Source organism: Oncorhynchus masou, chromosome 29 (genome assembly GCF_036934945.1).
Source record: "Oncorhynchus masou masou isolate Uvic2021 chromosome 29, UVic_Omas_1.1, whole genome shotgun sequence".
NCBI classification, from domain to species: domain Eukaryota; kingdom Metazoa; phylum Chordata; class Actinopteri; order Salmoniformes; family Salmonidae; genus Oncorhynchus; species Oncorhynchus masou.
In genome coordinates this window covers 9,002,557-9,074,645 of record NC_088240.1, presented here as the reverse complement: position 1 = coordinate 9,074,645, position 72,089 = coordinate 9,002,557, and the positions used below count along the sequence as shown (strand labels likewise).

At 44.2% G+C, this 72,089-nt stretch overlaps 1 protein-coding gene across 2 annotated transcripts; it reads right to left on the bottom strand.

Annotated features, from left to right (window-relative positions):
* Positions 1-17,941: 17,941 nt before the first annotated feature.
* LOC135518964 (C-X-C chemokine receptor type 1-like) lies at positions 17,942-63,442 on the bottom strand. Of its 2 annotated transcripts, XM_064943948.1 has the most exons (3): positions 63,378-63,442; positions 57,005-57,098; positions 17,942-19,313 (listed from the first exon to the last, which is right to left on the bottom strand). In XM_064943948.1, the coding sequence occupies exon 3, from the start codon at positions 19,308-19,310 to the stop codon at positions 18,222-18,224; it is 1,089 nt and encodes a 362-aa protein (XP_064800020.1). In that variant the 5' UTR covers positions 19,311-19,313; positions 57,005-57,098; positions 63,378-63,442; the 3' UTR covers positions 17,942-18,221. The 2 variants fall into 2 exon arrangements, with proteins under 2 accessions (XP_064800020.1, XP_064800019.1); XM_064943947.1 differs by lacking the exon at positions 63,378-63,442 and having other exon boundaries at positions 57,005-57,178.
* Positions 63,443-72,089: the final 8,647 nt, after the last annotated feature.

The window sequence follows — 72,089 nt, the reverse complement described above, 5'->3', positions numbered from 1 at the left end:
CAGTTAGACTATTAGGAATAGACCCCCTGCCCCGTTAAATGCATTGTCAAATTAAAAACGTGCCATTTTCCGTGCCCACTTTTCAACGCTATCAATGAAAAGATGGTGTGTTAATTATGGGAATGGGTGATGTGTCCTACCTTTTTCAACAGTTTCTTGTTCTCTTTCTTTTTGTCATGTTGGTCAGGAGAAATCTGTAGGAGGTCGTCTTCACAACAGATGAAACTCACTGTGCATCCCATCCAGGCAACTTCAGATCAGAGTCGCGTGGACCCATTCAAAAACGTAATATTTCAGAGCTACGTTTTTCACTCCGCATAGTGAATTCTCACAGGCCCTTTACTCAAGCAGGTAAAACTGCGCTCCTGTGTTCCTGCTAATTTGATGAAATTATTCAAATAGTACGCGATATCGCTAGCACTTTTATAAAACGGTTACGCATTCTATAAACAGGTCACTCTAAATTTCACACTCCATGTCTTGCACCAAATTTTGTTCCCGTTTTCCACTAAACCCCATGCATAATCCCACATCGAACTGCTTTCCCGCTGTTCAGGAAAAGGCAGGCTTGAAAGTGAAGAAAAAAGAAAAAACATGACTATGAGCACTGTGCACTAGTAGTACTAGCTACAGCTCTCTCTCTCTCTCTCTCTCTCTCTCTCTCTCTCTCTCTCTCTCTCTCTCTCTCTCTCTCTCTCTCTCTCTCTCTCTCTCTCTCTCTCTCTCTCTGTGTGTGCATCAATGTAACTTCATAACTTTATTTGAATAGATAGACTGTTTGATTGATAGATTACTATGCCAATTAAAAACATGTTAAAATTGGAATTTAAAAACATGTAAAGAATACATTGAAGGCAAAATGCAGACATCCTCCAGGCCTTCCTTGGGATACACACGACCATCAGTCAGCCAAAATCAACGGCCACATTACGTTCTGCACCTATGACAGTAAGTAGTTGGTTGTGAGGTGATGGCTCTTTCCTGATTTGACAACAGAATCGTGGTCTGCGATTGGTGCGTCATGCAGACAGCCAGCAAAGAAAACGTGTATGAATCCAAGATCAGCTAAGTTTTTCTTTGGTTACTTCAACATGGTAGCATGTCTTTCCTCTAATGTATTGTAATATTTAGTGTGTCAACTATGAAATATGTAATGGGTGATGGGTGTGAAGAAAATGATGTCAGCATGACATTACCTAAATCCAGAACAAATTCGAGAAAGCGTACAGTATTATATAGAGCCCTTATTGCATGGAACTTCCTTCCATCTGATATTACTCAAATAAACAGCTAACTTTGTTTCAAAAAACAGATAAAGCAACACCTGGTGGCACAAAGCCTCTCCCCTATCGGGCCTAGATAGTTTGTGTGTATGCATTGATATATAGGCTATGTGTGCCTTTAAAAAAATGTATGAAGTTCTGTCCTTGAGCTGTTCTTGTCTATTAATGTTCTGTACTATGTAATTTGGTATTATGTTTTGTGTTTTGTGTGGACCCCAGGAAGATTAGCTGCTGTTTTTGCAACAGCTAATGGGGATCCTAATAAAATATCAAAGTCATGACCCCGTAGGCAAATGGTAGGGGTCCCATAGTGCCTTTGGCTGAGGTCACACAATGGACGAAGAGGCACGTGTGTAATGGGCCATGGACACAGTCCCTGTGGAGCTGGAGAACTGCACAGCCAGATGGGGGCTATAGAAGAATGTGTTGGTTTCGGACTTGGGCCTACACGGCTTTATGGGTCCTCCTTCTCTCACCATCATCTTGCTCTCTCTGCGCAGGACCTGGGGCGTGTTCAGTAGGTGGATTTTGTTTTTGAAACATTATGAAACAGGGAGGTACTACCAGAACTTGACTAATAAGAACACAGATGTTCGCTTTCTGTTGCAAAGCATTTTGCTACAGTGTGTCCTACTGAACACTGCAGGACACACTGAATTCCGCACGTTTATGCGTCCCAATCCTCCCAGAGACCAGCAGAGCAGATCCCTCCACCTGATTCTGGTCAACTTCCCATGGATATCCAACACAATATTCTGCACATTCCCATATGGCATCAACCTGATCCGAAGCGCTCACAGATGAGTTTGGGGATGGGAGAGTTGTGGAGATGTTTAAAGAGACAACACACCAGTACCCACATGAGGATTACAGGTATCTTCACATTAAGGATGTGAATGTTTTGGCTAATATACTCCACTGTTCAAAAATCCTTTCATTTTACTGAATGCATTTGTCCTCTGCTAAATATGCCCTTTAGAGAAGGGCTGTATAGGAGGATTTTAGTCCACAACACTGCTACTTACATTGAGTGAGGCACCATTTTTAACTACCAAAATCAATGGCAGTGGGTTCTTTTAAACTGTGGCTGACAGGGGTTTTGCAAAGCTTAGAGTAGTTTGAGGGTAACTGGCACCAGCAGCGTGTATTTATAAATGCCAAGGGAAGCCAGGCTTCCCCAAATATTTGACCAATAAAAAATAAATAATAATATGATTTTTTTGTTGTTGTCTATCTCTCTGTGTTTTCACAATTTTCAGTCAATTTGCAAATGTCTGAATCTCACTGGAGAAATCAACGAAGCGATGGAAACTTCCTCTGTCTCAGTAAGTATAGCCCATCTATCTAATGCTGTCTGGACCAAATGAATATGACATGTTGCGGCCGTAGCATTTGATTGATTGATGCCAGGAAGCATTTGACTTCCTTTGATAAAAAAAACATTACATAATTAGCCAATCAGCGTTGAGCTGACCTCAACTGTAGGTTGTCCTGGTGGAGCAAAATGCCTCTTAATGGAAGCCAGTTTGGATTTGGCTTTACACCAATCAAATCACATCCTAAGCTAAACATAATTTTGTTTGTTACATGCTAAATTTGCTTTGTGGACTTCACCGGACAGATGTTGCTCTCCGGTTTTGTGATAAAACAAATGTATGCGTAGTTCAACAATCACCCACAAAACCGAACACCAAACAGGCTACCTAAATATGGTTCCCAATCAGAGACAATGACTAACACCTGCCTCTGATTGAGAACCATATCAGGCCAAACATAGAAATAGACAAACTAGACATGTAACATAGAATGCCCACTCAGATCACACCCTGACCAAACAAAACATAGAAACATACAAAGCAAACTATGGTCAGGGTGTGACACTGTGTGACTGTCTTTTTGTTTTCACAGCCTTACTGTATATGACGGATGGATTACAGAGCAAACAATGCAACTATCACAACATTTGTTGTAATATGGATGTTTTTCTGACTTGGCTTGGCTTCCTCTGTGATTTTACCCATGCACCGCTACTGGCTTGGCTTGGCTTCCTCTGTGATTTTACCCATGCACCGCTACTGACTTGGCTTGGCTTCCTCAGTGATTTTACCCATGCACCACTACTGGCTTGGCTTGGCTTCCTCTGTGATTTTACCCATGCACCGCTACTGGCTTGGCATGGCTTCCTCTGTGATTTTACCCATGCACCGCTACTGGCTTGGCTTGGCTTCCTCTGTGATTTTACCCATGCACCGCTACTGGCTTGGCTTGGCTTCCTCTGTGATTTTACCCATGCACCGCTACTGGCTTGGCTTGGCTTCCTCTGTGATTTTACCCATGCACCGCTACTGGCTTGGCTTGGCTTCCTCTGTGATTTTACCCATGCACCGCTACTGACTTGCACTCCTGGGGTCTGTCACATTGGCAGCAGCGTCCTATACTGTTCCTGGAAACTGAGGTTTTTATCAAGCTGGCTGCCTATCAGGCCTTGCTGAGCCTGCAGTCAACACACACTTCAGTACAAAGGGTGTCACTGACCCTGAGATTCTCATTCGGGCAAAAGACATTGTTCTCCTCAACTCCTCCATCTTCTCTCCTCCATGACCCGGAAACCGATGTGGTCGATTACAGTGTCATTTCATTAGTAGGCAAATGAAAGAGGCTGCTCATCTCCTCGATGATCTACTTCAACAGAGGATGCACAAGAGTGTCCTAAGGACACGAAGCCCGGAAGTGTTTCAAATCTGCCATACCCCCTTTGAGTAAGCTATTGTTTTCTGGAAGGAGAAAGGTGTGCAACAAGCACACGTTTAAAAACCTTACGCTACTTCATCTTTTAACAATAAAATGTCTTGCACAACTAGCTACATTTTTAAAAATCCCTTTCCACATTTATGTTGGGATCCATCCCTGTAAACGTCATTTGCCTGAGGACATACGAGTGGAGAAGTAGAGTCTCATTTCATACAAGCACATTTGTTTCCACATTTCCTCTCTTCCTTTCCTCTCCTCGATTGCCTTTGACATTTTTCAAACAGAGGAGAGGACGGAGGATGGAGTATGGCAGAGTTAGCCAAACCAATGGAGATGCAAAAACTTTTCAAAGCACAAGAAGATTACGAGACTCAGCTCCGACTTAGGTGTCTGTTAGTGGGGAGAGAGTAGTTGTCCCCCTAGATGATTTGGGTCTTGGTAAGGGTTTTTGTGTTTGCTAAAAGCAAACTACTTCCTGCTCTGCTTGTGAAGCTAATGCTTCCTTGCTTGGCCAGTGGGAAGAGTTCAAAAAGACTAACCAGCTGAGTTTGTACCTCCGACTGTGCCCTAAGGCATGGGGGTTTCACAATGAAAATGAAAGATGCTCACAATCGTTATCCTGTTCCCCTGGGGAGGAAACATGCCCAGGAGGCTTTGGCTCGGACCAGTTCATGTGACCATTGTCTCCGGCTGGGTTCAACTTCCATTGGGTGTCAGGGCTGACTTTGTGAGAAAGATTAGGGCTGCTGGGGAAGGGTCTTCCGGGGGAAGCGACCTCGGGAATAGGGTTGTCTGAGGCCGGGAGAGAGCAGCAGCGGTAGTCTGAGTTGATGTGTCATCCCGGCCGAGTGAGGCTCATTACAGTTTCTCTGGCATTGTTCAGAGTCTAGAGTCCAGAACCATTGGTGGCTAATGCGCCTTTTGATGGAGCAGTGACATAGGGAGGCAGATCACCTGGGGTCCGTCTTTTCCCCCGTAGCCTATTTCCTCCAGGTTTGGGGGAAGGTATTTACCTCCTGTCCCTGCAGCAGTGAAGCATTGCTAACCCCCTGTTTTAAAGATTTCTCAGATGAGCTAAAGGTGACCTGGGATTCCTCTCATTCAGGCAGGCTGGCAAGCTACTCCGGAGGCTAACAAGGGGGATAATGCCAGCACAGTGCTTCAGAATAAACAGTGCCGGTTCTTGGCAGAGCAGCAGAACCAAATGTACCAGGCTGAGGTGGTCACAAGGCTGTAGATGTATGATATTGATTTCCCGCAGGAGCTGAATGAGGCAGTAGAAATGGGTTTCAGAGCTGTAGATGATTTTTGTGCTGTGTCTGTCCCGGTGTACTATCCTGGTTGTGGGTAAAAGTATGGAAGCGATGATTGTGTCTCAAAGGGGCCCTCCTCCCCAAGCATGTACTGTGGCAACAGTGCTCTCAAGTGGCTCGTTCAATGGGGGCAAGTTACTGTTCGCCGAAGTCCCAGAACCCGGTGTGGTGTGGGTCGGGTAGAGTCTTGGATCAGAACAGCCCTACCACGAAATCACATTGCTTCTACCCAAGGTTCCTCAGTGTTCACGGTTTCGAGAGTGAGATCACATGTGTTGGTAAGATCCTACAACAGGACGGCGGTGGCATACATCAACAGGCAAGGGGTGGGGGTGCAATCTCTCTCACTCCTAAACCTGTCCCGTTATACAGTATGTTCCTATGGAACAGTGCGCTTTTCCAGTCACTCGGGGCGACGTATCTTACAACATTTTCTAAACTTGGGTGCGGTTCTAAGTTCCAGAGGGGGTCCTCTCTACGGAGTGGAGACTTCACCCCTCGGTGGTAGACCAGTTTTGCCTGTTTCACTAATCCAGTTTGGGATAGGGTGCTTTCCGTCTTTCTCATTGGATTATGGAGGCCATCACCCGGGTTTATGACAGCAAAGAACAAGGTTTTCCTAGTTGTGAGAGTGCTCACTCCACTAGGGGTGTGGCGTCTGCTTGGGCATTGTTCAGGAGCATGAAGTTTAGTGATATCTGTGCTGCAGCGAGTTGAATTTATTCGGGTTACCACAGTTTCCTGATTGTTTGAGCCTTGGGCTAACTTGGAAGTGCAAGGGTACACCGTTTCCAGGTTACTACAAGTTTCCGGTGGGTCTGAGCTTCAGGCTGCCATTGTTTATTGACTCTGGTTGAGTGTGTGCTTTGCCACAGTTGACTTGGTGAAGAATTTCCTTATACTAGTTCTGACATTTCAGGCTCGCAAGGTAAGTACTGTTCTTGGAACCGTGGGGTCTATGGACTTCAGGTGCAGTGGCAGCGTTTCAGTCCGCATAGCTGAGTTGCTGCAGGTTCCGGTTTCTATATGGACCTCTGACATTTCAAGCCTCTTAAAGGCTCTGAAAGTCAGGCTTCTCGGGTATTAGGGAAGAAAGTGGCTGCTGTAACCCCCTTTTTCTCAGTTGGTGGAACCTGTGTGTGCTTGAGCTGCCATGTGCTTCTTTGTTTGATACCCTCTGAGCTGGCTTGGGGCATTATTGTATCTCCCTATAGTATTTTATACCAAGTGACCGACTGAAAGAAAATGTACGGTTATGAATATACAGTGGGGCAAAAAAGTGTTTAGTCAGCCACCAATTGTGCAAGTTCTCCCACTTAAAAAGATGAGAGAGGCCTGTAATTTTCATCATAGGTACACTTCAACTATGACAGACAAAATGAGGAAAAAAAATCTAGAAAATCACATTGTAGGATTTTTAATGAATTTATTTGGAACGACTGAATCTGCAATAGGTCAGCGGCTTGGTTTGAAGAAATCAACTGTGGGAGCAATTATTAGGAGATGGAAGACATACAAGACCACTGATAATCTCCCTCAATCTGGGGCTCCACGCAAGATCTCACCCTGTGGGGTCAAAATGATCACAAGAACGGTGAGCAAAAATCCCAGAACCACACGGGGGGACCTAGTGAATGACCTGCAGAGAGCTGGGACCAAAGTAACAAAGCCTACCATCAGTAACACACTACGCCGCCAGGGACTCAAATCCTGCAGTGCCAGACGTGTCCCCCTGCTTAAGCCAGTGCATGATAATCCAAATGCTAGAGAGCATTTGGATGATCCAGAAGAGAAATGGGATAATGTCATATGGTCAGATGAAACCAAAATATAACTTTTTGGTTAATACTCAACTCGTCGTGTTTGGAGGACAAAGAATGCTGAGTTGCATCCAAAGAACACAATACCTACTGTGAAGCATGGGGATGGAAACATCATGCTTTGGGGCTATTTTTCTGCAAAGGGACCAGGACGACTGATCCGTGTAAAGGAAAGAATGAATGGGGCCATGTATCGTGAGATTTTGAGTGAAAACCTCCTTCCATCAGCAAGGGCATTGAAGATGAAACGTGGCTGGGTGTTTCAGTATGATAGTGATCCCAAACACACCGCCCGGGCAACAAAGGAGTGGCTTCGTAAGAAGCATTTCAAGGTCCTGGAGTGGCCTAGCCAGTGTCCAGATCTTAACCCCATAGAAAATCTTTGGAGGGAGTTGAAAGTCTGTGTTGCCCAGCAACAGCCCCAAAACATCACTGCTCTAGAGGAGATCTGCATGGAGGAATGGGCCAAAATACCAACAACAGTGTGTGAAAACCTCAAAGACTTACAGAAAACATTTGACCTCTGTCATTGCCAACAAAGGCTATATAACAAAGTATTGAGATAAACTTTTGTTATTGACCAAATACTTATTTTCCACCCTCATTTGCAAATGAATTCATTAAAAATCCTACATGTAATCCTAATGTGATTTTCTGGATTTTTTTTTCTCATTTTGTCTGTCATAGTTGAAGTGTACCTATGATGAAAATTACAGGCCTCTCTCATCTTTTTAAGTCGGAGAACTTGCACAATTGGTGGCTGACTAAATACTTTTTTGCCCCACTGTAACTGTTAGGATCGACGCTGATAGAGACGAGAAGCAGGTACAGGGCGTGAACATTTAATTATCAACGGACATGGAACAGAACAGGACAGTGTCTGAATAAGAACACATAACAACATTAATGCAGACACAGGGAACAAACGGGGGAGTAGCCAGTTATAGATGGGTCAATAAACAAAGGGGAGGAGTCCAGATTAGTCCAATGAGCGCTGCTGCTCATAATGATGGTGACAGGTGTGCGTAATGAAGGGCCCTCGAGCACCAGAGAGGGACAACGGGAGCAGGTGTGACAATAACTACTGTTCCCTGAAGGAGAGAACGGGGTATAACATATTTTTGGCCCCATGCCATCAGAGGATTTGAGCTCGCTGAGGAGCAGCACTGAATTGAGGAAATTAATTAGAGCCTATGTTATTATAGCCATAAAGGCCGGGATTCCAAGAGCGGGCTCAGCATCAATTGGCATGTGAAGGAGTGATTTCAGTTTTCTTCAGGTGAATATGATTTGTCGTTGACTCCCAGTAGTATGTTAAACCTAGTTCCCTCCTTCAGGGAACAGAAGTTATATCCACCCCTTACATGTTTCATAACTGACATGGTACCACTGGCTCCATTATCGGACAGTCCATTGTAGGCATAGTTTCAAACCCTCTGTCATTAACCCCCATAACATACTTATAAATGAGCATCAGTTCCATATGTTTTTGTGAACAATTAAGTTATTTGAGGAGCACTCTGCAGTCATCTTCCCTGGACCAAAGTGTTGGTCATCTGGCTGCTATTGATGCTCAATGGGATCTTCTGGAGCTCCGTTATCCTCTGGTTGTTTACACAGATGCTGACATCATTTTGATTTATGAAGGGTTTCTATGAAGGGTTTGAGGGGGGATATAAAGACAGGACTAGGCACATTTACAAGGTTTTCATTGATTTGTGTGCATGGTGGTAAAGCTACACTGTCACGTCAGTGTACTGTATTCTGTGTACAGTAGGCTACGATGACTCTTTCCTCTACCACCTGATTCCAAAATATTTTGGCCGCAGTGCGGCATGACAGCTCTACTGTGCTTGGGACCTGTTGCCCTGTTAAAGTCAGCCAGAGCCAGGCCCTTGAAACAACATGTTTTAAGTACTGTGATGCCCAAAACTCTAAACCGCTTACTTTCTCCATACTGTAACTGTCAAGGCTACAGTAATCCCTTTGTGTGTTTTTAAGGACCAGGGTATACTGAAGCTTCCCTGTGGCAGCTATGAAACAGCTATACTGTAACTGTCAAGGCTACAGTAATCCCTTTGTGTGTTTTTAAGGACCAGGGTATACTGAAGCTTCCCTGTGGCAGCTATGAAACAGCTATGGCTATTTCAGTAAAAAAAAAAAATAGTTGACCTTGATCAGAGACACATGTAATAGATTGGTCAAATAACACTATTCTGCCTAGCTACCCGTATTATACTTACCTGATTGGTTAAACCAGTGGCCTTTTACCTTTGTGAACATTGATAGAACGTGCTGCGTCGGAACATGCCCCAATGTTGCACTTACCATGCTCTTTGATTAGTAAAGTTACCAAAACGGAGCTTCAATCACATGGCAAATGATTTATACTGTAGGTGATAAAGAGTGAAATATCACACCTTAGGAGATGAAGTTTAGAAAGTAATTTACTTAACAACTCCTCTCCATTTGTGCTGTCTTTTCATTGTCTTCCAACTTATTCCAGAACTTCTGACGTCCGCTTCCAGGTGTTTCATGGCGCCCACATCCATTTCCCTGTTTGGAAAAGATAACAACTCTCTTGTCATAGACTCCCCTTTTATAGATATCACAGTGATACCTCAGGTAAGTCCCCAAGAATACTTATGTATATTCATTTGATGTTATTAAAACTAAACAATGTCATTAGACTAAGAGAAAACATTAGACAGAAGACCTAGATGATAGCATGCCTATATTTCACTCTTTGGGAATCAGATTTAAAACATGACAAAGCATACAATAATAACAGATATTAATGAATGGAAACTTCCCATTTCTCTATGATTGAGTCCCTCTTTGTGAAAATACAACCCACCGTTAGAAGAATGAACCCTAACGTGAAAACCACAGAATGTCGAGTTTCATCCCCAAAGAGCTAAGCAAGGTGTTCTGTTTCATATTAGATCTTTGATTGTATCTCTTGTCTTGGATGGAAAAAAACTGAAATTAAACATGTTTGATGTAGTTCATATTTTCTAATGGTTCCTAATGGTTCTAATGGTTCTAATGGTTCCTTCCACGTCCTCCATTAAAATATCAGGAGCATGACTGACTGTTTACTGTACAGGGACAAGACCACTTTCTCCAGTAAAGTAAAGACCTCTATGAAATTAATTTATAGAACTAATGCCGCCTTCAAGTGCTAGTCGGTACTCGGAAACTCAGCAAGTCAGAGTTTCCTAGTTCCAACTAGCATGTAAATGTGGCAAAAGACCAGTACAACTGAATGTATGTAATTTTACTTTGAATGATGGGTATAGAAATATAGTTCTGAGGTCAAAGTAGTTTGACTGATGATGATGATGATGGGTGCATTTGGGGTCATCTGGGGTCAGCTGAGGCAAGGTGGTTGGTCAGGCATACTCCAAGTCGATATAGAGTACCACAGTATGAGTTATAATACCCATAAAACCTAGCTGTCAAACAGGGAAATGGTTCCAATCGTTTTTCCACCATAACTTTTTCCCATAGGGATTTTTATAAACACTTAAAATAAGGGCTGTGAATCGTGCAGACTTACTCTGGTAACAGGGACGTTTTGATAAATCTCTTTAGGACAAGGTGTAAGGGTTTTCCTGTGGTGAAGTAGAGGAGGACCAAAACGCAGCGTGGTTATATTGATTCATGTTTAATTAAAACAGATAAAACATGGACAAACCAGACACACAACATAGAATGCCCACCCAGCTCAAAGGTGACTTTTATTAATATATTCGCCTGTATATACCCCCTGAAAAATGAAACGTTAAGTAGCTGCTAATGTTGTATCATAAAAAACTACAAATGCCATGATGATCTAGACGAGACTGCCGAATCGAGGCAAAGGTAAGAATCTCTGGATTAACAATCAAGCATTAGATGAACCTCAGAGCTATATTTGTTATTCTTATCGCTTACTTTAAAACATATATTTTCTTAAAACTGCATTGTTGGTTAAGGGCTTACAAGTAAGCATTTCACTGTAAGGTTGTCTTCGGCACATGTGACTTGATTTGAAGCACACAGCCATACAGTCTCCATAGACAAACATTGGCAGTATAATGGCCTTACTGAAGAGCTCAGTGACTTTCAACATGGCACTGTCATAGGATGCCACCTTTCCTACAAGTCAGTTTGTCAAATTTCACATTTCTGCCCTGCTATGCCCCAGTCAACTGTAAGCAGAGTATGTGTATTTAAATTAACACAATACCTGTTAGCAAAGGTGTCAGCTAGAGATTACATGAATGAGCTTACGGGGAATTTGCAGTTTTGCATGATGTCTACTTTGATGCTAATTAGCATCTGAGAGTAAATAGAGCCGAATATATTGATAAAAGTCACCTTGTCCTAGCGAGATTGACATGGTTATCAAAACGTCACACCAGAGTAAATCTACATGAAACACAGCCCTTATTTTAAGTGTTTCCAAAATCCCCTATGGGAAAAATGAATGGTGGAAAAAAATGATAGGAACCATTACCTGTTAGACAGCTAGGTTTTATGGGTATTATCACACCTTCACTGTGGGGCTCTATTCATGTGATAAGAAGACATTTCCCAGACCATCCCCACAAATTGACCCCCAATGTAAAAGAACAAACTTCATAGTACATTCTTTGTTATACAGAAATAACAAAACAATGCCCGAAAAGCTGCAATGTTTTTCAATGTACATGTAACCAGGTCCAAAATTCCAACCTACGGTTTGCAATGCTCACACGTAGGGAAATAGAGCCTGCGAGAGGAGCCCTGCAGCTTCAGGCTATATGGCGTGGGAGAGTGGGAAATCTGAGGACCCAGTGTCCAAATAGGCTACACGTAGCTAGCTATGTTTGTGGAAAACATTTCATCACAGGTAGGACATTTAACTTGTTTAGTATAATCTGTTTGTAACTCCACTCACTATTTCTAGCTGTATTATCAGTTTGTCTGTGTTGTTGGTCTTGGCTAGCTTCATGTTCCGGTCGGTAGCTAGCTAGCACTCCCTCACTCACCTGGCTGCTAGCACCATCATGAAAAGGAACCTGAGGGAGAGCCCTACAAAATTCAGTTTTTCAATATAGTCAGAACGTTTGGGAGCAGGTAATGTTGAAAAGTAATCTTTAGACATGTTGTACTTATCTCAAATGTAGTTTTGTAAATGACTAAAACAAGCAGACAAGAAAACAGTGCTTGAAAAGGGTCACGTTTTTGCTGTGAACCAATGCGGTAACCTAGGTGGTAGCCTAGGTAACCACAGTTTGTTTTCGCCACAGATGGGTGGGGCCACTGCATTCTATCCAGTACCAAATGGGACTATAGTAGCTATACAGGGGAACCCAAGAGCAGACTCCGATGAGGAAACAGGGACAAATGAACCAAAATATTTATTGTTACACAGAGAGATATGGAGTGCAGATCCGGGGAAGCTCGGATGAGTTGCAGAAAAAACAGATGTGGAGACTGAGGTTGGAGTTGGCTGAGTAGAACAGGGTAAACAGGTCCTGAGGGGAATCCAAGGTAGTGGTGGTGAGATGTGGAGACAGGTTGGAGTTGGCAGAGTAGAACAGGGTAAACAGGTCCTGAGGGGAATCCAAGGTAGTGGTGGTGAGTAAAATCCAGAGCAAGGTAGTTGGGTGGTGAGATGTGGAACAGGAGACAGGAGCCAGAGACAGAGTGGTAACTGCAATGAGAGGATAAACGGTGTCAGGCAGGGAAACAGGCACAGCAGGGAAACAGGCACAGCAGGGAAACAGGCTCTTGCATAATCATAAATGGCTAGAATCATGAACTGACTGAGTGGAAGTGCAGGACTGAATATTTGTAGAGGTCTTGATTATAGAACGAGTTGCAGCTGGTAGGGATCTGCTCTGACTCCAGCACCCCTGTCTCCAATCACACAGAAAGGGAGAGGGAGAGAGAGAGACTGCACAGGGGGAGTAACTGCAAGTCAAGAAGACACTGGGTGAACACCAGAGGGCGTAGCAGGAGCAGATGTGACAATTGATGGTCCTGGGCCTGCCTTAGGCCGCCACTCTGATATGTATGAAGCAACAATTATTTTTTTCAGATCCTCAGAGAGTTCTTTGACCAGTCAGTATGAGGGAGTGTGAGAGCGATGACACCAAATTTAACATACCTGCCCCACATTCACACCTGAGACCTTGTAACACTAACGAGTCACATGACACCTGGGAGGGAAAATGGCTAATTGGGCAAAGAACTCTCTGAGGATCTGAAAAAAATAATTGTTGCTCTACATAAAGATGGCCTGGGCTATAAGAAGATTGCCAAGACCCTGAAACTGAGCTGCAGCACGGTGGCCAAGACCATACAGCGGTTGAACAGGACAGGTTCCACTCAGAACAGATGGTGTCAAGCGAGTGTGGCAGCAACCAAATGTGTCTTGCCTACAGTCAAGCATGGTGGTGTGAGTGTCATGGTCTGGGGCTGCATGAATGCTGCCGGCACTGGGGAGCTACAGTTCATTGAGGGAACCATGAATGCCAAAATGTACTGTGACATACTGAAGCAAAGCATGATCCCCTCCCTTCAGAGACTGGGCCGCAGGGCAGTATTCCAAAATGATAACGACCCCAAACACACCTCCCAGACTACCACTGCCTTGCTAAAGAAGCTGAGGGTAGAGGTGATGGACTGGTCAAGCGCATGTCTCCAGACCTAAACCCTATTGAGCATCTGTGGGCATCGGAAGGTGGGCAAACGGAAGCTGGGCATCCTCAAACGGAAGGTGGAGGAGTGCAAGGTCTCGAACATCCACCAGCTCCATGATGTCATCATGGAGGAGTGGAAGAGGCCTCCAGTGGCAACCTGTGAAGCTCTGGAGAACTCCATGCCCAAGAGGGTTAAAACCTCTAGTGACTCCCCATCCCGGGTCAAGGAGCGTAAACATCACCTGACACTAATTAGCATAACGCAACGGACATAAATCTTCCTAGAAAATCTTCCTATTCATTAATATCACAAGTGAAATATATTGGAACACAGCTTAGCCTTTTGTTAATCACCCTGTCATCTCAGATTTTCAAAATATGCTTTACAGCCAAAGCTAGACAAGTTTATTATTAGACAAGTTTATTATAGACTAGCATAGCATTATGCCTTGCTAGCAGCAGGCAACCTTGTCACGAAAATCAGAAAAGCAATCAAATGAAATCGTTTACCTTTGATGAACTTCGGATGTTTTCACTCACGAGACTCCCAGGTAGATAGCCAAAGTTCATTTTTTCCCAAAAGATTATTTTTGTAGGCGAAATAGCTTCGTTTGTTCTTCACGTTTGGCTGAGAAATCTCCCGGAAATTGCAGTCACGAAAAAACGGTGAAAAGTATTCCAAATTAGCTCCATATTATCGACAGAAACATGGCAAACGTTGTTTATAATCAATCCTCAAGGTGTTTTTCAAATATCTATTCAATAATATATCCGTCGGGACAATTAGTTTTTCAGTAGGACTGATTGGAGTAATGGCTACCTCTGTATTTTACTCGAGAGTCACACTGGGGGCCATCAGGTGACCACTTACGCAATGTAGCCGCCTACGGCTATTCTTCAACAAAAATGCGTAAAACTATGTCACAATGCTGTAGACATCTTGGGGAATGTGTAGGAAGCGTAAGCTGGTTGATAGCACATTCACAGCTCAATAGGGACTCATTGGAACGCAGCGCTTTCAAAATATGGGGCACTTCCGGATTGGATTTTTCTCAGGCTTACGCCTGCATCATCAGTTCTGTTATACTCACAGACAATATCTTTACAGTTTTGGAAACGTTAGAGTGTTTTCTATCCAAAGCTGTCAGTTATATACATATTCTATCATCTTGTCCTGACAAAATATCCCGTTTAAAACGGGAACGTTTGTTTCCCAAAAATGAAAATACTGCCCCTAGAGTCGCAACAGGTTTAAACAAACTGTACACTCACTACTTTACATTGTAGCAAAGTGTAATTTCTTCAGTGTTGTCACATGAAAAGATATACTCAAATATTTACAAAAATGTGAGGGGTGTACTCACTTTTGTGATATACTGTATTTCCATCAAATGGACTTGGATGAAAGGCTGTGTAATGACATGTTACACAGACAATTATTTTGCGGTTATATTCCCATGTACCAAATAAAAAACGCAAATGAAATGGGTTTCCATTGCATTTTCCAATCTACAGATGGTTTTGTCACAAAAAAATATTGCAAATGTGCCCAATCTGGTATTGGCAAGAGAGCTCTAGCCAACAGCTTGCAGATACAGTGTGGGTATAGCCTAAATGATGAGATTGTTATGGACAAAAGAGCGATATTATTTTTATTTGTCGAACAGAAGCCAATCAATCATCTCCAGAATAAGACCCTCAATATTTATTGGAATGGAGCATCAAGCTAAACACTTTCTTTCACCACCCTGCGAAGTTAATTCCAATTTATTTCACCAGTAGCCTAATAAACTGCGTGCTTTTTCACACAACATATCGTTGCGGGACTACAAGTTTACTTCAATATGGGGTTATTAAAACGTTTCCACCTCCATTTCTCAAATAATTAATTTTACAGACAGAAAAAGATCTCACCTTGACTAGCTTATTTTGTTTGGTCAACATTTGGAAAGTTTACCAACTTATTCCATGAGACCTGTCTTTATGATTCTTATCTGAATTTACTCACAAAAAAAGTTTGGATGAAACCAGGTTAGTGACATAATAATATACCATGTATGCCGACTCTCTGGGAGGTTGTCTACATGTGTCAAAGTGTGTACTTGGCCTTTCCACAGGGGGTCCTTGAGGAGACTCATGAGACCATAGTGTTACTGGTAAAATGCACGAAAGGGGTACTTGCAGAGTAAAATGTACTCGGTGGTAACATTAACCGAAAAGGGTTGGGAACCACTGGTGTCAGGATTTGGCCAGGGTTGTTCCGGGTTTTGGTCACTAGATGCCCCCATTGTGCTTTTTGACCTTGTGTTTTTTCCCTTGTTCCCCATTATTATTTGCACCTGTGCCTCGTGTCCCCTGATTGTATTTAAACCCTTAGTTTCCCTCAGTTCTGTGCTCTGTGTTTGTATGTTAGCACCCAGCCCTAGTGTTCTGTGTTTTCTTGTCGATTCCGGTGGATGCTCTTGTGGAATTCTGTTTTTGTTTTGAGTATCTCTTGAGGCTTTTTTGTGCTATTCCTACCACCTTTTGAATTTGCCATTTTTGTATTGAAGGACTTCTCCTTTTTTACTTTATTAAATACACCGTCTTAAGTACTGCTGTGTCTGCCTCATCTTCTGGGTTCTGCTGAATATTCGTGGCTCAGTTGGTTAAGTGACTGTTTCTCACTCCGGAGACCCAGGTTCGTAACCGGGTCCTAACACACTGGTCTACATCACTAGGGGAACATGACTGTCATCTGACTTCTGTGACTCGGAAACACTGGTGCAGGTTAATATAGCACGACATCTTGTGGCAGAAAATTGGCCTTTCTCTGGAGCTTTTCCAAGCCAACGTGCTTCAAAACCTGCATTGCTTGCTGTTTGAGGTTTTAGGCTGGGTTTCGGTACAGCACTTTGAGATATCAGCTGATGTACGAAGGGCTATATAAATGTATTTTATTTTATTTGAATGACTGATGTGGTGTACTCCTCAATGCCATCGGAGGAATCCCAGAATTAAAGTCCCCTGTCTACTGGGAGTGCCGCCTCTGGGTGAGCGTTTTCTCATTTGCTTATGGCGGAATACAGCTCATTCAATGCTGTCTTAGTGCCAGCCTCTGTCTGTGGTGGTATGTTAACGCCTACAAAACATATACAGTAGATGACAACTCTCTAGATAGTGCGGTCTACAGTTTATCATGAGATACTCTACCTCAGGCGAGCAATAGCTCAGAGACTTCCTTAGATATTGTGCACCAGCTGTTATTTACAAAAATACATAGTCCTCCGCCCCTTGTCGCTGTTCTATCCTGCCGGTACAGCGTATAACCAGCCAGATGAATGTTGATAGTGCGTCGTTCAGCCACGACTCCGTGAAGCATAAGATGTTACAGTTTTGAATGTCCCGTTGGTAGTTTAATCTTCTGCATAGGTCATCTATTTTATTCTCCAAATTTGCATGTGTGCTAGCAGAATGGAAGGAAGTGGAGGTTTCAGAAGGCAGCCCACCCTCTGGACCCTCCTCTTAATGCAAATCACGGGGATCTGGACCTGTTCCCGAGAAAGCAGTATATCATTCGCGTCGGGCTCTTCAGACTCGTTAAAGGAAAAACAGGATTCTGCCAGTCCGTGGTGGGTAATCGCAGACCTGATGTCCAGAAGTTATTTTCGGTCAGTCATAAGAGAAGGTAGCGGCAACATTATGTACAAAATAAGTTACAGACAACGCAAATAAAAAAAATAAAAAAACACAATCAGTTGGGAACACGTAAAACGTCAGTCGCTATCACCTTGGTCACGTTCAGCGCCACACTCACACTGTTCTGGAACTCATACGTCTCCATTGTTACAAAGTGGCAGAGTTGCCTTTTGGCTGAAGATATTAATTATCAGATCATCGTCTTGACAAATATCAAATATTCCCGGCTTTTCTCAACGTGTTTTTTAGGCATTTGACAACATTCAGAACACCATTATTTGAGTTGCTGGATACAGTGATACAATTGAATATAAAATAAACTATGTTTTTGAATGTGTGCGTCTCATTTCTGAGTACAACAGCATTTTCTCTGTATCTTTGTAAGGGGGGCACAAATACGTCACACGTCTCTTCACAAGTAAAAGATGGAAGATTCGGTTTTATTTCGTACAGATTAGGCCTTGACATTAATGTTTATACTTAGCAAGCATTAAAGTATCACATGAAAAACTATATTTTGATTAATATAATGGAGAAAAAAATAATGGGATAGTGGCAAACATGTTACAATACACTAAAAGACAATGCACATCAAAAACAAAAAACAAATAGAAGCAAAGCTAGCTATGTGACAAAATATTGAATTGAACCAATTGAATTATCCATCCCCCCACCTGCCACCTCCTCACTACTGAAACCTTACAGGCTAACAGAGGTGTTCCTAGACCTTTGACTGACCGTGCTGTGGGCCGAGCCCCTGCGGTAAGCGACCAGCACCCTCTTGCTGATCAGCCCATGCTTGTGGAGCATCAGCAAGAGCTGGTTCCGGAACTTCTGCCCAATGAAGGCGTACAGCACGGGGTTGACTGCGCAGTGCGTGAACGCTATCCCCTTGGTCACGTACAGTGCTACATTCACACTGTTACGGAACTCACACGTCTCCTCGCCCAGCGAGCCGCCTCGCATCAATGTGTCTACCAGCACGCTAACATTGCACGGCAGCCAACATATCACAAATGCAAACACCACGGCCAGGATGACGCGCATGGCCTTGTGTTTGTGGTCGGCGTTGCGCATTCCACGGAACATCGTCGCCGCCGTGCAGCTGTAACAGACGACCATGACTGCCAGCGGCAGGAAGAACCCCAGTGTGTGTCGAAGCACCCGCACAAACACCCGCCACTGGTTGCTGCTCGACGGAGTCAGGTTCTCGTAGCAGAGGGTCTGGTCGCTGAGATCCTCCAGTTGGATAGCTTCCCGCTGGAGCACCACAGGCAAGGAGAGAAGCCCTGCCCCCAGCCACACGGCTCCACAAACTTTCCCCACCAGGTGGCGACGTTGAGTCAGCGCCTGCGTGGTCTTCACGATAGCCAGGTAGCGGTCCACGCTAATGCACGCTAACAGGAAGACCCCACTATAAAAGGAAGCATCCTGGAGGCCAGACAGGAGCTTACAGAGGAAGGTACCAAAGATCCAGTGCGAGTAGACGTAGACGGCCCAGAAGGGGAGGGTCAGGGAGAAGAGGAGGTCGGCTATGGCTAGGTGCATCAGGTAGATGTCTGTGGTGGTCCGGCTCCTGGCCAAGCAGCACATCACGTAGATGACCACACTGTTGCCCAGCACACTTAGGACAAACACAATGATGTATGTGACCATCAGACCAACACTGCTCAAGCCCAAGATAGACACACTACAGGGGGCTGCCTTGAGCTCGTCTATGGGAGGATAGGTGAAGTTGAAGATGTCGGAGTAGAGCAAATCATTATAGTCAATTTCTTGCATTTCCATGAGCTGCATGAAAGAAAAAAACAGTGCATTGATATTAAGATGTCTCCATCAACTAACCAAGTTGTATCAGTGTAGCAACTAAACACCCTGAGGGGTATCAGTGGAACAACTAAACACCCTGAGTGGTATCAGTGTAGTGACTAAACTCCCTGAGTGGTATCAGTGGATCAACTAAACACCCTGAGGGGTATCAGTGGAACAACTGAACACCCTGAGTGGTATCAGTGGAACAACTAAACACCCTGAGGGGTATCAGTGGAACAACTAAACAGCCTAGGTGGTATGAGTGGAACAACTAAACTCCCTGAGTGGTATCAGTGGATCAACTAAACACCCTGAGGGGTATCAGTGTAGTGACTAAACTCCCTGAGTGGTATCAGTGGATCAACTAAACACCCTGAGGGGTATCAGTGGAACAACTAAACACCCTGAGTGGTATCAGTGTAGTGACTAAACTCCCTGAGTGGTATCAGTGGATCAACTAAACACCCTGAGGGGTATCAGTGGAACAACTAAACACCCTGAGTGGTATCAGTGGAACAACTAAACACCCTGAGGGGTATCAGTGGAACATCTAAATACCCTGAGGGGTATCAGTGGAACAACTAAACACCCTGAGTGGTATCAGTGGAACAACTAAATACCCTGAGTGGTATCAGTGGATCAACTAAACACCCTGAGGGGTATCAGTGGAACAACTAAACACCCTGAGTGGTATCAGTGTAGTGACTAAACTCCCTGAGTGGTATCAGTGGATCAACTAAACACCCTGAGGGGTATCAGTGGAACAACTAAACACCCTGAGTGGTATCAGTGGAACAACTAAACACCCTGAGGGGTATCAGTGGAACATCTAAATACCCTGAGGGGTATCAGTGGAACAACTAAACACCCGGAGTGGTATCAGTGGAACAACTAAATACCCTGAGTGGTATCAGTGGAACAACTAAATACCCTGAGTGGTATCAGTGGAACAGCTAAATACCCTGAGTAGTATCAGTGGAACAATTAAATACCCTGAGTGGTATCAGTGGAACAACTAAACACCCTGAGTGGTATCAGTGGATCAACTAAACACCCTGAGGGGTATCAGTGTAGTGACTAAACTCCCTGAGTGGTATCAGTGGATCAACTAAACACCCTGAGGGGTATCAGTGTAGTGACTAAACTCCCTGAGTGGTATCAGTGGATCAACTAAACACCCTGAGGGGTATCAGTGGAACAACTAAACACCCTGAGTGGTATCATTGTAGTGACTAAACTCGCTGAGTGGTATCAGTGGATCAACTAAACACCCTGAGGGGTATCAGTGGAACAACTAAACACCCTGAGTGGTGTCAGTGGAACAACTAAACACCCTGAGGGGTATCAGTGGAACATCTAAATACCCCGAGGGGTATCAGTGGAACAACTAAACACCCGGAGTGGTATCAGTGGAACAACTAAATACCCTGAGTGGTATCAGTGGAACAACTAAATACCCTGAGTGGTATCAGTGGAAAAACTAAACACCCTGAGTGGTATCAGTGGAACAACTAAATACCCTGAGTGGTATCAGTGGAACAACTAAATACCCTGAGTGGTATCAGTGGAACAACTAAATACCCTGAGGGGTATCAGTGGAACAACTAAACACCCTGAGTGGTATCAGTGGAACAACTAAATACCCTGAGTGGTATCAGTGGAACAACTAAACACCCTGAGTGGTATCAGTGGAACAACTAAACACCCCGAGTGGTATCAGTGTAGTGACTAAACTCCCTGACTGGTATCAGTGGATCAACTAAACACCCTGAGGGGTATCAGTGTAGTGACTAAACTCCCTGAGCTGTATCAGTGGATCAACTAAACACCCTGAGGGGTATCAGTGGAACAACTAAACACCCTGAGTGGTATCAGTGTAGTGACTAAACTCCCTGAGTGGTATCAGTGGATCAACTAAACACCCTGAGGGGTATCAGTGGAACAACTAAACACCCTGAGTGGTATCAGTGGAACAACTAAATACCCTGAGTGGTATCAGTGGAACAACTAAACACCCTGAGTGGTATCAGTGGATCAACTAAACACCCTGAGGGGTATCAGTGTAGTGACTAAACTCCCTGAGTGGTATCAGTGGATCAATTAAACACCCTGAGGGGTATCAGTGGAACAACTAAACACCCTGAGTGGTATCAGTGGAACAACTAAACACCCTGAGTGGTATCAGTGTAGTGACTAAACTCTCTGAGGGGTATCAGTGGAACAACTAAACACCCTGAGTGGTATCAGTGGAACAACTAAACACCCTGAGTGGTATCAGTGGAACAACTAAATACCCTGACTGGTATCAGTGGAACAACTAAACACCCTGAGTGGTATCAGTGGAACAACTAAACAGCCTAGGTGGTATCAGTGGAACAACTAAACACCCTGAGTGGTATCAGTGGATCAACTAAACACCCTGAGGGGTATCAGTGTAGTGACTAAACTCCCTGAGTGGTATCAGTGGATCAACTAAACACCCTGAGGGGTATCAGTGGAACAACTAAACACCCTGAGTGGTATCAGTGGATCAACTAAACACCCTGAGGGGTATCAGTGGAAGAACTAAACACCCTGAGGGGTATCAGTGGAACAACTAAATACCCTGAGGGGTATCAGTGGAACAACTAAACACCCTGAGTGGTATCAGTGGAACAACTAAATACCCTTACTGGTATCAGTGTAGAGACTAAACACCCTGAGTGGTATCAGTGGAACAACTAAACACCCTGAGTGGTATCAGTGGAACAACTAAACACCCTGAGTGGTATCAGTGGAACAACTAAATACCCTGACTGGTATCAGTGGAACAACTAAATACCCTGAGTGGTATCAGTGGAACAACTAAATACCCTGAGTGGTATCAGTGGAACAACTAAATACCCTGAGTGGTATCAGTGGAACAACTAAACACACTGAGTGGTATCAGTGGAACAACTAAACAGCCTAGGTGGTATCAGTGGAACAACTAAACACCCTGAGTGGTATCAGTGGAACAACTAAACAGCCTAGGTGGTATCAGTGGAACAACTAAACACCCTGAGTGGTATCAGTGGATCAACTAAACACCCTGAGGGGTATCAGTGGAACAACTAAACACCCTGATTGGTATCAGTGGATCAACTAAACACCCTGAGGGGTATCAGTGGAACAACTAAACACCCTGAGTGGTATCAGTGTAGTGACTAAACTCCCTGAGTGGTATCAGTGGATCAACTAAACACCCTGAGGGGTATCAGTGGAACAACTAAACACCCTGAGTGGTATCAGTGGAACAACTAAATACCCTGAGGGATATCAGTGGAACAACTAAACACCCTGAGTGGTATCAGTGGAACAACTAAATACCCTGACTGGTATCAGTGTAGAGACTAAACACCCTGAGTGGTATCAGTGGAACAACTAAACAGCCTAGGTGGTATGAGTGGAACAACTAAACTCCCTGAGTGGTATCAGTGGATCAACTAAACACCCTGAGGGGTATCAGTGTAGTGACTAAACTCCCTGAGTGGTATCAGTGGATCAACTAAACACCCTGAGGGGTATCAGTGGAACAACTAAACACCCTGAGTGGTATCAGTGTAGTGACTAAACTCCCTGAGTGGTATCAGTGGAACATCTAAATACCCTGAGGGGTATCAGTGGAACAACTAAACACCCGGAGTGGTATCAGTGGAACAACTAAATACCCTGAGTGGTATCAGTGGAACAACTAAATACCCTGAGTGGTATCAGTGGATCAACTAAACACCCTGAAGGGTATCAGTGGAACTACTAAACACCCTGAGTGGTATCAGTGTAGTGACTAAACTCCCTGAGGGGTATCAGTGGAACAACTAAACACCCTGAGTGGTATCAGTGGAACAACTAAACACCCTGAGGGGTATCAGTGGAACAACTAAACACCCGGAGTGGTATCAGTGGAACAACTAAATACCCTGAGTGGTATCAGTGGAACAACTAAATACCCTGAGTGGTATCAGTGGAACAACTAAACACCCTGAGTGGTATCAGTGGAACAACTAAATACCCTGAGTGGTATCAGTGGAACAGCTAAATACCCTGAGTGGTATCAGTGGAACAACTAAATACCCTGAGGGGTATCAGTGGAACAACTAAACACCCTGAGTGGTATCAGTGGAACAACTAAATACCCTGAGTAGTATCAGTGGAACAACTAAACACCCTGAGTGGTATCAGTGGATCAACTAAACACCCTGAGGGGTATCAGTGTAGTGACTAAACTCCCTGCGTGGTATCAGTGGATCAACTAAACAACCTGAGGGGTATCAGTGGAACAACTAAACACCCTGAGTGGTATCATTGTAGTGACTAAACTCCCTGAGTGGTATCAGTGGATCAACTAAACACCCTGAGGGGTATCAGTGGAACAACTAAACACCCTGAGTGGTGTCAGTGGAACAACTAAACACCCTGAGGGGTATCAGTGGAACATCTAAATACCCTGAGGGGTATCAGTGGAACAACTAAACACCCGGAGTGGTATCAGTGGAACAACTAAATACCCTGAGTGGTATCAGTGGAACAACTAAATACCCTGAGTGGTATCAGTGGAACAACTAAACACACTGAGTGGTATCAGTGGAACAACTAAACAGCCTAGGTGGTATCAGTGGAACAACTAAACACCCTGAGTGGTATCAGTGGAACAACTAAACAGCCTATGTGGTATCAGTGGAACAACTAAACACCCTGAGTGGTATCAGTGGATCAACTAAACACCCTGAGGGGTATCAGTGTAGTGACTAAACTCCCTGAGTGGTATCAGTGGATCAACTAAACACCCTGAGGGGTATCAGTGGAACAACTAAACACCCTGAGTGGTATCAGTGGATCAACTAAACACCCTGAGGGGTATCAGTGGAACAACTAAACACCCTGAGTGGTATCAGTGTAGTGACTAAACTCCCTGAGTGGTATCAGTGGATCAACTAAACACCCTGAGGGGTATCAGTGGAACAACTAAACACCCTGAGTGGTATCAGTGGAACAACTAAACACCCTGAGGGGTATCAGTGGAACAACTAAATACCCTGAGGGATATCAGTGGAACAACTAAACACCCTGAGTGGTATCAGTGGAACAACTAAACAGCCTAGGTGGTATGAGTGGAACAACTAAACTCCCTGAGTGGTATCAGTGGATCAACTAAACACCCTGAGGGGTATCAGTGTAGTGACTAAACTCCCTGAGTGGTATCAGTGGATCAACTAAACACCCTGAGGGGTATCAGTGGAACAACTAAACACCCTGAGTGGTATCAGTGTAGTGACTAAACTCCCTGAGTGGTATCAGTGGAACATCTAAATACCCTGAGGGGTATCAGTGGAACAACTAAACACCCGGAGTGGTATCAGTGGAACAACTAAATACCCTGAGTGGTATCAGTGGAACAACTAAATACCCTGAGTGGTATCAGTGGATCAACTAAACACCCTGAAGGGTATCAGTGGAACTACTAAACACCCTGAGTGGTATCAGTGTAGTGACTAAACTCCCTGAGTGGTATCAGTGGATCAACTAAACACCCTGAGGGGTATCAGTGGAACAACTAAACACCCTGAGTGGTATCAGTGGAACAACTAAACACCCTGAGGGGTATCAGTGGAACATCTAAATTCCCTGAGGGGTATCAGTGGATCAACTAAACACCCTGAGGGGTATCAGTGTAGTGACTAAACTCCCTGAGTGGTATCAGTGGATCAACTAAACACCCTGAGGGGTATCAGTGGAACAACTAAACACCCTGAGTGGTATCAGTGTAGTGACTAAACTCCCTGAGTGGTATCAGTGGAACATCTAAATACCCTGAGGGGTATCAGTGGAACAACTAAACACCCGGAGTGGTATCAGTGGAACAACTAAATACCCTGAGTGGTATCAGTGGAACAACTAAATACCCTGAGTGGTATCAGTGGATCAACTAAACACCCTGAAGGGTATCAGTGGAACTACTAAACACCCTGAGTGGTATCAGTGTAGTGACTAAACTCCCTGAGTGGTATCAGTGGATCAACTAAACACCCTGAGGGGTATCAGTGGAACAACTAAACACCCTGAGTGGTATCAGTGGAACAACTAAACACCCTGAGGGGTATCAGTGGAACATCTAAATACCCTGAGGGGTTATCAGTGGAACAACTAAACACCCGGAGTGGTATCAGTGGAACAACTAAATACCCTGAGTGGTATCAGTGGAACAACTAAATACCCTGAGTGGTATCAGTGGAACAACTAAACACCCTGAGTGGTATCAGTGGAACAACTAAATACCCTGAGTGGTATCAGTGGAACAGCTAAATACCCTGAGTGGTATCAGTGGAACAACTAAATACCCTGAGGGGTATCAGTGGAACAACTAAACACCCTGAGTGGTATCAGTGGAACAACTAAATACCCTGAGTAGTATCAGTGGAACAACTAAACACCCTGAGTGGTATCAGTGGATCAACTAAACACCCTGAGGGGTATCAGTGTAGTGACTAAACTCCCTGCGTGGTATCAGTGGATCAACTAAACACCCTGAGGGGTATCAGTGGAACAACTAAACACCCTGAGTGGTATCATTGTAGTGACTAAACTCCCTGAGTGATATCAGTGGATCAACTAAACACCCTGAGGGGTATCAGTGGAACAACTAAACACCCTGAGTGGTGTCAGTGGAACAACTAAACACCCTGAGGGGTATCAGTGGAACATCTAAATACCCTGAGGGGTATCAGTGGAACAACTAAACACCCGGAGTGGTATCAGTGGAACAACTAAATACCCTGAGTGGTATCAGTGGAACAACTAAATACCCTGAGTGGTATCAGTGGAACAACTAAACACCCTGAGTGGTATCAGTGGAACAACTAAATACCCTGAGTGGTATCAGTGGAACAACTAAATACCCTGAGTGGTATCAGTGGAACAACTAAATACCCTGAGTGGTATCAGTGGAACAACTAAACACCCTGAGTGGTATCAGTGGAACAACTAAATACCCTGAGTGGTATCAGTGGAACAACTAAACACCCTGAGTGGTATCAGTGGAACAACTAAACACCCTGAGTGGTATCAGTGTAGTGACTAAACTCCCTGACTGGTATCAGTGGATCAACTAAACACCCTGAGGGGTATCAGTGTAGTGACTAAACTCCCTGAGCGGTATCAGTGGATCAACTAAACACCCTGAGGGGTATCAGTGGAACAACTAAACACCCTGAGTGGTATCAGTGTAGTGACTAAACTCCCTGAGTGGTATCAGTGGATCAACTAAACACCCTGAGGGTATCAGTGGAACAACTAAACACCCTGAGTGGTATCAGTGGAACAACTAAATACCCTGAGTGGTATCAGTGGAACAACTAAACACCCTGAGTGGTATCAGTGGATCAACTAAACACCCTGAGGGGTATCAGTGTAGTGACTAAACTCCCTGAGTGGTATCAGTGGATCAACTAAACACCCTGAGGGGTATCAGTGGAACAACTAAACACCCTGAGTGGTATCAGTGGAACAACTAAACACCCTGAGTGGTATCAGTGTAGTGACTAAACTCTCTGAGGGGTATCAGTGGAACAACTAAACACCCTGAGTGTTATCAGTGGAACAACTAAACACCCTGAGTGGTATCAGTGGAACAACTAAATACCCTGACTGGTATCAGTGGAACAACTAAATACCCTGAGTGGTATCAGTGGAACAACTAAACACCCTGAGTGGTATCAGTGGAACAACTAAACAGCCTAGGTGGTATCAGTGGAACAACTAAACACCCTGAGTGGTATCAGTGGATCAACTAAACACCCTGAGGGGTATCAGTGTAGTGACTAAACTCCCTGAGTGGTATCAGTGGATCAACTAAACACCCTGAGGGGTATCAGTGGAACAACTAAACACCCTGAGTGGTATCAGTGGATCAACTAAACACCCTGAGGGGTATCAGTGGAACAACTAAACACCCTGAGTGGTATCAGTGTAGTGACTAAACTCCCTGTGTGGTATCAGTGGATCAACTAAACACCCTGAGGGGTATCAGTGGAACAACTAAACACCCTGAGTGGTATCAGTGGAACAACTAAACACCCTGAGGGGTATCAGTGGAACAACTAAATACCCTGAGGGGTATCAGTGGAACAACTAAACACCCTGAGTGGTATCAGTGGAACAACTAAATACCCTTACTGGTATCAGTGTAGAGACTAAACACCCTGAGTGGTATCAGTGGAACAACTAAACACCCTGAGTGGTATCAGTGGAACAACTAAACACCCTGAGTGGTATCAGTGGAACAACTAAATACCCTGACTGGTATCAGTGGAACAACTAAATACCCTGAGTGGTATCAGTGGAACAACTAAATACCCTGAGTGGTATCAGTGGAACAACTAAATACCCTGAGTGGTATCAGTGGAACAACTAAACACACTGAGTGGTATCAGTGGAACAACTAAACAGCCTAGGTGGTATCAGTGGAACAACTAAACACCCTGAGTGGTATCAGTGGAACAACTAAACACCCTGAGTGGTATCAGTGGAACAACTAAACAGCCTAGGTGGTATCAGTGGAACAACTAAACACCCTGAGTGGTATCAGTGGATCAACTAAACACCCTGAGGGGTATCAGTGTAGTGACTAAACTCCCTGAGTGGTATCAGTGGATCAACTAAACACCCTGAGGGGTATCAGTGGAACAACTAAACACCCTGAGTGGTATCAGTGGATCAACTAAACACCCTGAGGGGTATCAGTGGAACAACTAAACACCCTGAGTGGTATCAGTGTAGTGACTAAACTCCCTGAGTGGTATCAGTGGAACATCTAAATACCCTGAGGGGTATCAGTGGAACAACTAAACACCCGGAGTGGTATCAGTGGAACAACTAAATACCCTGAGTGGTATCAGTGGAACAACTAAATACCCTGAGTGGTATCAGTGGATCAACTAAACACCCTGAGGGGTATCAGTGGAACTCTACTAAACACCCTGAGTGGTATCAGTGTAGTGACTAAACTCCCTGAGTGGTATCAGTGGATCAACTAAACACCCTGAGGGTATCAGTGGAACAACTAAACACCCTGAGTGGTATCAGTGGAACAACTAAACACCCTGAGGGGTATCAGTGGAACATCTAAATACCCTGAGGGGTATCAGTGGAACAACTAAACACCCGGAGTGGTATCAGTGGAACAACTAAATACCCTGAGTGGTATCAGTGGAACAACTAAATACCCTGAGTGGTATCAGTGGAACAACTAAACACCCTGAGTGGTATCAGTGGAACAACTAAATAACCTGACTGGTATCAGTGTAGTGACTAAACTCCCTGAGTGGTATCAGTGGATCAACTAAACACCCTGAGTGGTATCAGTGGAACAACTAAACACCCTGAGGGGTATCAGTGGAACAACTAAACACCCTGAGGGGTATCAGTGGAACAACTAAACACCCTGAGGGGTATCAGTGGAACAACTAAACACCCTGAGTGGTATCAGTGGAAAAACTAAACACCCTGAGTGGTATCAGTGGAACAACTAAACACCCTGAGGGGTATCAGTGGATCAACTAAACACCCTGAGGGGTATCAGTGTAGTGACTAAACTCCCTGAGTGGTATCAGTGGATCAACTAAACACCCTGAGGGGTATCAGTGGAACAACTAAACACCCTGAGTGGTATCAGTGGATCAACTAAACACCCTGAGGGGTATCAGTGGAACAACTAAACACCCTGAGTGGTATCAGTGTAGTGACTAAACTCCCTGAGTGGTATCAGTGGAACATCTAAATACCCTGAGGGGTATCAGTGGAACAACTAAACACCCGGAGTGGTATCAGTGGAACAACTAAATACCCTGAGTGGTATCAGTGGAACAACTAAATACCCTGAGTGGTATCAGTGGATCAACTAAACACCCTGAGGGGTATCAGTGGAACTACTAAACACCCTGAGTGGTATCAGTGTAGTGACTAAACTCCCTGAGTGGTATCAGTGGATCAACTAAACACCCTGAGGGGTATCAGTGGAACAACTAAACACCCTGAGTGGTATCAGTGGAACAACTAAACACCCTGAGGGGTATCAGTGGAACATCTAAATACCCTGAGGGGTATCAGTGGAACAACTAAACACCCGGAGTGGTATCAGTGGAACAACTAAATACCCTGAGTGGTATCAGTGGAACAACTAAATACCCTGAGTGGTATCAGTGGAACAACTAAACACCCTGAGTGGTATCAGTGGAACAACTAAATAACCTGACTGGTATCAGTGTAGTGACTAAACTCCCTGAGTGGTATCAGTGGATCAACTAAACACCCTGAGTGGTATCAGTGGAACAACTAAACACCCTGAGGGGTATCAGTGGAACAACTAAACACCCTGAGGGGTATCAGTGGAACAACTAAATAACCTGACTGGTATCAGTGTAGTGACTAAACTCCCTGAGTGGTATCAGTGGATCAACTAAACACCCTGAGTGGTATCAGTGGAACAACTAAACACCCTGAGGGTATCAGTGGAACAACTAAACACCCTGAGGGTATCAGTGGAACAACTAAACACCCTGAGGGTATCAGTGGAACAACTAAACACCCTGAGTGGTATCAGTGGAACAACTAAACACCCTGAGTGGTATCAGTGGAACAACTAAACACCCTGAGGGTATCAGTGGATCAACTAAACACCCTGAGGGTATCAGTGTAGTGACTAAACTACCCTGAGTGGTATCAGTGGATCAACTAAACACCCTGAGGGGTATCAGTGGAACAACTAAACACCCTGAGTGGTATCAGTGGATCAACTAAACACCCTGAGGGGTATCAGTGGAACAACTAAACACCCTGAGTGGTATCAGTGTAGTGACTAAACTCCCTGAGTGGTATCAGTGGAACATCTAAATACCCTGAGGGGTATCAGTGGAACAACTAAACACCCGGAGTGGTATCAGTGGAACAACTAAATACCCTGAGTGGTATCAGTGGAACAACTAAATACCCTGAGTGGTATCAGTGGATCAACTAAACACCCTGAGGGTATCAGTGGAACTACTAAACACCCTGAGTGGTATCAGTGTAGTGACTAAACTCCCTGAGTGGTATCAGTGGATCAACTAAACACCCTGAGGGGTATCAGTGGAACAACTAAACACCCTGAGTGGTATCAGTGGAACAACTAAACACCCTGAGGGGTATCAGTGGAACATCTAAATACCCTGAGGGTATCAGTGGAACAACTAAACACCCGGAGTGGTATCAGTGGAACAACTAAATACCCTGAGTGGTATCAGTGGAACAACTAAATACCCTGAGTGGTATCAGTGGAACAACTAAACACCCTGAGTGGTATCAGTGGAACAACTAAATAACCTGACTGGTATCAGTGTAGTGACTAAACTCCCTGAGTGGTATCAGTGGATCAACTAAACACCCTGAGTGGTATCAGTGGAACAACTAAACACCCTGAGGGGTATCAGTGGAACAACTAAACACCCTGAGGGGTATCAGTGGAACAACTAAACACCCTGAGGGGTATCAGTGGAACAACTAAACACCCTGAGTGGTATCAGTGGAAAAACTAAACACCCTGAGTGGTATCAATGGAACAACTAAACACCCTGAGGGGTATCAGAGGAACATCTAAATACCCTGAGGGGTATCAGTGGAACAACTAAACACCCGGAGTGGTATCAGTGGAACAACTAAATACCCTGAGTGGTATCAGTGGATCAACTAAACACCCTGAGGGGTATCAGTGGAACATCTAAATACCCTGAGGGGTATCAGTGGAACAACTAAACACCCGGAGTGGTATCAGTGGAACAACTAAATACCCTGAGTGGTATCAGTGGAACAACTAAATACCCTGAGTGGTATCAGTGGAACAACTAAACACCCTGAGTGGTATCAGTGGAACAACTAAATACCCTGAGTGGTATCAGTGGAACAACTAAACACCCTGAGGGGTATCAGTGGAACAACTAAATACCCTGAGGGGTATCAGTGGAACAACTAAACACCCTGAGTGGTATCAGTGGAACAACTAAATAACCTGACTGGTATCAGTGTAGTGAATAAACTCCCTGAGTGGTATCAGTGGAACAACTAAACACCCTGAGTGGTATCAGTGTAGTGACTAAACTCCCTGAGTGGTATCAGTGGATCAACTAAACACCCTGAGTGGTATCAGTGGAACAACTAAACACCCTGAGGGGTATCAGTGGAACAACTAAACACCCTGAGGGGTATCAGTGGAACAACTAAACACCCTGAGGGGTATCAGTGGAACAACTAAACACCCTGAGTGGTATCAGTGTAGTGACTAAACTCCCTGAGTGGTATCAGTGGAACAACTAAACACCCTGAGTGGTATCAGTGGAACAACTAAACACCCTGATTGGTATCAGTGGAACAACTAAACACCCTGAGGGGTATCAGAGGAACATCTAAATACCCTGAGGTGTATCAGTGGAACAACTAAACACCCTGAGGGGTATCAGTGGAACAACTAAACACCCTGAGTGGTATCAGTGGAACAACTAAACACCCTGAGGGGTATCAGTGGAACATCTAAATACCCTGAGGGGTATCAGTGGAACAACTAAACACCCGGAGTGGTATCAGTGGAACAACTAAATACCCTGAGTGGTATCAGTGGAACAACTAAATACCCTGAGTGGTATCAGTGGAACAACTAAACACCCTGAGGGGTATCAGAGGAACATCTAAATACCCTGAGGTGTATCAGTGGAACAACTAAACACCCTGAGGGGTATCAGTGGAACAACTAAACACCCTGAGTGGTATCAGTGGAACAACTAAACACCCTGAGGGGTATCAGTGGAACATCTAAATACCCTGAGGGGTATCAGTGGAACAACTAAACACCCGGAGTGGTATCAGTGGAACAACTAAATACCCTGAGTGGTATCAGTGGAACAACTAAATACCCTGAGTGGTATCAGTGGAACAACTAAACACCCTGAGTGGTATCAGTGGAACAACTAAATACCCTGAGTGGTATCAGTGGAACAACTAAACACCCTGAGTGGTATCAGTGGAACAACTAAATACCCTGAGTGGTATCAGTGGAACAACTAAACACCCTGAGTGGTATCAGTGGAACAACTAAATACCCTGAGTGGTATAAGTGTAGTGACTAAACTCTCTGAGGGGTATCAGTGGAACAACTAAACACCCTGAGTGGTATCAGTGGAACAACTAAACACCCTGAGTGGTATCAGTGGAACAACTAAATACCCTGACTGGTATCAGTGGAACAACTAAATACCCTGAGTGGTATCAGTGGAACAACTAAACACCCTGAGTGGTATCAGTGGAACAACTAAACAGCCTAGGTGGTATCAGTGGAACAACTAAACACCCTGAGTGGTATCAGTGGATCAACTAAACACCCTGAGGGGTATCAGTGTAGTGACTAAACTCCCTGAGTGGTATCAGTGGATCAACTAAACACCATGAGGGGTATCAGTGGAACAACTAAACACCCTGAGTGGTATCAGTGGATCAACTAAACACCCTGAGGGGTATCAGTGGAACAACTAAACACCCTGAGTGGTATCAGTGTAGTGACTAAACTCCCTGAGTGGTATCAGTGGATCAACTAAACACCCTGAGGGTATCAGTGGAACAACTAAACACCCTGAGTGGTATCAGTGGAACAACTAAACACCCTGAGGGGTATCAGTGGAACAACTAAATACCCTGAGGGTATCAGTGGAACAACTAAACACCCTGAGTGGTATCAGTGGAACAACTAAATACCCTTACTGGTATCAGTGTAGAGACTAAACACCCTGAGTGGTATCAGTGGAACAACTAAACACCCTGAGTGGTATCAGTGGAACAACTAAACACCCTGAGTGGTATCAGTGGAACAACTAAATAACCTGACTGGTATCAGTGTAGTGAATAAACTCCCTGAGTGTTATCAGTGGAACAAATAAACACCCTGAGTGGTATCAGTGTAGTGACTAAACTCCCTGAGTGGTATCAGTGGATCAACTAAACACCCTGAGTGGTATCAGTGGAACAACTAAACACCCTGAGGGGTATCAGTGGAACAACTAAACACCCTGAGGGGTATCAGTGGAACAACTAAACACCCTGAGGGGTATCAGTGGAACAACTAAACACCCTGAGTGGTATCAGTGGAAAAACTAAACACCCTGAGTGGTATCAGTGGAACAACTAAACACCCTGAGGGTATCAGTGGAACATCTAAATACCCTGAGGGGTATCAGTGGAACAACTAAACACCCTGAGTGGTATCAGTGGAACAACTAAATACCCTGAGTGGTATCAGTGGAACAACTAAATACCCTGAGTGGTATCAGTGGAACAACTAAACACCCTGTATCAGTGGAACAACTAAATACCCTGAGTGGTATCAGTGGAACAACTAAACACCCTGAGGGTATCAGTGGAACAACTAAATACCCTGAGGGTATCAGTGGAACAACTAAACACCCTGAGGGGTATCAGTGGAACAACTAAATAACCTGACTGGTATCAGTGTATTGAATAAACTCCCTGAGTGGTATCAGTGGAACAACTAAACACCCTGAGTGGTATCAGTGTAGTGACTAAACTCCCTGAGTGGTATCAGTGGATCAACTAAACACCCTGAGTGGTATCAGTGGAACAACTAAACACCCTGAGGGGTATCAGTGGAACAACTAAACACCCTGAGGGGTATCAGTGGAACAACTAAACACCCTGAGGGGTATCAGTGGAACAACTAAACACCCTGAGTGGTATCAGTGGAACAACTAAACACCCTGAGTGGTATCAGTGGAACAACTAAACACCCTGAGGGGTATCAGTGGAACATCTAAATACCCTGAGGGGTATCAGTGGAACAACTAAACACCCGGAGTGGTATCAGTGGAACAACTAAATACCCTGAGTGGTATCAGTGGAACAACTAAACACCCTGAGTGGTATCAGTGTAGTGACTAAACTCCCTGAGTGGTATCAGTGGAACAACTAAACACCCGGAGTGGTATCAGTGGAACAACTAAATACCCTGAGTGGTATCAGTGAAACAACTAAATACCCTGAGTGGTATCAGTGGATCAACTAAACACCCTGAGGGGTATCAGTGGAACAACTAAACACCCTGAGTGGTATCAGTGGAACAACTAAACACCCTGAGGGGTATCAGTGGAACAACTAAATACCCTGAGGGGTATCAGTGGAACAACTAAACACCCTGAGTGGTATCAGTGGAACAACTAAATACCCTGAGTGGTATCAGTGGAACAACTAAATACCCTGAGTGGTATCAGTGGAACAACTAAACACCCTGAGTGGTATCAGTGGAACAACTAAATACCCTGAGTGGTATCAGTGGAACAACTAAACACCCTGAGGGGTATCAGTGGAACAACTAAATACCCTGAGGGGTATCAGTGGAACAACTAAACACCCTGAGTGGTATCAGTGGAACAACTAAATAACCCTGGTATCAGTGTGGAATAAATCCCTGAGTGGTATCAGTGGAACAACTAAACACCCTGAGTGGTATCAGTGTAGTGACTAAATCCCTGAGTGGTATCAGTGGACAACTAAACACCCTGAGTGGTATCAGTGGAACAACTAAACACCCTGAGTGGTATCAGTGGAACAACTAAACACCCTGAGGGGTATCAGTGGAACAACTAAACACCCTGAGTGGTATCAGTGGAACAACTAAACACCCTGAGTGGTATCAGTGGAACAACTAAACACCCTGAGGGGTATCAGTGGAACAACTAAACACCCTGAGGGGTATCAGTGGAACAACTAAACACCCTGAGTGGTATCAGTGGAACATCTAAATACCCTGAGTGGTATCAGTGGAACAACTAAACACCCGGAGTGGTATCAGTGGAACAACTAAACTCCCTGAGTGGTATCAGTGGAACAACTAAACACCCTGAGTGGTATCAGTGGAACAACTAAACACCCTGAGTGGTATCAGTGGAACAACTAAACACCCTGAGGGGTATCAGAGGAACATCTAAATACCCTGAGGTGTATCAGTGGAACAACTAAACACCCGGAGTGGTATCAGTGGAACAACTAAATACCCTGAGTGGTATCAGTGGAACAACTAAATACCCTGAGTGGTATCAGTGGATCAACTAAACACCCTGAGGGGTATCAGTGGAACAACTAAACACCCTGAGTGGTATCAGTGGAACAACTAAACACCCTGAGGGGTATCAGTGGAACATCTAAATACCCTGAGGGGTATCAGTGGAACAACTAAACACCCGGAGTGGTATCAGTGGAACAACTAAATACCCTGAGTGGTATCAGTGGAACAACTAAATACCCTGAGTGGTATCAGTGGAACAACTAAATACCCTGAGTGGTATCAGTGGAACAACTAAATACCCTGAGGGGTATCAGTGGAACAACTAAACACCCTGAGTGGTATCAGTGGAACAACTAAATACCCTGAGTGGTATCAGTGGAACAACTAAACACCCTGAGTGGTATCAGTGGAACAACTAAAAACCCTGAGTGGTATCAGTGGAACAACTAAACACCCTGAGTGGTATCAGTGGAACAACTAAACACCCTGAGTGGTATCAGTGGAACAACTAAATACCCTGAGTGGTATCAGTGGAACAACTAAATACCCTGAGTGGTATCAGTGGAACAACTAAACACCCTGAGTGGTATCAGTAGAGTGGATCAGTGGAACAACTAAACACCCTGAGTGGTATCAGTGGATCAACTAAACACCCTGAGGGTATCAGTGTAGTGACTAAACTCCCTGAGTGGTATCAGTGGATCAACTAAACACCCTGAGGGGTATCAGTGGAACAACTAAACACCCTGAGTGGTATCAGTGGATCAACTAAACACCCTGAGGGGTATCAGTGGAACAACTAAACACCCTGAGTGGTATCAGTGTAGTGACTAAACTCCCTGAGTGGTATCAGTGGATCAACTAAACACCCTGAGGGGTATCAGTGGAACAACTAAACACCCTGAGTGGTATCAGTGGAACAACTAAACACCCTGAGGGGTATCAGTGGAACAACTAAATACCCTGAGTGGTATCAGTGGAACAACTAAACACCCTGAGTGGTATCAGTGGAACAACTAAATACCCTGAGGGGTATCAGTGGAACAACTAAACACCCTGAGTGGTATCAGTGGAACAACTAAACACCCTGAGTGGTATCAGTGGAACAACTAAACACCCTGAGTGGTATCAGTGGAACAACTAAATACCCTGAGTGGTATCAGTGGAACAACTAAATACCCTGAGTGGTATCAGTGGAACAACTAAACACCCTGAGTGGTATCAGTGGAACAACTAAATACCCTGAGTGGTATCAGTGGAACAACTAAACACCCTGAGTGGTATCAGTGGAACAACTAAACAGCCTAGTTGGTATCAGTGGAACAACTAAACACCCTGAGTGGTATCAGTGGAACAACTAAACACCCTGAGTGGTATCAGTGGAACAACTAAACACCCTGAGTGGTATCAGTGGAACAACTAAACACCCTGAGTGGTATCAGTGTAGTGACTAAACTCCCTGAGTGGTATCAGTGGATCAACTAAACACCCTGAGGGGTATCAGTGGAACAACTAAACACCCTGAGTGGTATCAGTGGAACAACTAAACACCCTGAGGGGTATCAGTGGAACATCTAAATACCCTGAGGGGTATCAGTGGAACAACTAAACACCCGGAGTGGTATCAGTGGAACAACTAAATACCCTGAGTGGTATCAGTGGAACTAAATACCCTGAGTGGTATCAGTGGAACAACTAAACACCCTGAGTGGTATCAGTGGAACAACTAAATAACCTGAGTGGTATCAGTGTAGTGACTAAACTCCCTGAGTGGTATCAGTGGAAAAACTAAACACCCTGAGTGGTATCAGTGGAGTGACTAAACACCCTGAGTGGTATCAGTGGAACAACTAAACACCCTGAGTGGTATCAGTGGAACAACTAAACACCCTGAGGGGTATCAGTGGAACAACTAAACACCCTGAGGGTATCAGTGGAACAACTAAACACCCTGAGTGGTATCAGTGGAACAACTAAACACCCTGAGTGGTATCAGTGGAACAACTAAACACCCTGAGTGGTATCAGTGGAACAACTAAACACCCGGAGTGGTATCAGTGGAACAACTAAATACCCTGAGTGGTATCAGTGGAACAACTAAACACCCGGAGTGGTATCAGTGGAACAACTAAATACCCTGAGTGGTATCAGTGGATCAACTAAACACCCTGAGGGTATCAGTGGAACATCTAAATACCCTGAGGGGTATCAGTGGAACAACTAAACACCCTGAGTGGTATCAGTGGAACAACTAAATACCCTGAGTGGTATCAGTGGAACAACTAAATACCCTGAGTGGTATCAGTGGAACAACTAAACACCCTGAGTGGTATCAACTAAATACCCTGAGTGGTATCAGTGGACCCTGAGGGGTATCAGTGGAACAACTAAATACCCTGAGGGTATCAGTGGAACAACTAAACACCCTGAGTGGTATCAGTGGAACAACTAAATAACCTGACTGGTATCAGTGGAACAACTAAACACCCTGAGTGGTATCAGTGGAACAACTAAACACCCTGAGTGGTATCAGTGGAACAACTAAATACCCTGAGTGGTATCAGTGGAACAACTAAACACCCTGAGTGGTACACCCAGTGGTGGAACAACTAAACACCCCTGGAGTGGTATCAGTGGAACAACTAAACACCCTGAGTGGTATCAGTGGAACAACTAAACTCCCTGAGTGGTATCAGTGGAACAACTAAACACCCTGAGTGGTATCAGTGGAACAACTAAACACCCTGAGTGGTATCAGTGGAACAACTAAACACCCTGAGGGGTATCAGTGGAACAACTAAACACCCTGACCCTGAGGGTATCAGTGGAACAACTAAACACCCTGAGTGGTATCAGTGGAACAACTAAACACCCTGAGTGGTATCAGAGGAACATCTAAATACCCTGAGGGGTATCAGTGGAACAACTAAACACCCGGAGTGGTATCAGTGGAACAACTAAATACCCTGAGTGGTATCAGTGGAACAACTAAACACCCTGAGTGGTATCAGTGTAGTGACTAAACTCCCTGAGTGGTATCAGTGGAACAACTAAACACCCTGAGTGGTATCAGTGGAACAACTAAACACCCTGAGTGGTATCAGTGGAACAACTAAACACCCTGAGGGGTATCAGTGGAACATCTAAATACCCTGAGGGGTATCAGTGGAACAACTAAACACCCGGAGTGGTATCAGTGGAACAACTAAATACCCTGAGTGGTATCAGTGGAACAACTAAACACCCTGAGTGGTATCAGTGGAACAACTAAACACCCTGAGTGGTATCAGTGGAACAACTAAACACCCTGAGGGTATCAGTGGAAGATCTAAATACCCTGAGGGGTATCAGTGGAACAACTAAACACCCTGAGTGGTATCAGTGGAACAACTAAATACCCTGAGTGGTATCAGTGGAACAACTAAATACCCTGAGTGGTATCAGTGGAACAACTAAACACCCTGAGTGGTATCAGTGGAACAACTAAATACCCTGAGTGGTATCAGTGGAACAACTAAACACCCTGAGTGGTATCAGTGGAACAACTAAACACCCTGAGGGTATCAGTGGAACAACTAAACACCCTGAGTGGTATCAGTGGAACAACTAAACACCCTGAGTGGTATCAGTGTGGAACAACTAAACACCCTGAGTGGTATCAGTAAACTAAACACCCTGAGGGTATCAGTGGAACATCTAAATACCCTGAGGGTATCAGTGGAACAACTAAACACCCTGAGTGGTATCAGTGGAACAACTAAATACCCTGAGTGGTATCAGTGGAACAACTAAATACCCTGAGTGGTATCAGTGGAACAACTAAACACCCTGAGTGGTATCAGTGGAACAACTAAATACCCTGAGTGGTATCAGTGGAACAACTAAACACCCTGAGGGGTATCAGTGGAACAACTAAATACCCTGAGGGGTATCAGTGGAACAACTAAACACCCTGAGTGGTATCAGTGGAACAACTAAATAACCTGACTGGTATCAGTGTAGTGAATAAACTCCCTGAGTGGTATCAGTGGAACAACTAAACACCCTGAGTGGTATCAGTGTAGTGACTAAACTCCCTGAGTGGTATCAGTGGATCAACTAAACACCCTGAGTGGTATCAGTGGAACAACTAAACACCCTGAGGGGTATCAGTGGAACAACTAAACACCCTGAGGGGTATCAGTGGAACAACTAAACACCCTGAGGGGTATCAGTGGAACAACTAAACACCCTGAGTGGTATCAGTGGAACAACTAAACACCCTGAGTGGTATCAGTGGAACAACTAAACACCCTGAGGGGTATCAGAGGAACATCTAAATACCCTGAGGGGTATCAGTGGAACAACTAAACACCCGGAGTGGTATCAGTGGAACAACTAAATACCCTGAGTGGTATCAGTGGAACAACTAAACACCCTGAGTGGTATCAGTGTAGTGACTAAACTCCCTGAGTGGTATCAGTGGAACAACTAAACACCCTGAGTGGTATCAGTGGAACAACTAAACACCCTGAGTGGTATCAGTGGAACAACTAAACACCCTGAGGGGTATCAGAGGAACATCTAAATACCCTGAGGTGTATCAGTGGAACAACTAAACACCCTGAGTGGTATCAGTGGAACAACTAAACACCCTGAGTGGTATCAGTGGAACAACTAAATACCCTGAGTGGTATCAGTGGAACAACTAAACACCCTGAGGGGTATCAGTGGAACAACTAAACACCCTGAGTGGTATCAGTGGAACAACTAAACACCCTGAGTGGTATCAGTGGAACAACTAAATACCCTGAGTGGTATCAGTGGAACAACTAAATACCCTGAGTGGTATCAGTGGAACAACTAAATACCCTGAAAGTGGAACAACTAAATACCCTGAGTGGTATCAGTGGAACAACTAAACACCCTGAGTGGTATCAGTGGAACAACTAAATACCCTGAGTGGTATCAGTGGAACAACTAAACACCCTGAGTGGTATCAGTGGAACAACTAAATACCCTGAGTGGTATCAGTGGAACAACTAAATACCCTGAGTGGTATCAGTGGAACAACTAAACACCCTGAGTGGTATCAGTGGAACAACTAAATACCCTGAGTGGTATCAGTGGAACAACTAAACACCCTGAGTGGTATCAGTGGAACAACTAAATACCCTGAGTGGTATCAGTGGAACAACTAAACACCCTGAGTGGTATCAGTGGAACAACTAAATACCCTGAGTGGTATCAGTGGAACAACTAAACAGCCTAGGTGGTATCAGTGGAACAACTAAACACCCTGAGTGGTATCAGTGTAGTGACTAAACTCCCTGACTGGTATCAGTGGATCAACTAAACACCCTGAGGGGTATCAGTGTAGTGACTAAACTCCCTGAGTGGTATCAGTGGATCAACTAAACACCCTGAGGGGTATCAGTGGAACAACTAAACACCCTGAGTGGTATCATTGTAGTGACTAAACTCCCTGAGTGGTATCAGTGGATCAACTAAACACCCTGAGGGGTATCAGTGGAACAACTAAACACCCTGAGTGGTATCAGTGGAACAACTAAACACCCTGAGGGGTATCAGTGGAACAACTAAATACCCTGAGGGGTATCAGTGGAACAACTAAACACCCTGAGTGGTATCAGTGGAACAACTAAATAACCTGACTGGTATCAGTGTAGTGACTAAACTCCCTGAGTGGTATCAGTGGAAAAACTAAACACCCTGAGTGGTATCAGTGTAGTGACTAAACTCCCTGAGTGGTATCAGTGGATCAACTAAACACCCTGAGTGGTATCAGTGGAACAACTAAACACCCTGAGGGGTATCAGTGGAACAACTAAACACCCTGAGTGGTATCAGTGGAACAACTAAACACCCTGAGGGGTATCAGAGGAACATCTAAATACCCTGAGGGGTATCAGTGGAACAACTAAACACCCTGAGTGGTATCAGTGGAACAACTAAATACCCTGAGTGGTATCAGTGGAACAACTAAACACCCTGAGTGGTATCAGTGGAACATCTAAATACCCTGAGGGGTATCAGTGGAACAACTAAACACCCGGAGTGGTATCAGTGGAACAACTAAATACCCTGAGTGGTATCAGTGGAACAACTAAATACCCTGAGTGGTATCAGTGGAACAACTAAACACCCTGAGTGGTATCAGTGGAACAACTAAATACCCTGAGTGGTATCAGTGGAACAACTAAACACCCTGAGGGGTATCAGTGGAACAACTAAATACCCTGAGGGGTATCAGTGGAACAACTAAATACCCTGACTGGTATCAGTGGTATCAGTGGAACAACTAAATAACCTGACTGGTATCAGTGTAGTGAATAAACTCCCTGAGTGGTATCAGTGGAACAACTAAACACCCTGAGTGGTATCAGTGTAGTGACTAAACTCCCTGAGTGGTATCAGTGGATCAACTAAACACCCTGAGTGGTATCAGTGGAACAACTAAACACCCTGAGGGGTATCAGAGGAACATCTAAATACCCTGAGGGGTATCAGTGGAACAACTAAACACCCGGAGTGGTATCAGTGGAACAACTAAATACCCTGAGTGGTATCAGTGGAACAACTAAACACCCTGAGTGGTATCAGTGTAGTGACTAAACTCCCTGAGTGGTATCAGTGGAACAACTAAACACCCTGAGTGGTATCAGTGGAACAACTAAACACCCTGAGTGGTATCAGTGGAACAACTAAACACCCTGAGGGGTATCAGAGGAACATCTAAATACCCTGAGGTGTATCAGTGGAACAACTAAACACCCGGAGTGGTATCAGTGGAACAACTAAATACCCTGAGTGGTATCAGTGGAACAACTAAATACCCTGAGTGGTATCAGTGGATCAACTAAACACCCTGAGGGGTATCAGTGGAACAACTAAACACCCTGAGTGGTATCAGTGGAACAACTAAACACCCTGAGGGGTATCAGTGGAACAAATAAACACCCTGAGGGGTATCAGAGGAACACTAAATACCCTGAGGGTATCAGTGGAACAACTAAACACCCTGAGTGGTATCAGTGGAACAACTAAATACCCTGAGTGGTATCAGTGGAACAACTAAATACCCTGAGTGGTATCAGTGGAACAACTAAACACCCTGAGTGGTATCAGTGGAACAACTAAACACCCTGAGTGGTATCAGTGGAACAACTAAACACCCTGAGTGGTATCAGTGGAACAACTAAATACCCTGAGTGGTATCAGTGGAACAACTGGACCCGGAGTGGTATCAGTGGAACAACTAAATACCCTGAGTGGTATCAGTGGAACAACTAAATACCCTGAGTGGTATCAGTGGAACAACTAAATACCCTGAGTGGTATCAGTGGAACAACTAAATACCCTGAGGGGTATCAGTGGAACAACTAAACACCCTGAGTGGTATCAGTGGAACAACTAAATACCCTGAGTGGTATCAGTGGAACAACTAAACACCCTGAGTGGTATCAGTGGAACAACTAAATACCCTGAGTGGTATCAGTGGAACAACTAAACACCCTGAGGTGGTATCAGTGGAACAACTAAACACCCTGAGTGGTATCAGTGAGTGACTAAACTCCCTGACTGGTATCAGTGGATCAACTAAACACCCTGAGGGGTATCAGTGTAGTGACTAAACTCCCTGAGTGGTATCAGTGGATCAACTAAACACCCTGAGGGGTATCAGTGGAACAACTAAACACCCTGAGTGGTATCAGTGTAACAACTAAACTCCCTGAGTGGTATCAGTGGATCAACTAAACACCCTGAGGGGTATCAGTGGAACAACTAAACACCCTGAGTGGTATCAGTGGAACAACTAAACACCCTGAGGGGTATCAGTGGAACAACTAAATACCCTGAGGGGTATCAGTGGAACAACTAAACACCCTGAGTGGTATCAGTGGAACAACTAAATAACCTGACTGGTATCAGTGTAGTGACTAAACTCCCTGAGTGGTATCAGTGGAACAACTAAACACCCTGAGGGGTATCAGTGGAACAACTAAACACCCTGAGTGGTATCAGTGGAACAACTAAACACCCTGAGTGGTATCAGTGGAACAACTAAACACCCTGAGGGGTATCAGTGGAACAACTAAACACCCTGAGTGGTATCAGTGGAACAACTAAACACCCTGAGGGGTATCAGTGGAACAACTAAACACCCTGAGTGGTATCAGTGGAACAACTAAACTCCCTGAGTGGTATCAGTGGAACAACTAAACACCCTGAGTGGTATCAGTGGAACAACTAAACACCCTGAGGGGTATCAGAGGAACATCTAAATACCCTGAGGGGTATCAGTGGAACAACTAAACACCCTGAGTGGTATCAGTGGAACAACTAAATACCCTGAGTGGTATCAGTGGAACAACTAAACACCCTGAGTGGTATCAGTGGAACAACTAAATACCCTGAGTGGTATCAGTGGAACAACTAAATACCCTGAGGGGTATCAGTGGAACAACTAAACACCCTGAGTGGTATCAGTGGAACAACTAAATACCCTGAGTGGTATCAGTGGAACAACTAAACACCCTGAGTGGTATCAGTGGAACAACTAAATACCCTGAGTGGTATCAGTGGAACAACTAAACACCCTGAGTGGTATCAGTGGAACAACTAAATACCCTGAGTGGTATCAGTGGAACAACTAAACAGCCTAGGTGGTATCAGTGGAACAACTAAACACCCTGAGTGGTATCAGTGTAGTGACTAAACTCCCTGACTGGTATCAGTGGATCAACTAAACACCCTGAGGGGTATCAGTGTAGTGACTAAACTCCCTGAGTGGTATCAGTGGATCAACTAAACACCCTGAGGGTATCAGTGGAACAACTAAACACCCTGAGTGGTATCAGTGTAGTGACTAAACTCCCTGAGTGGTATCAGTGGATCAACTAAACACCCTGAGGGGTATCAGTGGAACCTAAACACCCTGAGTGGTATCAGTGGAACAACTAAACACCCTGAGTGGTATCAGTGGAACAACTAAACACCCTGAGGGGTATCAGTGGAACAACTAAACACCCTGAGTGGTATCAGTGGAACAACTAAACACCCTGAGGGGTATCAGTGGAACAACTAAATACCCTGAGGGGTATCAGTGGAACAACTAAACACCCTGAGTGGTATCAGTGGAACAACTAAATAACCTGACTGGTATCAGTGTAGTGACTAAACTCCCTGAGTGGTATCAGTGGAACAACTAAACACCCTGAGTGGTATCAGTGTAGTGACTAAACTCCCTGAGTGGTATCAGTGGATCAACTAAACACCCTGAGTGGTATCAGTGGAACAACTAAACACCCTGAGGGGTATCAGTGGAACAACTAAACACCCTGAGTGGTATCAGTGGAACAACTAAACACCCTGAGGGGTATCAGTGGAACAACTAAACACCCTGAGGGGTATCAGTGGAACAACTAAACACCCGGAGTGGTATCAGTGGAACAACTAAACACCCTGAGTGGTATCAGTGGAACAACTAAACACCCTGAGGGTATCAGTGGAACAACTAAATACCCTGAGGGGTATCAGTGGAACAACTAAACACCCTGAGTGGTATCAGTGGAACAACTAAATACCCTGAGTGGTATCAGTGGAACAACTAAATACCCTGAGTGGTATCAGTGGAACAACTAAACACCCTGAGTGGTATCAGTGGAACAACTAAATACCCTGAGTGGTATCAGTGGAACAACTAAACACCCTGAGGGGTATCAGTGGAACAACTAAATACCCTGAGGGTATCAGTGGAACAACTAAACACCCTGAGTGGTATCAGTGGAACAACTAAATACCCTGAGTGGTATCAGTGGAACAACTAAACACCCTGAGGGGTATCAGTGGAACAACTAAACACCCTGAGTGGTATCAGTGGAACAACTAAACACCCTGAGTGGTATCAGTGGAACAACTAAACACCCTGAGTGGTATCAGTGGAACAACTAAACACCCTGAGGGGTATCAGTGGAACAACTAAATACCCTGAGGGGTATCAGTGGAACAACTAAACACCCTGAGTGGTATCAGTGGAACAACTAAATACCCTGAGTGGTATCAGTGGAACAACTAAACACCCTGAGTGGTATCAGTGTAGTGACTAAACTCCCTGAGTGGTATCAGTGGAACAACTAAACACCCTGAGTGGTATCAGTGGAACAACTAAACACCCTGAGTGGTATCAGTGGAACAACTAAACACCCTGAGGGTATCAGAGGAACATCTAAATACCCTGAGGTGTATCAGTGGAACAACTAAACACCCGGAGTGGTATCAGTGGAACAACTAAATACCCTGAGTGGTATCAGTGGATCAACTAAACACCCTGAGGGGTATCAGTGGAACAACTAAACACCCTGAGTGGTATCAGTGGAACAACTAAACACCCTGAGTGGTATCAGTGGAACAACTAAACACCCTGAGGGTATCAGTGGAACATCTAAATACCCTGAGTGGTATCAGTGGAACAACTAAACACCCTGAGTGGTATCAGTGGAACAACTAAATACCCTGAGTGGTATCAGTGGAACAACTAAATACCCTGAGTGGTATCAACAACTAAACACCCTGAGGGGTATCAGTGGAACAACTAAACACCCTGAGTGGTATCAGTGGAACAACTAAACACCTGAGTGGTATCAGTGGAACAACTAAATACCCTGAGGGTATCAGTGGAACAACTAAACACCCTGAGTGGTATCAGTGGAACAACTAAATACCCTGAGTGGTATCAGTGGAACAACTAAATACCCTGAGTGGTATCAGTGGAACAACTAAATACCCTGAGTGGTATCAGTGGAACAACTAAACACCCTGAGTGGTATCAGTGGAACAACTAAATACCCTGAGTGGTATCAGTGGAACAACTAAACACCCTGAGTGGTATCAGTGGAACAACTAAATACCCTGAGTGGTATCAGTGGAACAACTAAATACCCTGAGTGGTATCAGTGGAACAACTAAACACCCTGAGTGGTATCAGTGGAACAACTAAACACCCTGAGTGGTATCAGTGGAACAACTAAACACCCTGAGTGGTATCAGTGGAACAACTAAATACCCTGAGTGGTATCAGTGGAACAACTAAACACCCTGAGTGGTATCAGTGGAACAACTAAATACCCTGAGTGGTATCAGTGGAACAACTAAACACCCTGAGGTGGTATCAGTGGAACAACTAAAACTAAAGTGTAGTGACTAAACTCCCTGACTGGTATCAGTGGATCAACTAAACACCCTGAGGGGTATCAGTGTAGTGACTAAACACCCTGAGTGGTATCAGTGGATCAACTAAACACCCTGAGTGGTATCAGTGGAACAACTAAACACCCTGAGTGGTATCAGTGGAACAACTAAACACCCTGAGTGGTATCAGTGGATCAACTAAACACCCTGAGTGGTATCAGTGGAACAACTAAACACCCTGAGTGGTATCAGTGGAACAACTAAACACCCTGAGGGTATCAGTGGAACAACTAAATACCCTGAGGGTATCAGTGGAACAACTAAACACCCTGAGTGGTATCAGTGGAACAACTAAATAACCTGACTGGTATCAGTGGAACAACTAAACACCCTGAGTGGTATCAGTTGAACAACTAAACACCCCGAGGGGTATCAGTGGAACAACTAAACACCCTGAGTGGTATCAGTGGATCAACTAAACACCCTGAGTGGTATCAGTGGAACAACTAAACACCCTGAGTGGTATCAGTGGAACAACTAAACACCCTGAGTGGTATCAGTGGAACAACTAAACACCCTGAACATCTAAATACCCTGAGTGGTATCAGTGGAACAACTAAACACCCTGAGTGGTATCAGTGGAACTAAAACTGAGTGGTAAAACAACCACCCTGAGTGGTATCAGTGGAACAACTAAATACCCTGAGTGGTATCAGTGGAACAACTAAATACCCTGAGTGGTATCAGTGGAACAACTAAACACCCTGAGTGGTATCAGTGGAACAACTAAATACCCTGAGTGGTATCAGTGGAACAACTAAACACCCTGAGTGGTATCAGTGGAACAACTAAACACCCTGAGTGGTATCAGTGGAACAACTAAACACCCTGAGTGGTATCAGTGGAACAACTAAACACCCTGAGTGGTATCAGTGGAACAACTAAACACCCTGAGTGGTATCAGTGGAACAACTAAACACCCTGAGTGGTATCAGTGGAACAACTAAACACCCTGAGTGGTATCAGTGGAACAACTAAACACCCTGAGTGGTATCAGTGGAACAGTGGTATCAGTGGAAACTAAACACCCTGAGTGGTATCAGTGGAACAACTAAACACCCTGAGTGGTATCAGTGGAACTAAATACCCTGAGTGGTATCAGTGGAACAACTAAACACCCTGAGTGGTATCAGTGGAACAACTAAATACCCTGAGTGGTATCAGTGGAACAACTAAACACCCTGAGTGGTATCAACTAAATACCCTGAGGGGTATCAGTGGAACAACTAAACACCCTGAGTGGTATCAGTGGAACAACTAAACACCCTGAGTGGTATCAGTGGAACAACTAAACACCCTGAGGGGTATCAGAGGAACATCTAAATACCCTGAGGTGTATCAGTGGAACAACTAAACACCCGGAGTGGTATCAGTGGAACAACTAAATACCCTGAGTGGTATCAGTGGAACAACTAAATACCCTGAGTGGTATCAGTGGATCAACTAAACACCCTGAGGGGTATCAGTGGAACAACTAAACACCCTGAGTGGTATCAGTGGAACAACTAAACACCCGGAGTGGTATCAGTGGAACAACTAAATACCCTGAGTGGTATCAGTGGAACAACTAAACACCCTGAGTGGTATCAGTGGAACAACTAAATACCCTGAGTGGTATCAGTGGAACAACTAAATACCCTGAGTGGTATCAGTGGAACAACTAAATACCCTGAGTGGTATCAGTGGAACAACTAAACACCCTGAGTGGTATCAGTGGAACAACTAAACACCCTGAGTGGTATCAGTGGAACAACTAAATACCCTGAGTGGTATCAGTGGAACAACTAAACACCCTGAGTGGTATCAGTGGAACAACTAAATACCCTGAGTGGTATCAGTGGAACAACTAAACACCCTGAGTGGTATCAGTGGAACAACTAAATACCCTGAGTGGTATCAGTGGAACAACTAAACAGCCTGAGGTGGTATCAGTGGAACAACTAAACACCCTGAGTGGTATCAGTGTAGTGACTAAACTCCCTGACTGGTATCAGTGGATCAACTAAACACCCTGAGGGTATCAGTGTAGTGACTAAACTCCCTGAGTGGTATCAGTGGATCAACTAAACACCCTGAGGGGTATCAGTGGAACAACTAAACACCCTGAGTGGTATCATTGTAGTGACTAAACTCCCTGAGTGGTATCAGTGGATCAACTAAACACCCTGAGGGGTATCAGTGGAACAACTAAACACCCTGAGTGGTATCAGTGGAACAACTAAACACCCTGAGGGGTATCAGTGGAACAACTAAATACCCTGAGGGGTATCAGTGGAACAACTAAACACCCTGAGTGGTATCAGTGGAACAACTAAACACCCTGAGTGGTATCAGTGGAACAACTAAACACCCTGAGTGGTATCAGTGGAACAACTAAACACCCTGAGTGGTATCAGTGGAACAACTAAACACCCTGAGGGGTATCAGTGGAACATCTAAATACCCTGAGTGGTATCAGTGGAACAACTAAACACCCGGAGTGGTATCAGTGGAACAACTAAACTCCCTGAGTGGTATCAGTGGAACAACTAAACACCCTGAGTGGTATCAGTGGAACAACTAAACACCCTGAGTGGTATCAGTGGAACAACTAAACACCCTGAGTGGTATCAGTGGAACAACTAAACACCCTGAGTGGTATCAGTGGAACAACTAAACACCCTGAGGGGTATCAGTGGAACAACTAAATACCCTGAGGGGTATCAGTGGAACAACTAAACACCCTGAGTGGTATCAGTGGAACAACTAAATACCCTGAGTGGTATCAGTGGAACAACTAAACACCCTGAGTGGTATCAGTGGAACAACTAAACACCCTGAGTGGTATCAGTGGAACAACTAAACACCCTGAGTGGTATCAGTGGAACAACTAAACACCCTGAGGGGTATCAGTGGAACAACTAAATACCCTGAGGGGTATCAGTGGAACAACTAAACACCCTGAGTGGTATCAGTGGAACAACTAAATACCCTGAGTGGTATCAGTGGAACAACTAAATACCCTGAGTGGTATCAGTGGAACAACTAAATACCCTGAGTGGTATCAGTGGAACAACTAAATACCCTGAGTGGTATCAGTGGAACAACTAAACACCCTGAGTGGTATCAGTGGAACAACTAAATACCCTGAGTGGTATCAGTGGAACAACTAAACACCCTGAGTGGTATCAGTGGAACAACTAAATACCCTGAGTGGTATCAGTGGAACAACTAAACACCCTGAGTGGTATCAGTGGAACAACTAAACACCCTGAGTGGTATCAGTGGAACAACTAAAAACACCTGAGTGGTATCAGTGGAACAACTAAACCCTGAGTGGTATCAGTGGAACAACTAAACACCCTGAGTGGTATCAGTGGACTAAACTCCCTGAGTGGTATCAGTGGATCAACTAAACACCCTGAGTGGTATCAGTGGAACAACTAAACACCCTGAGTGGTATCAGTGGAACAACTAAACACCCTGAGGGGTATCAGTGGAACAACTAAACACCCTGAGTGGTATCAGTGGAACAACTAAATACCCTGAGTGGTATCAGTGGAACAACTAAACACCCTGAGTGGTATCAGTGAACAGTGACTAAATACCCTGAGTGGTATCAGTGGAACAACTAAACACCCTGAGTGGTATCAGTGGAACAACTAAACACCCTGAGTGGTATCAGTGGAACAACTAAACACCCTGAGGGGTATCAGTGGAACAACTAAATACCCTGAGGGTATCAGTGGAACAACTAAACACCCTGAGTGGTATCAGTGGAACAACTAAATACCCTGAGTGGTATCAGTGGAACAACTAAATACCCTGAGTGGTATCAGTGGAACAACTAAACACCCTGAGTGGTATCAGTGGAACAACTAAACACCCTGAGTGGTATCAGTGGAACAACTAAACACCCTGAGTGGTATCAGTGGAACAACTAAACACCCTGAGGGGTATCAGTGGAACATCTAAATACCCTGAGGTGGAGTGGAACAACTAAACACCCTGAGTGGTATCAGTGGAACAACTAAACACCCTGAGTGGTATCAGTGGAACAACTAAATACCCTGAGTGGTATCAGTGGAACAACTAAACACCCTGAGGGGTATCAGTGGAACAACTAAACACCCTGAGTGGTATCAGTGGAACAACTAAACACCCTGAGTGGTATCAGTGGAACAACTAAACACCCTGAGTGGTATCAGTGGAACAACTAAACACCCTGAGTGGTATCAGTGGAACAACTAAACACCCTGAGTGGTATCAGTGGAACAACTAAACACCCTGAGTGGTATCAGTGGAACAACTAAACACCCTGAGTGGTATCAGTGGAACAACTAAACACCCTGAGTGGTATCAGTGGAACAACTAAACACCCTGAGTGGTATCAGTGGAACAACTAAATACCCTGAGTGGTATCAGTGGAACAACTAAACACCCTGAGTGGTATCAGTGGAACAACTAAACACCCTGAGTGGTATCAGTGTAGTGAACAACTAAACACCCTGAGTGGTATCAGTGGAACAACTAAACACCCTGAGTGGTATCAGTGGAACAACTAAACTACCCTGAGTGGTATCAGTGGATCAACTAAACACCCTGAGTGGTATCAGTGGAACAACTAAACACCCTGAGTGGTATCAGGTAGTGGAACAACTAAACACCCAGTGGTATCAGTGGAACAACTAAACACCCTGAGTGGTATCAGTGGAACAACTAAACACCCTGAGTGGTATCAGTGGAACAACTAAACACCCTGAGTGGTATCAGTGTAGTGACTAAATCCCTGAGTGGTATCAGTGGTATCAGTGGAACAACTAAACACCCTGACTGGTATCAGTGGAACAACTAAACACCCTGAGTGGTATCAGTGGAACAACTAAACACCCTGAGTGGTATCATTTGGAACAACTAAACACCCTGAGGGGTATCAGTGGAACAACTAAACACCCTGAGTGGTATCAGTGGAACAACTAAATACCCTGAGTGGTATCAGTGGAACAACTAAATACCCTGAGGGTATCAGTGGAACTAAACTAAACACCCTGAGTGGTATCAGTGGAACAACTAAACACCCTGAGTGGTATCAGTGGAACAACTAAACACCCTGAGTGGTATCAGTGGAACAACTAAACACCCTGAGGGTATCAGTGGAACAACTAAATACCCTGAGGGTATCAGTGGAACAACTAAACACCCTGAGTGGTATCAGTGGAACAACTAAACACCCTGAGTGGTATCAGTGGAACAACTAAACACCCTGAGTGGTATCAACAACTAAACACCCTGAGTGGTATCAGTGGAACAACTAAATACCCTGAGTGGTATCAGTGGAACAACTAAACACCCTGAGTGGTATCAGTGGAACAACTAAACACCCTGAGTGGTATCAGTGGAACAACTAAACACCCTGAGTGGTATCAGTGGAACAACTAAACACCCTGAGTGGTATCAGTGGAACAACTAAACACCCTGAGTGGTATCAGTGGAACAACTAAACACCCTGAGTGGTATCAGTGGAACAACTAAACACCCTGAGTGGTATCAGTGGAACAACTAAACACCCTGAGTGGTATCAGTGGAACAACTAAATACCCTGAGTGGTATCAGTGGAACAACTAAACACCCTGAGTGGTATCAGTGGAACAACTAAACACCCTGAGTGGTATCAGTGGAACAACTAAATACCCTGAGTGGTATCAGTGGAACAACTAAACACCCTGAGTGGTATCAGTGGAACAACTAAACACCCTGAGTGGTATCAGTGGAACAACTAAACACCCTGAGTGGTATCAGTGGAACAACTAAATACCCTGAGTGGTATCAGTGGAACAACTAAACACCCTGAGGTGGTATCAGTGGAACAACTAAACACCCTGAGTGGTATCAGTGTAGTGACTAAACACCCTGAGTGGTATCAGTGGATCAACTAAACACCCTGAGGGGTATCAGTGGAACAACTAAACTCCCTGAGTGGTATCAGTGGAACAACTAAACACCCTGAGTGGTATCAGTGGAACAACTAAACACCCTGAGTGGTATCAGTGGTAAGTGAGGGTATCAGTGGAACAACTAAACACCCTGAGTGGTATCAGTGGAACAACTAAACACCCTGAGTGGTATCAGTGGAACAACTAAACACCCTGAGTGGTATCAGTGGAACAACTAAACACCCTGAGTGGTATCAGTGGAACAACTAAACACCCTGAGTGGTATCAGTGGAACAACTAAACACCCTGAGTGGTATCAGTGTAGTGACTAAACACCCTGAGTGGTATCAGTGGAACAACTAAACACCCTGAGTGGTATCAGTGGAACAACTAAACACCCTGAGTGGTATCAGTGGAACAACTAAACACCCTGAGTGGTATCAGTGGAACAACTAAACACCCTGAGTGGTATCAGTGGAACAACTAAACACCCTGAGTGGTATCAGTGGAACAACTAAACACCCTGAGTGGTATCAGTGGAACAACTGAAACACCCTGAGTGGTATCAGTGGAACAACTAAACACCCTGAGTGGTATCAGTGGAACAACTAAACAACTAAACCCTGAGTGGTATCAGTGGAACAACTAAATACCCTGAGTGGTATCAGTGGAACAACTAAACACCCTGAGTGGTATCAGTGGAACAACTAAACACCCTGAGTGGTATCAGTGGAACAACTAAATACCCTGAGTATCAGTGGTATCAGTGGAGTGGAACAACTAAACACCCTGAGTGGTATCAGTGGAACAACTAAACACCCTGAGTGGTATCAGTGGATCAACTAAACACCCTGAGGGGTATCAGTGGAACAACTAAACACCCTGAGTGGTATCAGTGGAACAACTAAACTCCCTGAGTGGTATCAGTGGATCAACTAAACACCCTGAGGGGTATCAGTGGAACAACTAAACTCCCTGAGTGGTATCAGTGGAACAACTAAACACCCTGAGGGGTATCAGTGGAACAACTAAACACCCTGAGTGGTATCAGTGGAACAACTAAACACCCTGAGGGGTATCAGTGGAACAACTAAACACCCTGAGGGGTATCAGTGGAACAACTAAACACCCTGAGTGGTATCAGTGGAACAACTAAACACCCTGAGTGGTATAAGTGGAACAACTAAACACCCTGAGTGGTATCAGTGGAACAACTAAACACCCTGAGTGGTGACTAAACTCCCTGAGTGGTATCAGTGGTATCAGTGGAACAACTAAACTCCCTGAGTGGTATCAGTGGATCAACTAAACACCCTGAGTGGTATCAGTGGAACAACTAAACACCCTGAGTGGTATCAGTGGAACAACTAAATAACCTGACTGGTATCAGTGTAGTGACTAAACACCCTGAGGGGTATCAGTGGAACAACTAAACACCCTGAGGGGTATCAGTGGAACAACTAAACACCCTGAGTGGTATCAGTGGAACAACTAAACACCCTGAGTGGTATCAGTGGAACAACTAAACACCCTGAGGGGTATCAGTGGAACAACTAAATACCCTGAGTGGTATCAGTGTAACAACTAAATACCCTGAGTGGTATCAGTGGAACAACTAAACACCCTGAGTGGTATCAGTGGAACAACTAAACACCCTGAGTGGTATCAGTGGAACAACTAAACACCCCGACTGGTATCAGTGAAACAACTAAACAATGCTACATTGAACTGGGTGAATGGAATATGAATGACAATCATCCAATATTCTCATATAGAAATTTGTCCATGCTCATAAAAAAACTCATCGTCTTCCCTCAACTTAAACGGCTCCGACCGCCTCTGGTCCCTGTGTATTATAATATTTTGTGTTTAGCTATGTAGTTACTGTGTTACATGTTTTTTTTTAGTTCTACTAATTGTGCAATAATGTTTTTTTTTTGTGTTAAATGTACAACTCTACATTTGGCATAACCACAAGTGAAAAATATGCTTTACAATGCATGTCTGGTTGAAATGAAGTTGTAGCCTGACAGATCAGTTTAATAACTGGTAAGTCACATCCATACCTGGCTTTACATGTTCACTTGACAGCTTAGAAAAGCAGCCGGAGACGTTAGAAGCAGGGAGGAGTGTCTGTCTCGGGGTCTCAGCACTTCTGAACTGAAATTAAGTTATTTTCAAGTTTGTTTCTCTAAGACTAGACTGAAGTCCTCTAGCGTCCACAGTTTGACATCAACAGATCAACGTTTACTACACTAGAGAAACTTAGGGAAGTAGACAGAACCACATACGGTTTGAGACAAGCTACAGAGATGATGACAGAGTTACACAGAGTAGGGGACAGCCATTTTATTTCCCCTTATTCAATACAGTATGTATAATGTATATTTGAATATACAGTGTGAGAGTATCTCCAAGAGCTGAAAAACATCTACTGACGAAGAGGGAGCAGATCTCTAAATTGGAGTAGCAGAGTTTGGTAGTGTGTAATGCGTGTGTGTGTGTGTGTGTGTGTGTGTGTGTGTGTGTGTGTGTGTGTGTGTGTGTGTGTGTGTGTAAACACCCTGTGTGTGTGTGTAAACACCCTGAGGTGGTATCAGTGTAGTGACTTCCCTGAGTGGTTTCCAGGACTGTGTGTGTGTGTGTGAGTGTGTGTGTGTGTGTGTGTGTGTGTGCTCTAATCAACCAGCTTCACAAGGTAGTCACCTGGAATGCATTATGACATGTTGTACACCCAATCAACTAAACACCCTGAGTTGTATCAGTGGAACAACTAAACACCCTGAGGGGTATCAGTGGATCAACTAAACTCCCTGAGTGGTATCAGTGGATCAACTAAACACCCTGAGTGGTTTCAGTGGAACAACAAAACACCCTGACTGGTATCAGTGGAACAACTAAACACCCTGAGTGGTATCAGTGTAGTGACTAAACTCCCTGAGGGGTATCAGTGGAACAACTAAACACCCTGAGTGGTATCAGTGTAGTGACTAAACTCCCTGAGTGGTATCAGTGGAACAACTAAACACCCTGACTGGTATCAGTGGAACAACTAAACACCCTGAGAGGTATCAGTGGAACAACTAAACACCCTGACTGGTATCAGTGGAACAACTAAACACACTGAGTGTATCAGTGGAACAACTAAACACCCTGACTGGTATCAGTGGAACAACTAAACACCCTGAGAGGTATCAGTGGAACAACTAAACACCCTGACTGGTATCAGTGGAACAACTAAACACCCTGAGTGGTATCAGTGGAACAACTAAACACCCTGAGTGGTATCAGTGGAACAACTAAACACCCTGAGGGGTATCAGTGGAACAACTAAACACCCTGAGTGGTATCTAAACTCACTGAGTGGTATCAGTGGAACAACTAAACACCCTGAGTGGTATCAGTGGAACAACTAAACACCCTGAGTGGTATCAGTGTAGTGACTAAACTCCCTGAGTGGTATCAGTGGATCAACTAAACACCCTGAGGGGTATCAGTGGAACAACTAAACACCCTGAGTGGTATCAGTGGAACAACTAAACACCCTGAGTGGTATCAGTGTATCAGAACAACTAAACTCCCTGAGTGGTATCAGTGGATCAACAAAACACCCTGAGGGGTATCAGTGGAACAACTAAACAACCTGAGTGGTATCAGTGGAAAAACTAAACACCCTGAGGGGTATCAGTGGAACAACTAAACACCCTGAGGGGTATCAGTGGAACAAATAAACACACTGAGTGGTATCAGTGGAACAACTAAACACCCTGAGGGGTATCAGTGGAACAACTAAACACCCTGAGTGGTATCAGTGGAACAACTAAATAACCTGACTGGTATCAGTGAAACAACTAAACACCCTGAGTGGTATCAGTGGAACAACTAAACAGCCTGAGTGGTATCAGTGGAACAACTAAACTACCCTGAGTGGTATCAGTGGATCAACTAAACACCCTGAGTGGTATCAGTGGAACAACTAAACACCCTGAGTGGTATCAGTGGAACAACTAAACACCCTGAGTGGTATCAGTGGAACAACTAAAACCCTGATGTTATCATTGAACTGGGTGGTAATGGAATATGAATGACAATCATCCAATATTCTCATATAGAAATTTGTTCATGCTCATAAAAAACTCCTCGTCTTCCCTCAACTTAAACGGCTCCGACCGCCTCTGGTCCCTGTGTATTATAATATTTTGTGTTTAGCTATGTAGTTACTGTGTTACATGTTTTTTTTTAGTTCTACTAATTGTGCAATAATGTTTTTTTTGTGTTAAATGTACAACTCTACATTTGGCATAACCACAAGTGTAAAATATGCTTTACAATGCATGTCTGGTTGAAATGAAGTTGTAGCCTGACAGATCAGTTTAATAACTGGTAAGTCACATCCATACCTGGCTTTAAATGTCCACTTGACAGCTTAGAAAAGCAGCCGGAAACGTGAGAAGCAGGGAGGAGTGTCTGTCTCGGAGTCTCAGCACTTCTGAACTGAAATTAAATTATTTTCAAGTTTGTTTCTCTAAGACTAGACTGAAATCCTCTAGCGTCCACAGTTTGACATCAACAGATCAACGTTTACTACACTAGAGAAACTTAGGGAAGTAGACAGAACCACATAAGGTTTGAGACAAGATACAGAGATGATGACAGAGTTACACAGAGTAGGGGACAGCCATTTTATTTCCCCTTATTCAATACAGTATGTATAATGTATATTTGAATATACAGTGTGAGAGTATCTCCAAGAGCTGAAAAACATCTAAAAACAACTAAACACCCTGAGTGGTATCAGTGTAGTAACTAAACTCCCTGAGTGGTATCAGTGGATCAATTAAACACCCTGAGGGGTATCAGTGGAACAACTAAATACCCTGAGGGGTATCAGTGGAACAACTAAACACCCTGAGGGTATCAGTGGAACAACTAAATACCCTGAGGGTATCAGTGGAACAACTAAACACCCTGAGTGGTATCAGTGGATCAACTAAACACCCTGAGGGGTATCAGTGGAACAACTAAACACCCTGAGTGGTATCAGTGGAACAACTAAATACCCTGAGTGGTATCAGTGGAACAACTAAACACCCTGAGTGGTATCAGTGGAACAACTAAATACCCTGAGTGGTATCAGTGGAACAACTAAACACCCTGAGTGGTATCAGTGGAACAACTAAACACCCTGAGTGGTATCAGTGGAACAACTAAACACCCTGAGTGGTATCAGTGGAACAACTAAACACCCTGAGTGGTATCAGTGGAACAACTAAACACCCTGAGTGGTATCAGTGGAACAACTAAATACCCTGAGTGGTATCAGTGGAACAACTAAACACCCTGAGTGGTATCAGTGGAACAACTAAACACCCTGAGTGGTATCAGTGGAACAACTAAACACCCTGAGTGGTATCAGTGGAACAACTAAACACCCTGAGTGGTATCAGTGGAACAACTAAACACCCTGAGTGGTATCAGTGGAACAACTAAACACCCTGAGTGGTATCAGTGGAACAACTAAACACCCTGAGTGGTATCAGTGGAACAACTAAACACCCTGAGTGGTATCAGTGGAACAACTAAACACCCTGAGTGGTATCAGTGGAACAACTAAACACCCTGAGTGGTATCAGTGGAACAACTAAACACCCTGAGTGGTATCAGTGTAGTGACTAAACTCCCTGAGTGGTATCAGTGGAACAACTAAACACCCTGAGTGGTATCAGTGGAACAACTAAACACCCTGAGTGGTATCAGTGGAACAACTAAACACCCCGACTGGTATCAGTGGAACAACTAAACACCCTGAGTGGTATCAGTGGAACAACTAAACAACCCTGAGGGGTATCAGTGGAACAACTAAACACCCTGACTGGTATCAGTGTAGTGACTAAACACCCTGAGTGGTATCAGTGGAACAACTAAACACCCTGAGGGGTATCAGTGGAACAACTAAACACCCTGAGTGGTATCAGTGGAACAACTAAACACCCTGAGTGGTATCAGTGGAACAACTAAACACCCTGAGGGGTATCAGTGGAACAACTAAACACCCTGAGGTGGTATCAGTGGAACAACTAAACACCCTGAGTGGTATCAGTGGAACAACTAAACACCCTGAGTGGTATCAGTGGAACAACTAAACACCCTGAGTGGTATCAGTGGAACAACTAAACACCCTGAGTGGTATCAGTGGAACAACTAAACACCCTGAGTGGTATCAGTGGAACAACTAAACACCCTGAGTGGTATCAGTGGAGTGACTAAACTCACTGAGTGGTATCAGGTCCTAAAATCCAGGCACTTGTCATCTCCCGTCTGGATTACAGTGGCAACTAAACACCCGGTATCAGTGGCTGGGCTCCCTGCCTGTGCCAGTAAACAACTAAACAACTCATCCAGAACAACCGCAGCCCCTGGTGTTCAATCCCAGTGGAACTCACGTCAAACAACTAAACCTCCGCTCTCTCCAGTGGTATCAGTGAACAACTAAAGACCCTGAGTGGTATCAGGAGCTGTGAGTGGGAACGGCAAACACCCTCCAGGCTCTGATCAGTGGAACACCCAAACAAGGGCACTGAGTTCATCCACCTCTGGCCTGAACAACTCGCCTCCCTACCACTGAGGAAGTACAGTTCCCTGAGGGGTATCAGCCCAGTAAAACCCTGAGTGGTATCAGTGGAACAACTAAACTCCCTCACGACGCCAGGACAGCGGGTATCAGTGGAGAACAACTAAACCCCACCCTTCAAGGAATACCTAGGATAGGATAACTAAAATCCTTCTCACCCACCCTTAAATGTGGCTGTTCCACTGGTGTCAGAAGGTGAATTCAGTCGCTCTGGATCAGTGGTCAACTAAACACTTAAATGATGTGGTATCAGTGGATCAACTAAGCACCATGAGTGGTATCAGTGGAACAACTAAACACCCTGAGTGGTATCAGTGGAACAACTAAACACCCTGAGTGGTATCAGTGGAACAACTAAATACCCTGAGTGGTATCAGTGGAACAACTAAATACCCTGAGGGGTATCAGTGGAACAACTATACACCCTGAGTGGTATCAGTGGAACAACTAAACACCCTGAGTGGTATCAGTGTAGTGACTAAACTCCTTGAGGGGTATCAGTGGAACAACTAAACACCCTGAGTGGTATCAGTGGAACAACTAAACACCCTGAGTGGTATCAGTGGAACAACTAAACACCCTGAGTGGTATCAGTGGAACAACTAAACACCCTGAGGGGTATCAGTGGAACAACTAAATACCCTGAGTGGTATCAGTGTAACAACTAAATACCCTGAGTGGTATCAGTGGAACAACTAAATACCCTGAGTGGTATCAGTGGATCAACTAAACACCCTGAGTGGTATCAGTGGAACAACTAAACACCCCGACTGGTATCAGTGAAACAACTAAACAATGCTACATTGAACTGGGTGAATGGAATATGAATGACAATCATCCAATATTCTCATATAGAAATTTGTCCATGCTCATAAAAAAACTCATCGTCTTCCCTCAACTTAAACGGCTCCGTCCGCCTCTGGTCCCTGTGTATTATAATATTTTGTGTTTAGCTATGTAGTTACTGTGTTACATGTTTTTTTTTAGTTCTACTAATTGTGCAATAATGTTTTTTTTTGTGTTAAATGTACAACTCTACATTTGGCATAACCACAAGTGAAAAATATGCTTTACAATGCATGTCTGGTTGAAATGAAGTTGTAGCCTGACAGATCAGTTTAATAACTGGTAAGTCACATCCATACCTGGCTTTACATGTTCACTTGACAGCTTAGAAAAGCAGCCGGAGACGTTAGAAGCAGGGAGGAGTGTCTGTCTCGGGGTCTCAGCACTTCTGAACTGAAATTAAGTTATTTTCAAGTTTGTTTCTCTAAGACTAGACTGAAGTCCTCTAGCGTCCACAGTTTGACATCAACAGATCAACGTTTACTACACTAGAGAAACTTAGGGAAGTAGACAGAACCACATACGGTTTGAGACAAGCTACAGAGATGATGACAGAGTTACACAGAGTAGGGGACAGCCATTTTATTTCCCCTTATTCAATACAGTATGTATAATGTATATTTGAATATACAGTGTGAGAGTATCTCCAAGAGCTGAAAAACATCTACTGACGAAGAGGGAGCAGATCTCTAAATTGGAGTAGCAGAGTTTGGTAGTGTGTAATGCGTGTGTGTGTGTGTGTGTGTGTGTGTGTGTGGTGTGTGTGTGTGTGGTGTGTGTGTGTGTGTGTGTGTGTGTGTGTGTGTGTGTGTGTGTGTGTGTGTGTGTGTGCTCTATCAACCAGCTTCACAAGGTAGTCACCTGGAATGCATTTCAATTGACATGTTGTACACCCAATCAACTGAACACCCTGAGTTGTATCAGTGGAACAACTAAACACCCTGAGGGGTATCAGTGGATCAACTAAACTCCCTGAGTGGTATCAGTGGATCAACTAAACACCCTGAGTGGTTTCAGTGGAACAACAAAACACCCTGACTGGTATCAGTGGAACAACTAAACACCCTGAGTGGTATCAGTGTAGTGACTAAACTCCCTGAGGGGTATCAGTGGAACAACTAAACACCCTGAGTGGTATCAGTGGAACAACTAAACACCCTGAGTGGTATCAGTGGAACAACTAAACACCCTGACTGGTATCAGTGGAACAACTAAACACCCTGAGTGGTATCAGTGGAACAACTAAACACCCTGAGTGGTATCAGTGTAGTGACTAAACTAAACACCCTGAGTGGTATCAGTGGAACAACTAAACACCCTGAGGGTATCAGTGGAACAACTAAACACCCTGAGGGGTATCAGTGGAACATCTAAACACCCTGAGTTGTATCAGTGGATCAACTAAACACCCTGAGTGGTATCAGTGGAACAACTAAACACCCTGACTGGTATCAGTGGAACAACTAAACACCCTGAGTGGTATCAGTGTAGTGACTAAACTCCCTGAGGGGTATCAGTGGAACAACTAAACACCCTGAGTGGTATCAGTGTAGTGACTAAACTCCCTGAGTGGTATCAGTGGAACAACTAAACACCCTGACTGGTATCAGTGGAACAACTAAACACCCTGAGTGGTATCAGTGGAACAACTAAACACCCTGAGTGGTATCAGTGTAGTGACTAAACTCCCTGAGTGGTATCAGTGGATCAACTAAACACCCTGAGGGGTATCAGTGGAACAACTAAACACCCTGAGGGGTATCAGTGGAACATCTAAACACCCTGAGTTGTATCAGTGGATCAACTAAACACCCTGAGTGGTATCAGTGGAACAACTAAACACCCTGACTGGTATCAGTGGAACAACTAAACACCCTGAGAGGTATCAGTGGAACAACTAAACACCCTGACTGGTATCAGTGGAACAACTAAACACACTGAGTGTATCAGTGGAACAACTAAACACCCTGACTGGTATCAGTGGAACAACTAAACACCCTGAGAGGTATCAGTGGAACAACTAAACACCCTGACTGGTATCAGTGGAACAACTAAACACCCTGAGTGGTATCAGTGGAACAACTAAACACCCTGAGTGGTATCATTTGGAACAACTAAACACCCTGGAACAACTAAACACCCTGAGGGGTATCAGTGGAACAACTAAACACCCTGAGTGGTATCAGTGTAGTGACTAAACTCACTGAGTGGTTTCAGTGGAACAACTAAACACCCTGAGTGGTATCATTTGGAACAACTAAACACCCTGAGGGGTATCAGTGGAACAACTAAACACCCTGAGTGGTATCAGTGTAGTGACTAAACTCACTGAGTGGTATCAGTGGATCAACTAAACACCCTGAGTGGTATCAGTGGAACAACTAAACACCCTGAGTGGTATCAGTTTAGTGACTAAACTCCCTGAGTGGTATCAGTGGATCAACTAAACACCCTGAGGGGTATCAGTGGAACAACTAAACACCCTGAGTGGTATCAGAGGAACATCTAAATACCCTGAGGGGTATCAGTGGAACAACTAAACACCCTGAGGGGTATCAGTGGAACAAATAAACACACTGAGTGGTATCAGTGGAACAACTAAACACCCTGAGGGGTATCAGTGGAACAACTAAACACCCTGAGTGGTATCAGTGGAACAACTAAATAACCTGACTGGTATCAGTGGAACAACTAAACACCCTGTGGGGTATCAGTGGAACAACTAAACACCCTGAGTGGTATCAGTGGAACAACTAAACACCCTGAGTGGTATCAGTGGAACAACTAAACACCCTGTGGGGTATCAGTGGAACAACTAAACAGCCTGAGTGGTATCAGTGTAGTGACTAAACTCCCTGAGTGGTATCAGTGGATCAACTTAACACCCTGAGTGGTATCAGTGGAACAACTAAACACCCCGACTGGTATCAGTGAAACAACTAAACAATGTTACATTGAACTGGGTGAATGGAATATGAATGACAATCATCCAATATTCTCATATAGAAATTTGTTCATGCTCATAAAAAAACTCCTCGTCTTCCCTCAACTTAAACGGCTCCAACCGCCTCTGGTCCCTGTGTATTATAATATTTTGTGTTTAGCTATGTAGTTACTGTGTTACATGTTTTTTTTTAGTTCTACTAATTGTGCAATAATGTTTTTTTTTGTGTTAAATGTACAACTCTACATTTGGCATAACCACAAGTGTAAAATATGCTTTACAATGCATGTCTGGTTGAAATGAAGTTGTAGCCTGACAGATCAGTTTAATAACTGGTAAGTCACATCCATACCTGGCTTTAAATGTCCACTTGACAGCTTAGAAAATCAGCCGGAAACGTGAGAAGCAGGGAGGAGTGTCTGTCTAGTAGTCTCAGCACTTCTGAACTGAAATTAAATTATTTTCAAGTTTGTTTCTCTAAGACTAGACAGAAATCCTCTAGCGTCCACAGTTTGACATCAACAGATCAACGTTTACTACACTAGAGAAACTTAGGGAAGTAGACAGAACCACATAAGGTTTGAGACAAGCTACAGAGATGATGACAGAGTTACACAGAGTAGGGGACAGCCATTTTATTTCCCCTTATTCAATACAGTATGTATAATGTATATTTGAATATACAGTGTGAGAGTATCTCCAAGAGCTGAAAAACATCTAAAAACAACTAAACACCCTGAGTGGTATCAGTGTAGTAACTAAACTCCCTGAGTGGTATCAGTGGATCAATTAAACACCCTGAGGGGTATCAGTGGAACAACTAAATACCCTGAGGGGTATCGGTGGAACAACTAAACACCCTGAGCGGTATCAGTGGAACAACTAAATACCCTGAGGGGTATCAGTGGATCAACTAAACACCCTGAGTGGTATCAGTGGAACAACTAAACACCCTGAGGGGTATCAGTGGAACAACTAAACACCCTGAGTGGTATCAGTGGAACAACTAAATACCCTGAGTGGTATCAGTGGAACAACTAAACACCCTGAGGGGTATCAGTGGAACAACTAAATACCCTGAGTGTTATCAGTGGAACAACTAAACAGCCTAGTTGGTATCAGTGGAACAACTAAACACCCTGAGTGGTATCAGTGGAACAACTAAACACCCTGAGTGGTATCATTGGAACAACTAAACACCCTGAGTGGTATCAGTGTAGTGACTAAACTCCCTGAGGGGTATCAGTGGAACAACTAAATACCCTGAGTGGTATCAGTGGAACAACTAAACACCCTGAGTGGTATCAGTGGAACAACTAAACACCCTGAGTGGTATCAGTGGAACAACTAAATACCCTGAGTGGTATAAGTGGAACAACTAAACACCCTGAGTGGTATCAGTGGAACAACTAAATACCCTGAGTGGTATCAGTGGAACAACTAAACACCCTGAGTGGTATCAGTGGAACAACTAAATACCCTGAGTGGTATCAGTGGAACAACTAAACACCCTGAGTGGTATCAGTGGAACAACTAAACACCCTGAGTGGTATCAGTGGAACAACTAAACAGCCTAGGTGGTATCAGTGGAACAACTAAACACCCTGAGTGGTATCAGTGGAACAACTAAACACCCTGAGTGGTATCATTGGAACAACTAAACACCCTGAGTGGTATCAGTGTAGTGACTAAACTCCCTGAGTGGTATCAGTGGATCAACTAAACACCCTGAGTGGTATCAGTGGAACAACTAAACACCCTGAGGGGTATCAGTGGAACAACTAAACACCCTGAGTGATATCAGTGTAGTGACTAAACTCCCTGAGTGGTATCAGTGGATCAACTAAGCACCCTGAGGGGTATCAGTGGAACAACTAAACACCCTGAGTGGTATCAGTGGAACAACTAAACACCCTGAGTGGTATCAGTGGATCAACTAAACACCCTGAGTGGTATCAGTGGAACAACTAAACACCCTGAGTGGTATCAGTGGAACAACTAAACACCCTGACTGGTATCAGTGGATCAACTAAACACCCTGAGTGGTATCAGTGGAACAACTAAACACCCTGAGTGGTATCAGTGTAGTGACTAAACTCACTGAGTGGTATCGCAGGTCCTAATCCAGGCACTTGTCATCTCCCGTCTGGATTACTGCAACTCGCTGTTGGCTGGGCTCCCTGCCTGTGCCATTAAACCCCTACAACTCATCCAGAACGCCGCAGCCCGTCTGGTGTTCAACCTTCCCAAGTTCTCTCACGTCACCCCGCTCCTCCGCTCTCTCCACTGTCTTCCAGTTGAAGCTCGCATCCGCTACAAGACCATGGTGCTTGCCTACGGAGCTGTGAGGGGAACGGCACCGCAGTACCTCCAGGCTCTGATCAGGCCCTACACCCAAACAAGGGCACTGCGTTCATCCACCTCTGGCCTGCTCGCCTCCCTACCACTGAGGAAGTACAGTTCCCGCTCAGCCCAGTCAAAACTGTTCGCTGCTCTGGCCCCCCAATGGTGGAACAAACTCCCTCACGACGCCAGGACAGCGGAGTCAATCACCACCTTCCGGAGACACCTGAAACCCCACCTCTTCAAGGAATACCTAGGATAGGATAAGTAATCCTTCTCACCCCCCCCCCCCCTTAAATGTGGCTGTTCCACTGGATGTCAGAAGGTGAATTCACTAATTTGTAAGTCGCTCTGGATAAGAGCGTCTGCTAAATGACTTAAATGTAAATGTAAATGTATCAGTGGATCAACTAAGCACCATGAGGGGTATCAGTGGAACAACTAAACACCCTGAGTGGTATCAGTGGAACAACTAAACACCCTGAGTGGTATCAGTGGAACAACTAAACAGCCTAGTTGGTATCAGTGGAACAACTAAACACCCTGAGTGGTATCAGTGGAACAACTAAACAGCCTGAGTGGTATCAGTGTAGTGACTAAACTCCCTGAGTGGTATCAGTGGATCAACTTAACACCCTGAGTGGTATCAGTGGAACAACTTAACACCCCGACTGGTATCAGTGAAACAACTAAACAATGTTACATTGAACTGGGTGAATGGAATATGAATGACAATCATCCAATATTCTCATATAGAAATTTGTCCATGCTCATAAAAAAACTCATCGTCTTCCCTCAACTTAAACGGCTCCGACCGCCTCTGGTCCCTGTGTATTATAATATTTTGTGTTTAGCTATGTAGTTACTGTGTTACATGTTTTTTTTTAGTTCTACTAATTGTGCAATAATGTTTTTTTGTGTTAAATGTACAACTCTACATTTGGCATAACCACAAGTGAAAAATATGCTTTACAATGCATGTCTGGTTGAAATGAAGTTGTAGCCTGACAGATCAGTTTAATAACTGGTAAGTCACATCCATACATGGCTTTACATGTCCACTTGACAGCTTAGAAAAGCAGCCGGAGACGTTAGAAGCAGGGAGGAGTGTCTGTCTCGGAGTCTCAGCACTTCTGAACTGAAATTAAATTATCTTCAAGTTTGTTTCTCTAAGACTAGACTGAAGTCCTCTAGTGTCCACAGTTTGACATCAACAGATCAACGTTTACTACACTAGAGAAACTTAGGGAAGTAGACAGAACCACATAAGGTTTGAGACAAGCTACAGAGATGATGACAGAGTTCCACAGAGTAGGGGACAGCCATGTTATTTCCCCTTATTCAATACAGTATGTATAATGTATATTTGAATATATAGTGTGAGAGTATCTCCCAGAGCTGAAAAACATCTACTGATGAAGAGGGAGCAGATCTCTAAATTGGAGTAGCAGAGTTTGGTGGTGTGTAATGCGTGTGTGTGGTGTGTGTGTGTGTGTGTGTGCGTGTGTGTGTGCTCTCTCAACCAGCTTCACAAGGTAGTCACCTGGAATGCATTTCAATTGACATATTATACACCCAATCAACTGAACACCCTGAGTGGTATCAGTGGAACAACTAAACTCCCTGAGTGGTATCAGTGGAACAACTAAATACCCTGAGGGGTATCAGTGGAACAACTAAATACCCTGAGTGGTATCAGTGGAACAACTAAACACCCTGAGCGGTATCAGTGGAAAAACTAAATACCCTGACTGGTATCAGTGGAACAACTAAATACCCTGAGTGGTATCAGTGGATCAACTAAACAGCCTGAGTGGTATCAGTGGAACAACTAAACACCCTGAGTGGTATCAGTGTAGTGACTAAACTCCCTGAGTGGTATCAGTGGATCAACTAAACACCCTGAGGGGTATCAGTGGAACAACTAAACACCCTGAGTGGTATCAGTGGAACAACTAAACACCCTGAGGGGTATCAGTGGAACAACTAAACACCCTGAGTGGTATCAGTGGAACAACTAAACACCCTGAGTGGTATCAGTGGAACAACTAAACACCCTGAGTGGTATCAGTGTAGTGACTAAACTCCCTGAGTGGTATCAGTGGATCAACTAAACACCCTGAGGGGTATCAGTGGAACAACTAAACACCCTGAGTGGTATCAGTGGAACAACTAAACACCCTGAGGGGTATCAGTGGAACAACTAAACACCCTGAGTGGTATCATTGGAACAACTAAACACCCTGTGGGGTATCAGTGGAACAACTAAACACCCTGAGTGTTATCAGTGGAACAACAAAACACCCTGAGTGTTATCAGTGGAACAACTAAACTCCCTGAGTGGTATCAGTGGAACAACTAAACACCCTGAGTGGTATCAGTGTAGTGACTAAACTCACTGAGTGGTATCAGTGGATCAACTAAACACCCTGCGTGGTATCAGTGGAACAACTAAACACCCTGAGTGGTATCAGTGGAACAACTAAACACCCTGAGGGGTGTCAGTGGAACAACTAAACACCCTGAGGGGTATCAGTGGAACAACTAAACACCCTGAGTGGTATCAGTGGAACAACTAAATACCCTGACTGGTATCAGTGTAGTGACTAAACACCCTGAGTGGTATCAGTGGATCAACTAAACACCCTGAGTGGTATCAGTGGAACAACTAAACACCCCGACTGGTATCAGTGGAACAACTAAACAATGTTACATTGAACTGGGTGAATGGAATATGAATGACAATCATCCAATATTCTCATATAGAAATTTGTCCATGCTAATAAAAAAACTCATCGTCTTCCCTCAACTTAAACGGCTCCGACCGCCTCTGGTCCCTGTGTATTATAATATTTTGTGTTTAGCTATGTAGTTACTGTGTTACATGTTTTTTTTTTAGTTCTACTAATTGTGCAATAATGTTTTTTTGTGTTAAATGTACAACTCTACATTTGGCATAACCACAAGTGAAAAATATGCTTTACAATGCATGTCTGGTTGAAATGAAGTTGTAGCCTGACAGATCAGTTTAATAACTGGTAAGTCACATCCATACCTGGCTTTACATGTTCACTTGACAGCTTAGAAAAGCCGCCGGAAACGTTAGAAGCAGGGAGGAGTGTCTGTCTCGGAGTCTCAGCACTTCTGAACTGAAATTAAATTATTTCCAAGTTTGTTTCTCTAAGACTAGACTGAAGTCCTCTAGCGTCCACAGTTTGACATCAACAGATCAACGTTTACTACACTAGAGAATCTTAGGGAAGTAGACAGAACCACATAAGGTTTGAGACAAGCTACAGAGATGATGACAGAGTTACACAGAGTAGGGGACAGCCATTTTATTTCCCCTTATTCAATACAGTATGTATAATGTATATTTGAATATACAGTGTGAGAGTATCTCCCAGAGCTGAAAAACATCTACTGATGAAGAGGGAGCAGATCTCTAAATTGGAGTAGCAGAGTTTGGTGGTGTGTAATGCGTGTGTGTGGTGTGTGTGTGTGTGTGTGCTCTCTCAACCAGCTTCACAAGGTAGTCACCTGGAATGCATTTCAATTGACATGTTGTACACCCAATCAACTGAACACCCTGAGTGGTATCAGTGGAACAACTAAACACCCTGAGGGGTATCAGTGTAGCAACTAAACACCCTGAGGGGTATCAGTGGAACAACTAAACACCCTGAGGGGTATCAGTGGATCAACTAAACACCCTGAGTGGTATCAGTGGAACAACTAAACACCCCGAGGGGTATCAGTGGAACAACTAAACACCCTGAGTGGTATCAGTGGAACAACTAAACACCATGACTGTCACGACCGTCGTATGAATAATTAGACCAAGGTGCAGCGTGAGTGTGTGTGTATTGGGAACCATACACACACACCAACATAGAAATATAATACCTAGAAACCCCCCTAGTCACGCCCGACCTAAAACACCATAGAGAACCCAGAGGGCTCTCTATGGTCATGGCGTGACCATACCCCCCCCCCCCCCCCAAAAAAAGGTATGGACTCCGACCGCAAAACCTGAAACTAGAGGGGAGGGTTAGGGTGGGAAACTAGCGTCGGTGGTGGCTCCGGTGCGGAACGTAGCACCCGCTCAGACCGCGGATCCTGCCATGAAGCCTGCCTGAACGCCGTGCCTGGACTGGGCATCGGAGCAGTTGAAGGCTACTACCCACAAACACAGGTGGGAAAAAGGGTACCTAAGTATGTTTCCCAATCAGAGACAACGATAGACAGCTGTCCCTGATTGAGAATCATACCCGGCCAAAATATATAAGTAGAAAATGATGGAAACACAAAACATAGAATGCCCACCCCAACTCACGCCTGACCAAACCAAAATAGAGACATAAAAAGGTAGCTATATTTTGTAGTATTTTTTTCTCACTTTCATTTACTTAGCTAACGAATGCATATATACATTTAGAGTTAGAATAGTCCTTCCCTCAGAAGCCTGCTGTGGTCTCTACTAACCAAATACAGTACAAGTCAAATGTTTGGACACCAACTCATTCCAGGGTTTTTCTTTACTTTTTCTATTTTTTTACATTGTAGAACGAATGGAATCATGGAGTGAGCAAAAAAAGTGTTACATATTTGAGATTCTTCAAAGTAGCCACCCTTTGCCTTGATGACAGCTTTGCACTCTTGGCATTCTCTCAACCAGCTTCATGAGGTAGTCACCTGAAATGCATTTCAATTAAGAGGTGTGCCTTGTTAAAAGTATATTTGTGGAATGCCTTACCTTCTTCATACGTTTGAGCAAATCAGTTGTGTTGTGACAGAAGAGAGTCATATTTGGTAAAAGTAGTCCATATTATGGCAAGAACAGCTCAAATAAGCATAGAAAAACACTAATCCATCATTACTGTAAGACGTAAAGGTCAGTCAATCTGGAAAATTTCAAGAACTTTGAATGTTTCTTCAAGTGCAGTCGCAAAAACAATCAAGCACCCTGATGAAACTGACTCTCATGGGGACCACCACAGGAAAGGAAGACTCAGCATTACCTCTGCTGCAAAGGATAAGTTCATTAGAGTCACCAGCCTCAGAAATTGCAGCACAAACAAATGCTTCACAAAGTTCAAGTGACAGACACATCTCAACATCAACTGTTCAGAGGAGGCTGTGTGAATCAGCAGTGAACTGCAGCAGTGAATTGCTGCAAAGAAACCACTACTAGAAGACACCAATAAGAAGAAGAAATTTGCTTGGGCCAAGAAACACGCAAATTAGACATTATCAAAGACAAGGGGCCTGAATACTTTCCGAAGGCACTGTACTAGGAGGACCAGTACCAAGTTAATGTGCAGGGGGTTGTGGTAATACAGTCTGGACATATAGGTCAGGGTAAAAGTGACTTGGGAATCAGGATAGATAATAAACAGACTAGCAGCAGTGCATGTGAAGAGGGATTGTGTGTGTGTATTGGAGTGTCAGTGTAGTATGTGGGAATGTGTGGGTAGAGTCTAGTGAGTGTGCATAGAGCCAGTACAAGCGAGTCAGTGTAGTATGTGTGAATGTATGTGTAGAGTCTAGTGAGTGTGCATAGAGCCAGTACAAGCGAGTCAGTGTAGTATGTGTGAATGTATGGGTAGAGTCTAGTGAGTGTGCATAGAGCCAGTACAAGCGAGTCAGTGTAGTATGTGTGAATGTATGGGTAGAGTCGAGTGAGTGTGCATAGAGCCAGTACAAGCGAGTCAGTGTAGTACGTGTGAATGTATGGGTAGAGTCTAGTGAGTGTGCATAGAGCCAGTACAAGCGAGTCAGTGTAGTACGTGTGAATGTATGGGTAGAGTCTAGTGAGTGTGCATAGAGCCAGTACAAGCGAGTCAGTGTAGTATGTGTGAATGTATGTGTAGAGTCTAGTGAGTGTGCATAGAGCCAGTACAAGCGAGTCAGTGTAGTATGTGTGAATGTATGGGTAGAGTCGAGTGAGTGTGCATAGAGCCAGTACAAGCGAGTCAGTGTAGTATGTGTGAATGTATGGGTAGAGTCTAGTGAGTGTGCATAGAGCCAGTACAAGCGAGTCAGTGTAGTATGTGTGAATGTATGGGTAGAGTCGAGTGAGTGTGCATAGAGCCAGTACAAGCGAGTCAGTGCAAAACAATTAAGATAAATCTATAAATAATAAAGGTGTCAATATAAATAGTCTGGGCGGCCATTTTGATGAGCTGTTCAGCAGAGAAAATATAAACATGGCAAATGTTCAAAATGCTATTACTTTTCTCATGTACTTTCAATGTATCAAGGCTAAAGGTGGATGGATTCTTTGAGACCAGCATGGAGTGAAACTGTAAAATGTCATTTACACAAGGCTCAAATTACTATTACTTTGACCACATGGTGGCACTGTGGCGCCACAAAAGTCCATTGTAAAACGTAGCCACGCACACAACCCTATGCCATAATACCGTGACACCTTATCATCAGATTCCATACTGATGTAATCCACATAAAACAGTAGTCTATTGTTAAGAGCTGAAAATAAATAAGTGCCTAACATGAACATCATTTACTGTAATTATTCTCATAGAACAGTCACTTCTCAACAACAACAAAAAGGGTGAGAACAAAGTCTCACAAAACAAAAAAGATGGCGTATAGTGTATAGAACTCGAAAATAAAACACTGACGTTTCAAACTGACACGGCAAAAGTCAAGTTACATTGTCCTGTCTTCTTTCCCTTCATATGACAAAGATAGGTCC

Excerpts from the sequence above, each read along its gene's own strand:
- LOC135518964 (XM_064943948.1), bottom strand. The coding sequence starts at position 19,310 with ATGGAAATGCAAGAAATTGACTATAATGATTTGCTCTACTCCGACATC.